Below are 72,089 nucleotides of genomic sequence, written 5' to 3' on the forward strand. Positions count from 1 at the left end.
CGAGGCATTACAACAACACCATTTGGGTGTAGAAAGCGAAAGTAGATCGCTTTCTATACCCGTTTAAAGCCATGACGGTCCTAGCATGTCAGTTGTCACTAACTGGATGTTTGTGCAGTTTGTGCAAAGTTAAATTAAATTTCAACTGTTAGCAAGGACAAAATAAACTAAAATTGTTTTATTTTATTGTAAGGATGTTATAGAGCTGGAGAATTTTAGAAAGTGTAGAAAAACTTAACTTGTTTTTAATTGAAAAGAGACGTCTAAGAGGGGATATGATCACATTGTTCAAATACATACAAGGTCAGTATAAACAGCTCTCTAGTTATCTATTCATTAAGAGGTCTGTAAAAAAGACACAGGGTCATCAGTTGAAACTTGAGAAAAGGAGATTTCAGCATCAGTATAGGAAAGGGTTCTTCAGATTAAGAACAATAAGAATTGGTAATTGCTCCAAGTAGGGTTTTTTTGCCTTCTTTTGGATCAACTTTAGAACTTTAGAAGTAGGTATGTGTGAAAGGTTGAACTTGATGGACTGGAGTCTTATTTTCAACCTACTATCCTATATGTATCAGAATCTATTTTTAAAAGACAAACAATAGTGAAGATATTTACAAAAAATAAAAAAAAACGTCATCTATGATTGTGATTACTTATGGAAAACAGTTGGAATGGATGGCACCACACCGGCTTTTTCATGTTTAGGAGCTTCAGCTAAATTAAGAAGAAAATGTCCTCCAATGACTTTGTCAATTCTTTGGCTGCAGAGACCCATCAATATAATTGGTAACATTAATACAGCCAAAGTTCAAAGAGCTCTAAGATTTTTTGCTTTTTTTGTGAATCATTATCATCATTATTAAATAGTCCACACTCAAAAGGAGCATTGACTGATTCTATGCAACATTTTACTGTAGTGTTGTGAATAAGGACTGCAATACCCATATTTAAATCCAAACGTATATACCTTTTATATAGGGAGTATTACACTTCAAGAATATATATATATATATATATATATATATATATAATGCCCCTTAAAACATCTATTCCATATAAAATTATTCAATATGTAAACACTGTTTTTAAAAAACATTTGGTAATAAGGGAATTTATTTAGTAAATCCTATGCTAGGCACATCATCAATAGAAATGTCTATTAACAGGAAAGTATTAATATAAAAGGATAAAGATTTATTTTCGCAGAACATAAGTCACAGCAAGATCATAATCAGGCAATTTGAATGCAATACCACTCAAGCAACTTTTAAAAGACACAAAAAATATTATATAAAAATAATGTTTTGAGTTTCTTTTTCCAATGTGTTCAGAAAATTATGCTACAGCACTTTTATGAACGTGTAAATTTGCCTGAAAGAAAACAATATAAGAATTTTATATATACTTTTATAGATGCATCTATTAAATGAGTTTCATGGTCACATTCTGAAATAGATGGGCAAAAATCTTAAATTTACAACCTGGGTTTACAAAAAAAGGAATTCGAAAATTACTATCAAAACATAAGGTCAAAGTACATGAAAAAATAATAAAAACCATTGAGTATGTTGGTGTTGCCATTTCGCAGACAATGAATATTATCCCTCCACTCAAAACCGAGCTGTGGTATTTACATAATGCGTCTTCTCAGCATGATACGGACATATGTCTTCATTAAATATACAATTTTACAATTTCCATAAAACAGAGGACACATGACTTTTACAACGCTTGTACCAAAGTGATTGAGGCATTAAATTGCCTTTTCTATGTTAGGTAGCAAAATTTATACGCTTGCAGTAAAGGCACAATAACTCACTGAATTCATCTGACATAAGAAAACCCAAGTGCCTTTCGGGTGCCAAACAGTATCTTTGTGGGCTGAATTAAAAGCAAGAGGCACATTTTAGCATTTAACATTCTGATTGGAGTTCACTCTTTTGAACTTGGTGGTTGTCTTCAAAAGCAGTGCTCGTACACGATGTATGGCTCAAAAACATTATACAGTCTGCTTCAGGTATGGCCTTCATCCTGTTTTCCCTGAAAAAAAAACATGAGAAAATGTCCTTATAAAAATTTTTGTTTTGACAGTATATTTTGAGTAAATATGCAATACATTAACCCCTTAAGGACTAGTCTGTTTTTTAGTTTTTGTACCCTTTGGGACCAAGGCTGTTTTAACACTTTTGCGGGGCTCATATTTAGCTGTAATTTTCTCCTCACCCATTTAGTGTTCCCACACAAGTTACATATTGTTTTTTCAGGATACAATCAGATACCATTTTGATCATAACATCTAATTTCCTATATAAAAAAAAATGATGAAAAACTGTAAAAACTTATTGTCTAATAACTTGCAAAAAAACATAAAAACATAAAAACATTGGATATTTCTAAACTCAGGACAAATTGTAGAATCTATTTAGCAGTTTTTTTTATTAATACAGTGTTTTCTGGGCTTGACACTTAGCAAAGAAATCATTCATTTGGTTATTGTGTGCACATTTCTTTTTCCTAAAACCAACACTGCTATAATTGGACTGGTTGCAACTACATAATAATTTTACGTTCTGCATCTGGCACATTAAATAATTACAGTTACATAATACTTGTATCCCACTAAATGTGTTACATTGTGTCAAAATTTAAACAGTGAAACAATTGCGCTTTTACTAAATAAAGTATTAAAAAAAAAAAAAGATCAGCAAAGAATGGCAATTTACCAAGTAGGATGGTGGAATAATTATTTAGCTCTATTTGTATATCCCAAATACAAGCAAATTATATGATCGGTGCATTGCAGAAATGAAACAGAATAGTCTCATGATTAGGAGAAAACTAAATGATTGTTCGCTTGAAACAGAATTTTGTTCAAGTGAGATCCATTGCATTGCGGGTAGAGCCAAAATTAGTGCTTTCTAGGTTTGTCAGTGATTAATATGTTCTTTTTGTAATATGTGTAATTTTTTTATTTGCTTTATTTAAATGCACATTGCATAATGTGAAGGTAGGTTTTGGGTTCTATTAATGAATAGATATGTTATGTACTTTCTCAACAAAGCTAGGAGATTTCAAAAGATGTAGAATAGTCGTGCAGTTGCTGAAAATGTAAACACAGCATGCGACTTTGTAGAAAGGCCCTACTTCCATCAGCTCCACATAAAGCCATCTTAATGATAATGTATCTTTCTTTGCATTCATTGATACCTTACCTTGTTTAACAATTGGTATGCAGGAGACTGTAAGTCTTCAATGCTCTCAGCAATTGGCTTATTAAGTGTTTCTGGCAGTAACAGACTCAGGATTCCTGCTGATAAGCCACTGATTCCAAATGCCATGAATGGCATTGATGGATTTAGAGATTTCTAGGATGAAAATTACCCAAAGAAATGGACTTCAGAATGATATCAAGCATAGCAGTACAGTGGTTTTACTTTTATTAACCAAGCAGGACACCCACAGATCTTGGAAAAACACAAACCGCTATAAATTGAGAAGCATCAGAGCATAAAAATCTCAGAAAGAACACAGTTGAAGTTGAGTATTTATACACAAAATGTTTAGCGCATGAATTACAAACCAGAGCATACATCTTACTAAGTATACATGAAATATAAGGGTTGCTACATGGAGTTTCAATTCATTGCAAAACATTGTTCTATCGAAATTCTGATTTTATTACACAGTACAGAACGGCTGTCAGTTAAAATGGACAGGAATGCTGTAGCTAGAACCTTGTCCTTAGATTAGTCCCATGAAGGCTAGTGATGACAAACACAAGCTAGACTTCACTTAAAGGTAAATACGAGCACAATCAGGGCCCTTCAGAACAAAAATGGTGCCTAATTATAAACGTATGTGTTCATAAATGTAAACACTGTCACAGGTTGCCTTACATTAACAATGGATTTCGGCCATGTATATCTAGACGAGTTAAAGTGTCGAGCGAGTTGTAGAATTTCCTTGTACTTGTCTCTATGCAAGCTATGTAGGGGTGATCTTCTGAGTTAAAGGTTAACAAAGTACAGAAGGGAAGTTTATTTCAAAGGGTGATAGAAGTTAGAACAGGAAGTTATAATGCAAAACTGGAGGGTCAGATATAAAGTAACACGGATTTACTTTACCAATAGCCTGGCAGATAAGTGGAAAAGTCTCCCAGCAGAAGCTGGCAATATAATGAGTGAATTTAAACACTTATGGGATTGACATTGGCCTGAATCTGCAAAGAGACCAAGAACTGATGAAAGTTTGAGTCTTTAAAGTGCAGACCAATCTGCCATCAAATTGTATGTTTTTCAGGAGTTCAGCAAGGACTTTGTTGACCCATGATTCATTAGGTAAGTGAAGGATTAAACTGAGCCATTGATAACTAGCTATTCAGTAAGGTATCTAAAGCCCGCCGTGTGAACAGACCCCAAGCTGTGTTCATAAGAAAATAGCAATTATAGAATGAAACTGTGAATAGGCATGAAACAGAACATCCACACAGATGGATATAATTAACAGAACTCATGAAAAAAGATAAATTCTAGGCTATTAAGATACCATCAAGGCTCAAGAAAAAGTGTGCATTTCTAAAGTAATAATGGATCATAACGACAGTTAATTTACTTGCTTTGAGGTGGGTTAGACTGGGAATCCAATTAAACTAGATTATAAAAAAAGAGAAAAAAAAAACATTTTGGTAATAAAGCCAACTGTACAGCCTCTGTGTCATGTTTATTAGTGATCTAATCATAGCCGTGGGTGCAGGAGGCTCAGGCAATGAATTGCTGATCACGCCACAACCTAATGAATTCACATCCCTAAAAAGACACTAACAACTCTTTATAATGAGAAAAATAGCAGGACTACCAAAACTCTGACTGAGTACAGTTAAGTGTAAATCAGCAATGTGTATGTGGAGTAATTAAGATTGTAATGTGCTACTTGCAACTGTGAAACTACTTTAAAAAGAATATGTCATTGTAAAAAGGTAATTTACTGGTAAATAATTTGAATGCCATACTGGTGCTTTTATTAAGCTTCTCAGGGGTCTAATTGGCAAAAAGAAAATGTTATTAAAATTGCAGCTTCCTACTTGTTCAACAGGGAAACCCTATTCAACTGTGCTTGCCCGTGTATTCACAACAGCATTCCTAAAACAGGATTAAGATTATGAAACTAGTCAAATTACACATTGATAGACTGATAGGAATTAACACGCATTTGTATATTTTTTTTTTTTTATAGAAGCATATTCATAGAAATAAAATAATAATATTACAATAATATAATAATACTTAAAATAGTGCAAACCAAGGATGATTTTAAGAGCACTTGTCGAGCAGTGTATTGAAGGAATCTAAAAAGGAATCTATAGGGTACTATATGGTTGGTTTCAATGCAGAATCTAACGACTACTAGTACACGTAGTAGTCCAGCAAGTGTGGCTGTCTGAGTTCACTCGCTAAACAGCTCACAAGCAGGGGCGTAACTAGAAACCCCAGGGCTCTGGTACGACAATTGCCCAAGTGCCCCCAACTTCACAACTTGTCTGTGCCTTCTTTGCACCTTGGCCCCCCTTACAACATACACTCTGGCACACATATGTAAACACACTTACTCATGCTCACTAACACACACGAACACCTATACATCCATGCTTACACACACAAGTACACATCCATGCTCACACAAACACACAGGCACACACAAGTATACATCCATGCAGACACACACATAATTACACATCCATGCTGACACACACACAAAATTACATACCCGTGCTGACACACACACACACACACAATTACACACCGATGCTGAAACACACACAATTACACATCCATGCTGTGCAGGCAGCCTGTTTCCCCACGTCAAGTGACCCAGATACGCCCCTGTCTCCCTGTGCCATTCAAAATAGTTTAGGAAGGTCCCATCGGACCTGGAGTGGTGTGGTTTTTCCAACTATTTTGAACAGGTACGAGGAGACAGGAACAAGGGGTCGCAGGGTCACACCAGGCCTCTTGATGCACAGACTCCGTCGCAGTTGCAACTACTGTGGCCCCTGTAGTTACGCCAGTGTTCACTGCCACTCGTACCCAAAGAAAATGGTCTGCTTCTGCTTGTTTCTCATGAATGACACCACTGAATCTCTTGTTCGCACAATTATCTCCTTTCCGGACTACGTCTGCACCATTCTGTCTGACTTAATTCACTTTGATCTATACAGAGTGCTGCTATTAGACTTATCTTCTGCGGGTGTTGTATCTCCCTTCTTATCTATTGTGTAGTCATCTATTGGATTCACATTTCTGTAAGAATCAGATGACACATTTCAAATGTATTTATAGCGCCAACAATTTACACAGCAGTTCTTACAATATATATATATATATATATATATATATATATATATTCATTCAAGGAGTATGACAAAATTAGAACCCACAGACAATGACAAACCGATCCATTAGGTAAAGAGGGCCCTCCCTCTCAAATCTCAGCTCTAGCTTGCAACTCAATCAACTACACCTCATTTTTATTTTGTTGATACCACCGCCTGGCTACCTTCCATCTTCTCCCAGCCCTACCAACAGAGATAATCAATTCACCCATCTTGAATACTGTATGTATCTTGCTCCAAAAAAGGGTCCTAATTATCTTATATATCAGATTGTCTCTCATCTGTGTAACACAAATAACTGGCACTCATAATCGAAATCATGTATTTTTATATCTGGTACTGTACCAAAACAATGGCAGATAAGTGTAACGACATCCAAGTAGAAGTGGCAGGGATTCATACAGCAAATAAATAAAAAATGCATGGGATAGGCATATTGTGATGGAAACCAAGGTGTAAGGGTTAAATCCTGCCTGTCTTCGCCACCTACTCCTTTTCAACATTCACGGGGAAGCTCTGCTGCTGCCTGCAGCTGCGTGGAAGTGACATGGCGCCTTATATCCCAACAAGAACCAGCAATGATTTGGTCAAGGAGTATAACAAGATTATTACGGGGAAAACAAATCAAAGGAGGACAATGAAACAGGTGGATAATATTTTAAATGGGGAATTGAGACAAATGAGGAATTACAAAGAGGGGACAAATGAATATTAGCGGGCGTGAATAAACCCGCTAATATTCATTGGTCCCCTCTTTGTAAGAGGGGTGGAGAAAAGACAATAGGAGACGGCCAGTGATCAGAGAGCAGGCTACCTCCATATATAAGAATGACCAATCAGATGAAGCTATTGAGGGAGGGCAACTAATCACAGAAGTGTCTTCATTCAAATTATTACTCCTCAAAGGGGCTGCCTGATACCAGTCCCATGGACACACTCACAAGTGTTCACATTCCCATCATGCCCACTCTATCACAAATATGGCTATCCTGAATTTAAGATAGAACCAAGGACTGATTAAGGCTTTAGTCTTTACAGCAGGAGAAAATGGGCAGACTAGATGTTTTGTTTCTGCCAATAAATGTTTTTTTGTTTAATGTTAAGTTGATAAAAGGTTCACTTTAATTATTTACCACCAATACAAAAACAGGTTAAAAAGAGGATGCTTTTCTGGGTTATATTAGGTAAATTTTATTCACGCAGAAAACTCCTAACAAAACATGCAAGAATGCCATTCGGGTTGTAATGAAAAACTTTGTTCCATAAAATAATTAGGTATGTGAAGAGACTGTAAATGAATAAAAAAAGAAATATAACATGGAAACGAGACTGAAAATAAAGAACAAAAAATGTTTCGTAAATAATCGCATAGCATAGCAACGCAATAGTATGCAGCATTCTTTAATTGTCCATACAAAGAATAACAACCAAGGCTGATATGAGGAGCTCAGCGTTGCTACTGTGCAGAACAGCACCAAGGAAACAGGGCCATTAGAGCACAATATGAGCAATCTACTTGCCTGCTTCATTCTCTCTCTATGTGTCGCCTATGACTGTACATGTTGAATTGACTCAATTTGCCGTGCAGTGGTTCTAGCAATGGTTACTTGATTCACGGATAGCAAGATGACTATGTTCCTTAGTGCATGATGACTGCAATTTAGACTTAAAAGAAACCTTTCAGTGCAAACATAGCGTAGGTAGTTATAATACCTCAATCCTCTTTATCACAACTAGTGGGTTATGTGCCATCAGAATACCAATACAAACACACAGGTTCACTTCCCTTCCAGAAAGCTCAAGTGGGGATTTCTCCTATGTAAAAGCACAAATTTCTAACAACTGCAATGTGGTCCAGATTGAATTACCTGAAATATAATGTATTTCTGTTTTTTTTTCCACGGTTTCCTGTTGCAGTCTATGGGAGGATTACCATAAAACAGATTTACATATGGTAACTGAATCCAGCCCTAAATATAAGTGCTTCATTAAAGAATCCTTAATCATTAAAAACAGCTAAATCTTACATGGCGTTTTTGCTTTTTCCATCTGTGACTGTTATTTAGATAATTAGGTGAACTGACAGCATGAGCACATACCTTCTAATTTCATGTTAATTCAATTTTAGCTACACCCATTGCTAACAAAAATCAAGCCATTTCCACAGATAAACATCGGCAGTAGAATGGGTCGTGCTGAAGGCTCAGTGACTTTAAACATAGAATGCCACCCTAGAGACAAATCAGTTTCAGAAATGTATACCCTGCTAATCTGCCCCAGTCCCATGTGAAGCAGAAGCGTCTAGGAGTAACAGCAGAGCCGCAGAATACTGAAGCACACATTGGATACAAAATTGCCTTTCCTCTGTAACATCACTCACTACAGAGTTTCAAACTGACTCTGGAAGCCATATCTGCACAAGCATTGTGAGGCGGGAGTTTCATAAAATGGGTTTCCATGACTAAGCAACTGCATACAAGCAGAAGATCACTATGTGCAATGCCAATAGTAGGCTAGAGTGGGGTAAAGCACAATAGCAATGGACTATGAAACAGAGGAAACGTGTGCTATGGAGTGATAGATCACTCTTTACTATCTGGACATATATTGTTTTAGCGGACACAGGAGAACGCTATCTGGTTTTCAGGGTTTGAGCTAGACCCCTTAGGTCAAGTGATTTGTACTGTTAATGCTACAGCATACAAAGGCCCTTTCGTGCTGTGCCCATGTGCACAAAGCAAGGTCCGTAAAGACATGGTTTAACCAGTCTGGTGTGGATGAACTTGAGTGGCTTGCAAAGATCTCTCTAACCTTAACCCAACGGAACACCTTTGGTACAGATTGGTATGGATTGGAATGCCGATTGCTAGTCAGGCCTTCTTGTTCAACAACAATGCCTGACCTCACAAATGCACCGTTGGCTGAATGGGCACAGATTTCCTGATTTAAAGACTCAAATTTGTATCTGTCCTTGATCTTGTCTTATAATCAGGATGTCTAAAATCAATTACTATATTAGTCTCTACCATATATGATGGAACGCTTTTCCAATTATCCACCATGACCAAACCTTAGGGTTGAGCATCCCTCATTAATGGTGTCCACAGTAGGCTTTAAACTGCTTGAGAGTTCCTTTTTGGGTTAAAATGCAAAGCAGTGCCACTAATTCATCTCACTGGTAAGCAATAGATCCAATAAAAATTGTATAGGACTCACCAAATATGGGGTACTTTGAAGTATTGCAATATGCAATATATGGCCATATAATGGGATGGAATGCCCAATATTTATGCTGGGTATGCACTTAATTCCTGCTTTGTTTTGTTACTTATTGGTCATTATTTTTCTAGCAGCAACCCGGAAATCTGAATGTGTATACCTCTTATGCTTTTTAGGTTGCGCACTCCCCTATTTTGCATCTCTCTTCTGTTGTACCTGACAGAGCACTTCCCCAATCCTATATTCTGCTTTGGGATTTTTCCATTCCAAGTGAATTATTTTATTTATTAATATTAAACTGTAGCTGCCACAATATTTACAATTCTACTAATTTACTTAAATCACTTGTAATTTGCTTGGTCCACCAGTGTACTTCACTTAATGAATAAAGGTATCATCTTAACCAAAGCTGCTTGTCTTCTAAGTGGTCTGGCAATTCTTGCCACTAATTGTCTGCTTAAGTCAGTGGCTGGAAAGTGCTCCTATTGAAATTAATAGAGGTATTTTCCCCACATGTGCATGGGGGGGTTAAATAGACTGCTGCATGCCCTGTTAACTAAACTAGCACAAGGGCTGACCGGCTCGGTAGAAATATCATAGGCAAGAAAATGTTGAATGATGGACACATCCCCTGATTGAAAAATGCCTGGCGGTGGGCAAAGGGGCAAATGCATAGGGGGAGATTCTGCAAAAGCCCCCAAAACATTTGCAAAAGGGTCACAAGGGACTATGCACTAAAGTGGAAGTGAAAAGCACAAATGAAAATGTTTACCCAAGCCAACATATTGCAAACTCTAAGGTATGGAGATTTTCCAACGCATATATTAGTAAATATTACAGAGGGACAACACTTACAATTTATACATTAAATTAGAAAACTGAGTGAAGTCAAGGTGTTTCATTAAGTGAGGTCCCCTACAAATGACCCACAAAATAGTGTTTCCAGAATCATAGTCAAAAAAATTATTCCTACAACCTTTCCAGTGATTAGCTGCCAAATGCAATATGCATTGGGTAATATTTTATACTGAGCTTCATTATGAAAATTAATTATAAGGGAATATTTCAAATTAAGTACAAAGTGATTTAAAATAAAATGTGCCAAATTCATCATTGTTTTTTTGCCATACATTTATTTCTGACTTATGTTACCGTTTTTTGGAAAAGGATATTTAGACATAGAATTCTGCTATTATAGGCAGGCAATAACAGTGACATATCTTGGCCTAGGCCGATTAGGTAGTCCAAGGTGGGGGTTGGCAGTTCCCCTGTTGTAAAACCAGGGAGCAGACTGTCCTCTTGGGTGATGAAGTTTCCCTATGTGCTGCTGCTCAAAGATATCTGCATTGCATCTATACAATGCAATAAAAGGCACTGTGCAAGTCATATCCCAGTGCCCCGTAGTAAGGATGGTGGCCGAGGAATAGGAGGCTGGGGGCATTGCCTTTATGCATCCATATGTTCCACCAGCGGTTTAAAATTATAGGTAGAGGCCATCTTGCTTTTCTAACGCACAGATGAACGTTGAATGTTGTTATACTGAAATACTCAAGTTATTCATCTGCCCGTTTGAAATAAGTTAGCTCAATGACTATATCGGATATATCTGCATTATTTTTATTTTCCTTTTAACACGCAGGGCTGTACTCAAACCTGGGACTTTTGGGGTTTGTTTACTTTGTCCAATCTCCGGGCAGGGAAGCAGCATTTGGCCAGGTTCCACCCGCTCCCCACTTATTCTCTGCCAAATTCTTACCCTTTTAAATCTAACTAGGGCTAACATCCCACAGACTTGGGCCACGAACCCTGCTGTGTTATATACATCAGCTTCCCCACACACCTGTCCACCAGTATGTCTAAACCTGTAGCGTCACTGCTTATTTTTTGTGTACATCCCTGCAGAATGTAAGCGAATACACACAGCTAAGAATGACAAGAAGATTAATAACTTCATGGCAATATAACTAGCATGGCAGAAAAGTTATATATTTTATTTAATTTTCTGTTGTTGAACATCATTCTGTTATTGTCATCATGTAGAGTGAATGAACCCACTTTCTAGATTTTATTTCTTGAGATGTTGTGATTTTATACATCATTCTGTTGCTTTGCCATTTGCAATGTTTAGCAGATTAGCACCAGTCGGCGACATAAACTGAATTCTTTTTTGTAACGGACCCGGTTATGATCTCATATCTGGCACCGTGCAGAGCTCCAGGGTATAGTGTCATGTTCTAAACCCTCAACACCCAAGACAAGCAGCGCCAGACAGGACCTGACCACAGGGGCTGAGAGAATCTAAGAAATCTGTTAGCACTAGTGCCATTTTACATGCAAGGCAGCCAGATCGATGTTGTAAGATTTGTCAGAAGTACACAGAAGGTAAATTCATGCTATGCAAGATGCAGTGATCACTGGCCTGTGAACAACTACTTTTAAAAACCCTGTGCAAGAAGGAGCTGATTACCAACACCGTGTGAATTCTAATTTACTGTGATTTCATGCTAGCACATTATTACTGAATTTAAGAAAAACCTAATCTGAAAAAAATTATGCATTCACAATAAGTTTAGACAGAGCTCATGTAATAAAACTGTAATGAACAAAGAATAAATGAAAGAAAGATTTTTGTGGGCCACATTACACAAAATTGCCATTTATAATTTAGGTAAGGGATTTCACAAAAAGCAAGCAGTTTAAATATGATACTTTACCATTGCAGGGACAAATGGAGCAAGAATACCACCGAATCGGCAGGCCATTGCGCAGACACCCAGTCCTGCATTCCTGCAAGAAAAAATCAGAAACATGATAAAAGGACTTTATATTGCAATTGATGATACAGTAGAAACAGGGTTAAAAATAGAGGAACAGGGTTCTCTGAACAAAGGGATTGTAGGCTGTAAAAATAAGGCACACGCACAGCTGCATGCCATTAACCCAAAAGCCTAGATATATTTAAATAGCCTCTCTTCTGCCTTAGTTTTTCGGAAGTCTTCTGAGAACACTCTGGCCTCAAAAAGGCACCAGCTGGAAGGCAGCTCCTTGATAGCTTAACACTCGACATTTCACTTATATCATCCCACGAGTCTTAAAAGTTGCAATTCTTTTTCTGCATTTTTGGTATCTGATTGTAGGACTGTTTTCTAAATTATTTGAATGTCAGCTCTGTTAGTAGTAAGTAATAGATTGTAAGCTCACAAGTGCAGGCTCTTCTTTCTGTACCAGTATGCTGTAGAGTGTGTTAAAATTATTGTCAATTTAAAATTTTAAATATGTAAATTGGTAAATATTTTCAATCTCCTCTACTGTAACAGAGCTACAGAATCTGATGGCAGCTATTTTTGCTTCAGCTATACAGCATATAATATATATATATATATATATATATATATATATACATACATACAGACATATATACCGATCAGCCATAACATTATGACCACTGAAAGGTGGAGTGAATAACATTGTTAATCTTGTTATTCTGGCACAAGATCGAACTTGAAGGAGCTGGAGCAGTTTTGCCTTGAAGAATGGACAAAAATCCCAGTGGCTAGATGTGCCAAGATTATAGAGACGTAACCCAAGAGACTTGCAGCTGTAATTGTTGCAGAAGGTGGCTCTAGAAAGTATTGACTTTGGGAGGGGTGAATAGTTACGCACAGTTCTCTGATTTTTGGTTTTTTTTTGTCTAATTTCTTGTTTGTTCCACAATAAAAATGTTTGCATCTTCAAAGTGGTAGGCATGTTGTATAAATCAAATGATACAAACCCCTAACGAATCCATTTAAATTCCAGGTTGCAAAGCAACAAAATTGGAAAAACACCAAGGGGATGAATGCTTTAACAAGGCATACTAATTTAGATAGCAGGGCCAGACTTTGGCATAAACATGAAAGCATGGATCCATCCAGCCTTGTATCAACGGTATAGGCTGGTGGTGGTTGTGTAATGGTGTGGGGGACATTTTCTTGGCACACTTTGTGCCCCATAGTACCAATTGAGCATCATTTAAATGCGACATGGTGGCTAATACCAGCAGGATAACGCACCATGTCACAAAGCTCACATCATCTCAAACTGGTTTCTTGAACATGACAATGAGTTCACTGTACTCCAATGGCCTCCACAGTCACCAGATCTCAATCCAACAGAACACTGTTGGGATGTGGTGGAACAGGAGATTTGTATCATGGATGTGTAGCCGACAAATCTGCAGCAAAATCTCTGAGGAATGTTTCCAGCATCTTGTATGCCATGAAGAATGAAGGCAGTTCTGAAGGCAAAAGGGGGAGTCCAACCTGGTACTAGCAAGGTGTACCTAATAATGTGGCCAGTGAATATATATATATATATATATATATATACCGTATTTGCTCGATTATAAGACGAGGTTTTTTCCAGAGCAAATGCTCTGAAAAACACCCCTCGTCTTATAATCGAGGTCGTCTTCTAATCAGACCTCATTCTGCTGGGGCCGTGATGCTTACCGGGCTTTGATCGCGAGCAGCGTCTCTGCTATTAGCTGCAGTTGAACAGGAAGGAAGCACAGTCCTCACATAACTCTACCTCCCCCCTCCTTCCTCTGGGGGCGGGGCCAGAGAAGTTGCTCGTACAGCCGGGCCCCTGCAGAAGTCTGCGAGTGGGAGATCTGCAGTTCAGGTAAGGGGGTGGGGGAGTGGGGGGTTTGAGCGTGTGTGTGTATGTGTGATTAATGGAATGAATGAGTATTTAAATGTTTGTGAATGAGTGTGTGTGTGATAGCATGGATGTGTAAGGGGGGTGGGGGTGGTAGGATGGCATAGGGAGGCTGTAATCACACTTCTAACATCCCCAGGTTCCAGCATGTACTGGCTGCCTTGGCTTGATAGGAGTGTGATTGCTGTTAGCAGTATATATATATATATATATATATATATATATATATATATATATATATGCATTTTAACCCCCTATATGCCCCTCTGCCCCATGATATGCCTTTTAACCCCCTATATGCCAGAGTGACATATAGGGGTATAAGGCATATCATGGGGCAGAGGGGCATATAGGGGGTTAAAAGGCATATCATGGGGCACAGTGGCATATAGGAGGGTATAAGACATTTCTGGAGGCAGAGTGGCATATAGAGGGTTAAAAGGCACATCATGGGGCAGATTGGCAAATAGGGGGTATAAGGCATTTCTGGGGGCAGAGTGGCAAGCCTGGGGGCAGATGTGCATAACTGGGGGGGGCAGGTTGGCAAATAAAAGGAAATAAAAAATATATTTTTCTCAATCGTAGCTTTTATAAATATGAAAATTAGTTTACATGAATTAATATTTACTAGTAAAACTTTTTTCCTATAGGGTAGTCTTATATTCAGGCTTTTTGTTTTTTTCCTAAATTAATATTTTGATTTTGGGGAGTCGTCTTATAATCAGGGTCGTCTTATAATCGAGCAAATACGGTGTATATATATATACACACACACATCATATTTGCTCAACTATATAACTATATAAAGTGTTTTTCAGAGCAAATACCCTTGTCTTGCATTCAAGGTCGTCTTATAATCGGAACTCAAATAGAGGTCTGACTATAAGACTAAGATCCAGATCCCTGCAGCGCTGCAGGGGACCTGGCTCCTCCTCTCTGGCAGCCGGTGAATGTCACACAGCAATGCAATGCACACAGACAACCTCCGCTGCTGCCGGCACTTCCTCTGGGGCTTCTATGACTGAGGACCAGAGTGACATGACCTTCCGGTGCTCCACCATAGAAGCCCCAGCGGAAGTGCCGGGCAGAAGCAGAGGTTATATACACGCATCACGCAGACGTTCACCAGCTGCCAGACAATAGGATCCCCCGCAGCCCTGCAGGGGACCTGGATCCTTCTCTCTGGCAGCCGGTGAACGTCTGCGCAATGCATGCAGACAACCTCCGCTGCTGCAGCACTTCCTCTGGGGCTTCTATGATGGAGCGCCGGTGTGACATGACCTTCCGGTGCTCCACCATAGAAGCCCCAGCGAAAGTGCCGGGCTGAAGCAGAGGTTTTATATTAAATATGAAAAAATTGTTTACATGTGAATTAATGTTTACTAGTGAAACCTTTTTCCTATAGGGTAGTCTTATATTCAGGCTTTTTTCCCCCCTAAATTAATATTCAAATTTTGGGGGGTCATCTTATAATAAGTTGTCTTATAGTCGAGCAAATACGATATATATAAACATTCATACATACATACACAAAAATTTCTACAATTACAATACCAGATGGTTATTTCTTCTCTCTCTTATATGCAGTACTTTCTTTTATTAGCAGCTCAGCTTTCATTTTAATGAATATTTTTAATAACCACATCACATAGCATTACTGCATCGATTGAGGATAGAAGCTAAAATCCTGAGCACCTGAGATGAACACTGATAAATCTTTCATTGAAAGACCTATCATGCACAGGGGTTACACTACACTAATAGCATCACATTTTGCTCTCTCATCAACCTTAGAGCAGTGGCTGAAATATTCAAACAGTATATTATATATAATATGCATGTTTAACACAGAAAACACCTCTTTATTTATGAAATATACAAGCGTTAATGATTTCATGCTAACAATGGCAACTAATAGCAGGAAAGAGTTTAGTTTTAAAATAACTACATATGCCAACATGAACTAGTATCAAATTACAAGTAGTGAAAAGGACAAGCTGGCTGTATTATACTAATGACTGATAAAATGAAAGCCTGTATAATGGCGTACATTGTAATGCTCAGCAGCACAGCTCACAAGTAACAGCAGTATAACAATGGAATAAGAACGGACGTATGAACCTTGGTTGCAAACGTGAATATTTTAATTCAATTTCAGTGCATCAAAAGACTATTTTTTAAGCAAGATTCAAAAAGGATATAAATCCAGCATTGGCTCCAAATAAAAGAAAAAATGAAAATAGAAAAGCCAAATTTAATGTGTCTTAATACGAGCTCTGCCTTCATGCTGGTATAATAATTAATATATAAATTATACCGCTCTTACATGAATATAAAAAAGGGAATATAATTTACTCTACAGACATCATGAAGCTCATTCTACACCATTGGTGAGAAGAATGTAAGAGCATACTATTTTATGGGCAGCATTGTTTGTCTCTTGGGCCTCAAGTGGTCAGCAAAAACGGGTTGCATCATGAAGCTGCTGGACATCTAATTGCTGGACATCTATGTGCATCACCAAAAAAAAACAGTTTCTGATGTAGATCTATGTATCCCGCATCACCAGCTCCTATGTATTCCTAATACATGATTCCACTTTCCTCTAGCTTTGAGGTACCTGAGCAAAATGTCCATTCAAGCTACATTATAAATCATCATGCACCTATGAAATTCAACTACACATGCCCGTTAGTTGCTTCATCTGCATTATTACTGCAATATTATCTAATATTAGATATTATTTTGCTTTGGTTTTCATTTAGATTACGGGTATATGTTTTAGTATGAACAGAATTCCACAATCATACAACAGTTGCTTCTGTAATACACAGATAATATATTATTGTTTACCTGAGTGGAATTTATCCACCCAAATACATGCAGGTTACCAAAGTCAAGCAGCAGAATGAAAAACCACTTATATATACATTTACAGAAACGTCTAGGTATTATCCTTGCTTCACCACACTACCATGCAAAAAACAATATTACCAGTATCTCATTAGCTTAATGAATAGCAAATAAACTTTAGTTTGTACTATTAAATCCAAACAAAAGGTTTATTATAAAATTGTTAACGATATGCACGACATTAAAGTAAACGGGGAGTTTACGTGGGTTAACTTTCTTTTACATGACTGTTGCGTTATCTCAAAGAAATGCAGCTACATCAATTTTCACAATGCTCTCAGACGCATTTCTGCAGCCAAATGTAGAGATGTAGAGAATATAGATTATTTAAAAGTGTATATTCAACAATTGGTTCACCCCAAAAACTTTAAAGTGTCATTCAACAAAACAAAAAAATATATATAAAATTAATAAATGACTGGCTGTCTTAAAATATCGAATCTGTGTTTTGGGTAATAGACAGTGTTTTGGGGTAGAAAGGCAATAGATCGTATCTGCATTTTTTAAGAAATAGCTATAATCACTTTTAATCTGACCTGTTACATTGGGTTTGTGGATCTGGATATTGTGGAGATCCAAAGCATCTCCTGAAAAAGCAAAAGCTTGGGGTGAGCCAGAACATACCAGCCCATGCCTGAAAATGTCTGAGATACTTCTGTTGGGAGTAACAAGTAACAACATGAAGGGTGGAATAACCTGTGGAATAGTCCAGTTCTTCCCTTCATGAGAATCAAGAACCTAAGAACTGTTTGCGTCTTTTTCTAAAAGGGACTGCTACCCACTACGACTAGTTACTAGTTATAAACTGGCCTGGATAACAGATTTAGAGTACAATATTACACAAAATCCATGGACGGCTTGAGAAGCACATTTACCATTATGCATTCTGGCAACCTCACACATTCTGCGTTATTTTACCACTTGTATTATAGATTTTGTTTTTTATATTTACGGCACTGTTTATGTATATGAAGAACTGTCAGCCTATAACAATGTGATATGCTATCAGGAAATCGAATGAACACCAAGCATGACAAGTATTGATTGAGCCGTAAATAAAAACTACACCTTATTGTTATCTGATAGAACAATGATTGACTGAACAACACAACTGCTTTATACTCAAGTCAACTGTTGTTTTTCTTCTGTATTGTGAGACTGGAGCACTCTCTTCTCTTGTGTGGGGTAGTGCGCTTATGATCCCACCCAATCTCTGCTCTAGTATAAGGGTATGTTACTTATTTTACAGAAGAGGCTTTGCACCCTCCTACTTTTGCTGGTACTCTGAAAGCAGTTGTCTGACTATGAGACAAAGTGGAGACAATGTTTGGAAATATTTTGTAGACAAACCTGCTGTTGTGAAGAATGGCACTCGACTCTAAAATAAGTTGTATTTTTAATTCAGTGTTCCACTAACACGAACACAAGCACATTAATAATTCTGAATGGTTCACCAGTCAGAAGAACTGTACTCTGATTCACCTCAAATCAGATGTTTTACCAGTGCCCAAGAAACAGTGATGTGCACCAGTGGATTTTCCTAGCAGCAGAAGTACTAAAACACAATAACCGGTGCTCTGCACTGTGCATAAATCCAAAGGAGCCAAAGATTTATTATGCAAAAGATCCGCTGCCTTTTGGGTGGCATCATGGAGGTAGCTTGTTGTCCAGTCCAATAACCTATTGGAGGGTTGCAAGTTAGACATCTTTTCGAGATTAAGAGAACGATGAGTTAAAGCAGAAATAGTTACCCAAGGTCCATAAGGATGTGCATCTCATCCTGCTATCTATAGGCGAATTGTACAGTTGTCTAAAATAGGGACGATGGCAGGTTTTGGACTTAATAGGAAATCTGGTGACTACTTCTGGTCTTTTATAAAAAATAGAATATAGAATGACAGGACAGACATCGTTTAGTTGACATGCCCATAAGCATTGTACCTTTGTGCAAATCAAGCAGAAATTAAAATTCAACTTCAGTAGCTTCAAACCTTTAGCTGGAAGGCCATTTACCCTCATTAATTCTGAAGCCAGACAACATCAAAGCAATCCAACTTCATCAATAAATTAGGTGAAGATGTAAGAGGGTGACTTACAGTGGCTTGAAAACTAGCTCCTTCAATAAATTAGATAATTATATGTGAGAGACACTCAAGGGCTAGCATATTCAAATATAGAATTCTGATATTCTAGCTTTCTCATTTGAATACCTTTAATATTTGAGAGTTCTTCAAATATGAAAAATGAGGAGCTCCATAACTGAGGCAAGCACCTGGGAATTCTATGCGTAAATGTGCAGAATAGATTCACTTAAGGGCCAGGCAAGGCTGAAGGTATAATAGCACACATGGGTTTATTTACTGAGAGGTGAAAAGTCAGGGAGTGAAGTTCGTATGGTAAATCCTCTGAATTATACCCTAATGAATGAGAATTTACACTTTTTTTTGAGCCATTTGGTTACTATAGTTGACACTTATGGTTCCAGAGAAACTTTCCGATGGGCCATTAAAGATCTAATATTTTCAGCATATTTAGAAACTTCCCAGCCAAGCAAACATGGAAAAAGGATTACACAATCTAACATATAAATGTGAAATATACAGATGCTGAAATATACAGTGCCTAATTATGGAAACTACTTTTATCTGTAATTACGCTAAACTGCATTTCTTTAACAGGAAAATAGTTCTTTTTTGGCATCTGAAATGTTGCCTCATTTATGCATTGCACCATTCATTGGCACTAGTGAATTTAGAGTAAAGTGGATAAGATTTAGAGAAGAGTAAGATGGCAGTCTGGACGAAACAACTCAAGTCTAAAAGAAGGAATAGGATAGGTAGGGAGAAAAACACAAGGCTGTATGCAGAAGAATGAGCAGAATAAAGAACAAAAGAAAAACAGATGGAAACGTGTGGGTACAGAGTAGTTATACTGCAGACAAACCTATGAAGAAACGTAGTTGGAACGAGTGGGATACAGGACGAAGAAGGACATGTGCGATGACTATTGGGATATGACCAAAAGGAACTGAAAAGGAAAAGTGCATGCAGGGACAGCTTGGCCTGGGGCAGAGGTTTTGTCATGCTTATGAGATCCGTGATCTTTTTATAATGTGGATATTGGCTAATTTATGGAGAGGTAAGCAAAGCAACAAGACGCTCACCAACTAATTAGAATAGAATGCATGGTATGTGTGCTAATTAACACTGGCTTTGGAACTTCTCTGCTTAAAAAAACTATTAAATATATACAGTAGACAGTTTTTATGAAAGTCAGTTTAAAGTTGCATGCTTGTAGTGGCACTAAAAACTTAAGAAAAACCTCTGGCATCCTTTTAAGATCCGCAGTTATTTTTTTTAAATTATCCATTTCGTTCTGAGAAAGCAGCTTGAACTTTAGAAGTGACTTTCTTGGGGCAACCAGCACTGTCTGCTTGCAGACACTAATCCGACGGCCAAAACCAAATGAGTGACTCAGTACTGATCTACATTGATAAGAGGGATCCTCAGATTCCTTGTACCCAGCCGCTGGTCAACAGTGCTACACACTCATCTGATCGGGTGCTGAAGCATGCAGCCAGTGTCTGGAGATGCCCGGCCGCACGATATGTTAGTGTAAAAATAAAATGTACGGCCATGTCTATGTCATCGGGCGGCCGCTGGCCTTAAACTGCCAGAGCCAGCTCGTCATTCCCAGTCTGTCCCTGCTTCTGCCAATCTCAACTGAAAACAAGTGTCTCTCAACACAGGATAAGAGAGAGAAAACGGCATTTTATGCTTTCTGCTTCTGCTCATCGGCTATGATGCGCACTGACACCATCAGCATGCGGATGTGCTAGATCAGCTATCATTCATGCAGCTGGAGAAAAAGATGTATTCAAGAAGACACACTTCGGTTTTTTTTATAAATTCAAGTGGCAAAAAAAAGTTTAATGGTACTTTTAGCAAAGTGATAACGTTGATTAATTTAAATACTATACTAAACATTGTATATTACTACTGATAAAATACATTACCTCACGACGGTTGGATAGAGTTCCGAAGTGTAAATGTATACTACGTTGAAAGCTGCGCTGACAGACAATTTCCCGAATAAGGCAAGGGCTGTTTGGTTTATGACAAATCCTAAAAGAAAAACAAAATAGTTCAGAAAGGGAAGTAGGCTTTATAGTGGCAGTAAAAGGCATATGATTATGTAAACCTCCCAAATGTCCCTAAAAAAGTCATAACCTTGTGTATGGAGACAGCAGTTAATGTGAATTTTAATGAATGACAATTTGTAAATAAATACATTGCTCTATGATATTACATAAATAGCTATGAACAAATAGTCCTGGTAAGACCTTACCCCAAGCAACAACTAACCACTTGTCTTAAAACAAGTGACCTTCTTTGGATGCTTTAAATGTTCTTCTTATTTAAAACATTCTAAACATCTTATTCATCACTGATGCTAAAAAGACAGGAATCAGATCAATAACTTGACCTAATTTCAATATTGGAACACGGAGTGACCTCTTTTTCTAGACAGATAGATACACACATACTTTTGTTCCCAGCAAAAGCCAAGAGTTAATCACTAAATTATGAGTTTGGCGAAGAGTTGCGGTAACATGAAAAACTTTAACCCACCAATCTAGCCATGTTTTATGAAAAGTTGGTATCTCCTCTGAATAATGCAAAGTTAAAGTCACTAATGCTGAGGGGTTTGAAGGGAATTAGTGGGATTCAACTCACTGGCTTTCTTTCTCACTATGAAGCCCCAACTCTGGCAAATAAGGAGCAATATGATATTGTATAAGGCATTAAAAGATTTATGAGGTTGCTTTCAACAAATCTCATTGAAACACATCAGAGCCCCACCACAAAGAACGAATTTGCTTAAAAAAAGGAGCAGCTGCAGCTCCAGAGCTGTGGTGAACAATACCCTCTGTGGGCCATTTTTGCCTGCATGAAGAAGTCAATCACTGGCAGCTATGAATTCCCAATGAAATCAATATGAGTGCTTCCTGCCTATGTCCACGAGGTATCTCTTTAGGGCCCTCTGAACTCTGGCACTACCTAGCACTGGAGTTGGTTGGCAGCGAATATAGTACCTGTGCCTACCTGCAGACATGAGATGTGTTCAGCACACATCTCCTGCAAGCCAAGCAGCTGGGAACAGAGAAAGAAGCCAAATGCATCAGGGGATTTTGCTGAATCCACCTGCAAGGAACAAAATAATCATTTAATGGGGACACTCAACTGTCTTTATCAGCTCTTCTTACAGGAGAAGCTCACTAGTAATGCATGGCAAAGTTGGTGAGTTAACTTCCCTAAAAGCGTCCACATAACAGCCTTACCATAAAACCAAACGACCAACTTGGTCAACTTTGCAGAATAAGCTCACCAGGCCATCAAAGTTAAGTTAGTGAGATAAAATATATCTCATCTCATCAGCAAATGTATGGCTTAGGTAATAAACCTCAAAATCAAGCTTTTTTTTTTTGCACGCCACAATTACAGGAATTTTTGGATAAGGAAGGATCACAATGAAGAATGCAAACATACATTGTGTTTCAATAAGCAATTTTAAAAAGTATATTCAAATCTGGGAACCATGTTACCCTTGCTTATATACATATTTTCTGCATGCTAATGATTTTTTTAGGGCTACAGTTCATTTTTAATGTACATGTTGGCAGTTACCTAGTATGGAATATATATACTGTACATACAAATGTACACAATTCTACATTGTGTTCTGTTTGTGTTCCAGAGTGATTCTGCATTTTTTTTAGCACTGGTAACCTATTTCAACTGGTTCCAAATAGTTTTAACCATACAGCGAAGAGTGCATGAAATCTAAGCTGCCGCAAAAGAAATTAAAGTAGCAAAATTAATGTTAAAATATCATCTCGGTCCTTCTCTACCTCCATAGCAACCGTAACTAGTGGTAACCAAAAAGTCACTACTGGATGGGAATTATTTGTGTGTGTGTAATTGTATAACAGCTTGAAGCAATATTTGCTCAAACCTTACATCAGCAGAGGCTTGAATATTGAGGCAGACGTGATCTGAAAATAATTTGAGAGGAGGCAAAGCAAGTAGCCTTATGCAGGATGTCTACGGTGGAAGTGTCAGTTTCCGCCATTCGAGAGATCACCATGGCTCAGGCTGAATGGGCTTTAATAAGGGAATAACTTTTTCCTTTCTAGCAGCTTTGTTGCCTTGAATAATGAATTGCCTTTGATATGGTTTATTTCCCTTTGTGGGAGCTCAAGATGCCTGTCTGACTTAATTATTTCTCCCGTGCTTGTCAGGTAAAACCGTAAGGGGTCGTTGAGTTCAGCTACTTAAAACAGAAATATGATGATAAGCACGCCAAAATGCAGTTTCAGAAGAAATGTGTACTTAAACGCCGCAAGGGTCCAATAAAGAAAAGTTTAAGGGAAGCCGTCAAACATGTAATTATAATTACGCTTAAATGTAGCCCTGTGCAGTGCACGGTAAAACTTGGGGGCAATACTTCACAGGTAGCTAAGTTAATAATCCTCAATTAAATTAGTTAAGGTGGGGGGTTTAAAAAGGCTCACATGGCATGTGATTGAGTTACAGCCCGAAAAATTATCTATAGACCCTCAGCTGCACATAGACCTCCAAACTCTGACACGCTCCTCTGGAATGAAGAACATGTTGGGTTTCAAAATAAAATAATCACCCAAGGGTGATTCATTTCAGGGAAACTCAGATGTGAGGGCGATCTAGCTGTGACATTTGTCACCCCAGTGATCGCTAGGATTGATTAGGCTGATCTGGTTGGCTAGGTGTGTGTCCCCTTCCTCCCTCATCAATCCATGTGCACCCCTCCCGAAGCTGCACACTCGGTCGAAGAGGATGGCTATCCCTGGTAGAGAAGCACCAATTGGTCAAGGGTATACGAATAGCTGCGCTCCCCTTCCAGAACCTCCAAACAAGCTTAAGGGAATCTCATTGCAATAGGGATACTTCATTAAAAGTTTGACATGCAACTATGCATTATGCAGGACTAATCAGGCCTTCCTTGCAGGAGAAACTTCACAAAGAGAAATTGTAAAACTGTGGTGTCTACAAAAGGTCCACAAAAGGTTCAAGTTGGCTCAAGTTACTCATGCCAGATTGAGTTGCCTGAATATAAGCAAATCCTCTTTTCATGGAAGTGAACTACTGTTAAATCATCTCAGCTCATGATGACTTAACTGCTAACCAACAATTGAGTTGTCATTCCTACCAGGCTTCAACTTGACACAAATTTGTAAAAGAAATCCATCAGCCTCAATAGGTCTGCCAAGCTAACAACCAACTTACTGACTGGAAGACTGAATCCCTGATTCACAAAATTAATTCTATTGACATAATCAATGATCAGCTCAACACCAGTCAAGTTCAACTTAACAAGCCTTGGCTTTTTGTTTAAGTAATCAAAAGTGAAGCACATTTTCCAACACAACCATAAAGAATTGTTGGCTTTATGCTGTTCAAGATTCACACTGCACAAAGTAGAGCTGTTCCTATCATCGACCGAATATATGTAAAAGTGTTAAAATCAGTTACATACATTGTGGTTTTGTGTGTCCTATTATGTCCATATTGACACAAGTTTATTTTATCCTGCTTGCTGTGAATACAACGCTGTATAAAATGACTAGAAATAACATCATCAAACACAGTAAAAATCTGATCTAACTTCACTGAAAAGTAAAAATGCGATAGATTAAATACACAATGGCCATGGAAAAGTTTCTCTTACTATATTTTTGGTGATTTTACAACACATTTTATTTGGCTTCAAGGTTCAATCTCATATAAATATATAGCAATAAAAACGTAATGAGAGTTGCGCTTCCTTTCTTGACTTCACTTTACATCATGAAGCACGAAACCTATTGAGCTTTTTTGTATAGGAAAAGCTAGGCTGGATCTGGATAATGCACAGCTAATCAGCAAGATTTCTTCAGTCTCCATACACGTTGAATTATTGCATTATACAGGGCAAGCTCGGGCCGTCTCGTTGGAGAAACCTGCCGCTGTTGGCAATTCATAACGAATGGTGACAGAGCCAGACTAGTGATAACAGGGTGGCCTTGGCACTTTAAGTGTAGCTGGATACGTGTGACCACACTCTGTGCTTTTATGCTCATGTAGCTGAACCACAACTTTCCTGCAAAGCCTCCTGACGTCATGTAAAATAGCAATTCTAATGCATAGTTGTACAAGTGTAACAATCAGCATGATTACTACACAGGTTGCTAGTGGGGTTGGATTACTTTCCACCAGAGTTATTCTGTATAGCCTTTATTAAGCAGTAAACCAAAAGAAAGCTTAAGGAACTAAAGGAGCCTTTTAAAAAAAAAATGTGCCAATACTCACTTCACAGTATTTTCATTTATTTTATTTTATTTGTGGAAAGTAACAGAACACAGTTTTGACTGTGCAAATTTATACTTGCATGTCATTTGTGGTACCAATAGGTTCAAAATATGCAGCACATATACATAAATCCAATTATCATAAATTAAGCTTTCTGGTAAACTCAATGTGACTGATTTTGAAACTCTTGCAGGTGCAGAACGTGCTGTGACAAGACAAAACAGGGAGCTAAATATAGGCTCGGAACTACAGTTTTCCTTGTAATTTGGTGAAACAAAGCTCAGCATTAGAAAAGAAATGTCCTGTTAGGATATCAAGAGATGTGAAAGGATAGGAACTTACGCAATACTTCCACATTCTCATTTGGTCAAAAAAACAGTTGTCCTAGGCTAAAATATGCCACTGTTTGTTATACCTCTAAGACTTTAGTGAGAGCTATAGCCCCAGTGCCGATTCACTAGGAGTATGGCTCTCAATGAGTAGTTTGGGAGGTGAAAGATCTCCCTCTTAATATGGCTGTCAAGAAACGAATAGAGCATTGGGCACACATGTAAACTGCTGTGTGTTCACAAGTTCAATGGGATGCCAGGTTAATGCAGGGAAACTTCTAAAGAGACCAAACAGGCTAATAGAAACATGTTATTAAAAACACCCAATCACCTATTTTACACAAATGTTACATACAGCAAACATGTAGCTTTTTAGAGCACTACGTCAGTCTTTTATGAGCAAAAGACTTCAGTAAGACAAACATGTAAGTAAATATTTATTTCTACATAATTCATTTTAGCAGTCTTAAGTATGTTTTAGAGCCAGTTTAGGGTCAAGCCCATCTTCAGACTTGGCCCAGCTCCCGAGGAGTAGATGAGTGCTGAGCTCCTTCCAGTCAGTCCAATACAGAGGCACATAAGGTCCTTTCATACTTGGCAGGCAAGTTGGGCACTACACAATTAGCGGGATGTTGGGATATTATTACAACAGTAGTATAAAGAGCAACATGTCAGACATGTGCTTTCTGTCAAAGTGGTCTTGAGTATGGATATAATACAACAGGGGCCTCCTCGGTTATAGAAGTGGATTCAATTAATTGGGTTGGAGAGTCATGCAAATAAGGCTACTACAGAAATATTTGGACCCACCAGATCTTTTGGCATACTTTTGGCATTTCATATGTAACACAACATGGGAGAAATGGGCACTCCTTATAGGAGGAAAAAATACGAGAAGTAATTTCACCTGAAATAACAGTAAGTCATATTCTCAAATACTAAAAAAAATATCTGTAAAAAAGAACTATACATAATGATAGTCTGTTGTGTAAGACCAGCGTCATACTCGCATATGTACTGTAAACTTAATTTAACCACACAGCAGTAGAAACTGAGCCATAAAACTAGTGTTGTGCAATGGATTATTATTATTATTTATCTTGTTTCACTCTGGTAAACTCGACAACATAAAATCAAGGCTATGTGACAAATGTCAGCCATTAGAGAAGAAAGAATTGATTATTTCAGGTTATAGCTGTGAAGCAGAGTATTAACATACTTTTCAGTAACAAAAGAAAAAAAAAGATCGGTGGTTCCTACCTCTTATAAACTTGCTTATAAAATAAGAATACCTTTTAGGACATTGATTTGTCAGCAGGAACAATGTCAGCTACATATTTACTATCTGAACTCTATTCTCAAACAAAAGCACATATGGAGAGACTTTACGAGTGCACTAGATGTATGTATGTCAAAAATAGTAATTCATGTCATTAATAGATATGCTATACCAAAGACTGCACTAAAGCAGAGGAATTTTCTAATATTTGTTAAAAATCCTATACATACAATGCCATCCACTCATTCACATGAGAAAAATATATTTGACGTATATTCACATTGATATTTTATACTTTTAGTACCCCTAAAACGAGGAACAGGACTAGGAACAGGAAATTGTTCAGCCATGATTCTGGTATCACAGGGGTATAAATATTAGGTATCACATAGACCAAATCCCCTTAGTCATTCATCCCAATGGGTAAGACTAAGGAATATAGCTGTGCTATGCAGCAAAAGGTTGTTGAGCTTCACAAAATAGAAAGTGGATATAAGAAAATAGAAACATTTCCATTTCCACCATCAGGGTAATAATTAAGAAGTTTCAGTCAACTGTGAATGTTATGAATCAACCCGGAAGAGGACGTGTGTCTATATTGTCTCAAAGTGGCCCAAAACGTTTCAAGGATCACAGCTGGAGAATTGGAGAAGTTAGTCACATCTTGGGGTCAGAAGATCTCCAAAACTACAATCTGACGTCACCTACATCACCACAGGTTGTTTGGGAGGACCAAAAACAAACTCAAGCATCTTCAGTTTGCCAGAAACAACTGGAACTTTAAATGGGATTGGGTTCTATCAGATGAAACAAGCACAAAAATAAGCACCAGAGGTGGGTTTGGTAAACAGAGAGGTAACAATTTGGAAGAGTACATAACGCCCACGGTTAAATATGGTTGCGGCTATTTTCATAGTCCGGCTCCTGTTTTCTCTGCCGCCTCGGTAAGGGGAGTTGTGAACTCGTATTGAGACACTTGACGAGTTTTGAGGATTGGGTCCTATGTTGCTGACTTACATTGTTTTAGGTGAATTTTTGGTATGCTAGGTTAGGCAGAATAGCCGTGCTGACATTTGATGTGGACGAGTGGACGGATTGGTTTTGTTTTGGGTTTCTTGTGTAAGGGTGTCCTTTTGTTCACTGGCCTGCCATACTGAGACAGTATAAAAATATTAACGTATAAAGTGAGAAATTATATGAGCTGAATTGCAGATCAGCTTATAATATTTGAATTCTAACCTCTGTTCTCAGTTTAAAAGGATAAAGAGAGAAAATAAAACAGGTATTTAACAATTAGAAATGATGGATTTCAAAACACTGGTGATTTTTTATAAACAGTAAACTGCAAAAATCATAAGACAATAAAATAAATGTAATTGATACTTTCTCTTAAAAAGGTACCATGTAAGCTCATTAAAAGTTAGAAACCTGACCCTAGTGAAAATGGTGTTAAGAGGCATTATTACAGTACATTAGAAATTAACTTAAAATAATATATTTACATATTTTATACTCCCACACATGTCATAAAAATATGCAGTCAACGTGTAATGTCTGACTCGTATGCTAGTTATTAATCAAACCTAATAAGTTTCAAGCTATTTAAACATGGCAAGATGTGGACAATGACATTCAGATTAATAAATGTTAGGTCAATTAGTAAGAACATTCATGAATTCAGAACTAAATAATTTTTATAGTAGTAAGTGAAATCACCAATATTTGTGGTTGATGATTCCTTGCATTTGTTGGATTTACATATTGGTCATTTTAGCAGCGCCCCAATTTTTATTTGTATATGTTTTGTAGGGTGTGCTTCTCTTTTTTATAGAGATATATTTTGCACCAGTTCAGACTTGTTTGAAGGTTAATTGCAGGTACGACTTCATTAATTTAATTATTTGTTTTCATAATTAAAGTCAGCATGAGAATAATTTCTACTTACAGGAAATATTGTCATTGTATTTAACAAAAATATATTAATGTGCTACCCTTGTGCAGGAAACATAAAAGCCATTCAATTGCTCTTCAGCGAGCTGGCTTTTAGTATAGTTCATTTGCTAAAGAAAATTTAGGTTTAATGTAGAATAAGAATTAATGAACAACTGAATGGTTTGTTACTTGTTTCCACAGACATTAATTTTCTTTCGCAGCTTCTAATTAAGCAAAGTTTGATTGATTATAGCTCCTTTTCATTGACCCATGCAAATACCAGTAACATAAGGAAAACATGGTTGTAACAAAATTGAATGTCACGTTGGTCTCTAAGCAATAACGTTTAACTCTATAAAATGCCTTGCAATAAAGAATTTGTAGGTAAATCACTGAAAATGGCCTGTTTCCATTTCAAAAAAAGGCATTTGGTAACAATGGAGAAATGTATTTAATGTTGATGTAATATGGTTTCCATAATTATGGTTTCCATACAAAGATATTCTAATGCATTTTCTGTACCCAATCGGTACATTGGTCTTGAGTATATATGCGCTAGCGCTAGATTTGAAGAGCCTTTGCTCTCTACCCTCTTTTTTAAAGGAATGTAACCTTATAGGTTACCCTCCACCAGTTAATTTGCATGCAGCAGTACATGGTTATGTCAAAATGTATTGCGCACTTAACAGGCACTCTGAAAACAATTTCAATATACTAAACTATACTAATATATTGAACCCTTTCAGCGTCAGTGAAATCTCTAGTCATTTAGGTTGCTCCTGATGCTTAACAATACATTCACTAAAAGGCAAATATTACCCAAGAATAACCCTGCAATGTAGGTTTTTACCTTGAGGTACTTTTTTGAAGAACCACACCTACAACTACCCTTCTTGCTTGGAAAGTCAAGATGCCTCTTACGTATAATTACCCTGTACAAATAGAAAGGGGAGAGATGTCACTTAAAGAACTGGCAGACCATCTTCCTCCCTCATGTGGACTACAAGATCCTAGCTAAGGTATTAGCTAGTAAGTTGCACTCGGACATCACACAGACTGCCCACACTGACCAGACTTGTGGCATTCTTAGCCACATAATTGCAGGTCGATTGTCCCACAAGTTTATGGGTAGTGCCCTACATAGGTTTGGTATAGGGGAGATATTCTGCCCTTACATTGACCTTGCGCTACATGGATGACATTACAGTCTTCCATGCAGATCGCTAGTCAGTAAGAACACATCCCAGGACTTGGGCAAAGCTTCAGGCACAAAGGTTCAACTGAGGGAAGTCAGAGACCATGTTCTTCAGACATTGGTATCTGCCTTCTGACCTGCTGCCTTTCATCATTGCTACAGACCTCATCAAGATTCTAGGAGTCTGGGTTGGCAAAAATGGCATGGCCCTAAAAATTTCAGGAGGCAGACTGTAAAATTGTGTGCACGAGACACTGCAAATGGCTCCATGTCTCCCTTTTACTTGCTCCCTCTCTGGAAGAGCCTGATCTATAAGCTCAGAGTCAAGCGCACAATGGAACGGAATTCATGGCTCTCTGATGCTACAACATGAATGGTTTTGACTGTGGCATTGAGCAGGCAGACCAAAAGACACAAGGACTTGGCATAGATGGAAAAAAAGGGAGACCTTTTCCATAGACTTTGTTGAGATCCCTGGAAAATTAACCACTAAACTTTGTGGTGAGAAAGTTCCTCTACAACCACTTTGTTTTATATAGACTATTTCCAGAAACTCAAATGGAGGATGCCATCGATGAAGCTTGACAGCTAATGTCTTATGTCGAGTCCACTTAGTGGGTTTCCCAGGAACCACCTGATCCTGTTTAAGACTGTTGCAGTCTGATCCATAGCTTGGTCTACTCTATCATTAACAGTATTGAGGACAAGAAGGTTTAAACCCAAGTTCTAATCCATCTGGTCCACCTCATACCTTTGCACCCTCCCCCATCCTAATGTGCTATTCCTGTCATATTACCACCAGTTTGCACCCCTGGAACTGTCTTATATTGATACTGTATGCCATAATTACTGTTGCATCTTTGTAGTTTAACTGATTGCTTCTGGTGCACCTTTTCTATTATTGACTGTACACAACTGCTATTCCTCTATATACATGTTTAAGATGCGGATTTTTATATTTAACTAGCCTTACAGTCTTTGCATTGGTTCAATTCCATTGAAAACTATATAGGTGTATTAGCCATGATTGGGGTAGTTTGATGTTGGCTAAGCAATATACGGCCATGTAGTGTGATAGAGCGCCCAATATTTATGATTCAAGTAGCATTTGCTGGGTATGTGCCGATCCCCCACGTGTAAAAAGATAACCCTTGGGAACTCATGGAAGTTAGTTTATTAGTGATGAAATTACTAAATTACTTGTTTAGCAGATGCAAAACTTGTGGTTCGGTGAATGAAGTGCTTTTTATACATTTAGAGGGATGACATAACTCCTTGTCTTTCACTTGATATGCCTCTATCCTGCATGTCGTTATAGTGTGCTGATTTCAAAGAGTTAACTTTGGTCTCCTCTTGTCTTGATTAATTGCAATTCTTAAGACAAGGTGTGAAACATCTGTATCTTATATGCAGGCATCTTATCTGATCACTTGTGAGGTACCCCCATAAATTTCTAGGCCTCACTTGGAAACAAGCTTGCTTAGAAACGTAGCTGCAGAGTTACACTGGAGGGAAACTGCAGGGAGTGCAACACCATTTCCCATGCAATCAGCAGGTAACCGACCTAATCTTGTCCCAATCACCCTAATCTTTACTATGAACCCTCTCCAGTCCACATCTCTCCCACCCTTTTGCAATTGCCCTATCCTAGCTCCCATGCCATTCTCTCCTTTCCTCATACCCTCCCTACCACCAACCATCCAATCCCCAAAAATCACAATCCCATTTGTTATCTGTCTGCTCTCTGAAGAACCACCTTTTTCAAGAAGCGTACAACCTTTCCTTCTAAAACTCTCAAGCCATCTGAACGATCAACAACCGCTATATATCATCCGGACCCTATCACTCAATCCTCATTCTAGCAGTTGTCTCCTACTGTTTCACTTCTTCCTCAATCAGTGACTTGATTATAAGCACGCAAGAGCAGGGCCCTCTTCTCCTTTTGTACCAGTTACTGTGTGTGCTTTTAAACAAATACCCTGATTGTAACATAGCTAAGGAATCTGCTGGTGCTACATAAATAAATGTAATGTAAAATAGATATTTATGAGAGGTAGGCATATGGGAAGAAGCATAGATTTATTAGTTCCCAGTCAGCAACAAAAGTAGTTAATTGTGGATAATAATATTTAATTACAGTAAGCCGTTTAGTATTTTTGCCCTCTTTTTGTTATTTGTGCAGGGATTCTTTCTTCCAGCCATTAATGTAATCAGAATCACTGATATCATTATTATTATTAGCAATATTCTGTTCTGTATTGCATAGCAATAATGGCACATATAAAATCTCACCTAATGTGTTAATTTGTCTGTGTTAACGTGTATTTTAGAATCTCTTGCGCATATGCTTAGTATTGGTGTTAACTTTTAATAAATGTGTTCATTTACCTTAGATAGCTCTACATATTTCGAGTCCCGTCATGCATTCATTTTCTATGTGCCTATATTGAGTGTAGTGAGTTGGATGGGGGGCTTATAGTAAAAAGGCCCACTTCAAATTAGGTTTACTCCTTGACATACCCAGCTATGTTTTGCCTATGACTAATAAAAATGTTGACAGCATAAATTAGAATTATTAAACAGATACAGATTACACAACATGTCTTTTTTCCTTACCATCTGGTAGAAACATTGTGAAAATGCAAGCAAAGCCAGCAAATACAAGAAATCCAGAAGTTGCCCTTCCCCGTCCGCACCTATTAAGACGAAAAGGACACAGAATGGAAAAAAAAAGGCATGCACATTAAACTCTGGGTTAATCTCTTTATATTTCAGCAAACAGAGTTATTTGAGTCCCACTATGTATTCTAACTGCATTTTGAATCCATCTGCTGATGGCTGAATAGCTTTATCTGCAATTTAAAGAAAAATAAATAACAGCATTTCATAGATTAAAACCTTACAAAGGAGAAATTATGGTAACACTTCCATGAACTATAGGATTCCAAATGTGTTTGTTGGGTTCATTGTAACTCCATATACCACTAAATCACGGCTTAAAAAGGTAATTGTTAGCACGTTATCCATGGTAATGTAAAAAAAATAAAGCTAGGTTATGTAGCCAGCCACAAAGTACAAGATGGCCTGGCCCAGAGCCAGAACCGAGCTCAGATTCACACGTGCAACTCAGTGTATTAACTGTTTTATTTTGTTTGAAACACAATTGTTTTAATCCACAAAAAAAATACTTGTAGGTGAGCTGAAGTGAGAATAAGAATTCCACATCAAAGCATACGCTATGGGTTTCGAAGGGAATCTCCAAAGGACAGAGCAGGCCTAGCACAATGATATCCACGATATGACACTAAACCCTTAAAATGACCTTTTTTCTTCTTTTGAAGAAAGAAGCAACAATTCACAATGCATGGTATGTGTTTCAAACTGCTTTCTGATTGATTGGCACTCAATGCTTGCAGACACTGCTCCAGGCACCATCAGGGGCTTACTGCTTCTAGAATAAGTGGTCATGTTTTGACCTAGATCGACAGAAGGGATTTACCTAGATCCCATCTATAAATGTGTCTTTCAAAAGGTGCTCAGGATACACCTCCTCCGCCACTGCTAACTGGACTAGCTGGAAGTAGTGGAGGTAGGCAAGAGGTCTGTGTTTGTATATATAAAACATATAAAACCACCTCTAACTTACTCAAAATAACTTAGTTACAGTAGTTTAGGTTGGGAAAAGACTTGCGTCCATCGAGCTCAACCCTTTTCCTACTCCTTGTTAACCGCTGTTGATCCAAAAGAAGGCAAAAAAACATTATGGCTGAAATTGCGAATTGTGTTTTCGATGGGGAATAATTCCTTCTTGACTCCAAACGCCAATCAGATTTCTCCTTGGATCAACATGCACTAAATAAATATTAATTCCTATATTTTCATACATAGCCCTCTATGTTCTGCTTCATTAAAAAAGTGTCCAGGCCCTTTTAAAGGCATCTAATGTATTTGCTAGCACCACCTCTTCAGGCAGTGAATTCCACACTTTAACTGTCCTTACTGTAAAAAATCCCCTCCGCTGTCGTAGACTAAATCTCCTTTCTTCAAGTGTTAGTGGTATGTTTTTTTGTTTTTTTTTTTTACTATGTAATCACCTCCTGGATACATATGGATGTGGTGAACAGTATGTACCTCACATAGGGAATTGTGTTATGTGAGAGGAGAAATTTTTTTATGGAAGGAAATTCCTCTTAATCAAGAGTCCTCACAGTCATCTACAATTTGTATATATTTTGTAAAATTTATATTATCGAGTGTAAATATTGTCTAATGGAATAATGACTACTGCCGGAAAACAGAGACCTATAAAATGTTTTACAAAGTACTAATAATATTTTACATAGATTGATTGGGTACATCAGAAAAAGAAGAAATCTCTATTTGTAAAAAGCCATGTCCTCACGTTGTGTCTCCCAGACATACAGTGGCAATCAGCACAGTGATTGATTGCAAACCACAATCTAAATATGTGCTTCCTTGGTGGGACACCTAACGTCAATTTAATGATGGCCACATCAGCTTTTGCTTATATATTTGTTAACATATGTTATTTGTTGGGTATCCTTTCCCTTTAAATTCTATATTGCTTGTATCCACCCATTCTTAAAACACGCACTTGTTCCTACTAACAACTCTCACTTCATTTTTTTCAATGCCTGTCTATACGCTTCAGGATTTAATTTACAATCCTGCGTCTCACTTACAAAGCTCTTCAGAACAGTTAACTTACCGACATCTCATCTATCTCCAAATACACATCTACCTGGTCCATCCGTTCATCAGATGATCTTTGCTTGTCATGTCCAGACTTCCAAAAGATAAGGGCAGATAATGCCCTACGCCTGCTTATCACACTCTTCACAACTTTCTGGTCCTTCTTAAATCTCTTAAAACCCACTTCTTTAGGGAAGCCTACCAACTTACAGGTTAACCTTTCCTAGCCTTACTTTTGCTGTTGTGAGTCCATATTGTTATGTGACACTCTACGTGTTGTCCTGTTTACCTGTTGTACAGCACTGCAGAATATGATGGCGCTATATAAATCAAAAAGTAATATTACTAGTTCTTGCAGAACGTGCATACAAGTTTAAGATTGCTTCTTCGGTGCATTCTATATTGTACCTCATAAATTTATTGAGCCGCAACACATTGTTATAACACTTTTGGTACCCAAGGTGTTTAAATCTTTCATAGTATTCAAAAGACTTACCATTTCTTTTCAATAAAGAACAGGCACAGGGGGAAAGCTGGAACTTCCACAAGGCCATAAAGTGCCACATTCAAATACAGATTGCCTTTTAACTCCCCTGCATTTAAGGTCAGGCCATAATAAACCAGACTGCAGACATACCTGAAAGAATTATATTTTTGAATGAGTACGCAATTTGTCCTAAAAATATAATTGAAAGAATAACTTCAGCAGTAAACAAAGAACTATGAGCTAGGATTACATAGAACGGTATTCAATATGCTATGATTAAACTGCAAAAGGATAATTACCAAATCAGACATTGTATATCTTTTTAGTATCTTTTTTAACTATAAATACAGCCTAATTTGCTACACATGTAACACTATAACTTCTGCAAATATTTTAGACCAGAAGTTTCAAACTTCAAGCCTTAAAGGCCATAATCCAGCCAGGATTTTAGGATATCCTGTTTTAAATGGCACCGTGATTCCAACTGGTTTACTCTGGCGTTGAAATTAAAGAATAACCAAAATCCTGGCCCGTTTGCGGCCCTTGAGGCTTGGAGGTCAACACCCCATTTTAGACCGGGGTTAATTAGTTGGGAGCCAACTCATTTTATACAGTGGAACAGAGGTTGATTAGCTTTGGGTAGATTTGTTTAAATTACATGACAGATTATAATTGAATTGCATTTCTATAGGACGGTTAGGAATACACCAGAGATAATCAACCAGTTGAAGACTAAAGTACATTTTTACTAATCTATAAACATCTTTCACAATAATACATTTGCTATTAAATTTAAATTGGATAATAAAAATGGACTCAACTATGAGAACATTAATGTATTCGCCAAGGTCAAACACAACTAATTATTAATGCAGGTGATTTGGACAATCATTACTATCGGATTCATAATTACATGCAGCAGATCCAATGCAATAGATTCCAGCAACATTGGACATTCACACAAAGAATCAGCTCAGTGTAGTGGTTTGAGCAATTTCAGCCTTAAAAATTAGATAAAACTACATTTCCTCCATGCTAAACTCCATAATTGTATACATCACTCTATAGCTTGTTCAAAGAATTTTTTTCCCATGGGACTTCCATCAGCTAGTTCTACTAAATCCTACGTTTCAGAACTTCATGTAACGAGAATAAAGATACTAGATTTACGTGGCTGATGTTGAAATGATGTGTATGGATATATTATCCTCCTATTCTCCCTTCTTCCTCTGCTCCCCTCTTACTTGCAACTCTCTACACAAACCTATCTGGCAGCTCCCACCCTCCCACACACACCAACGTCCAGCAGCCCCCTTCACCCATGTGCTGAAAAGCAACAATTGATTTCAATGGGAGAGATTTTTTGCAAGTGATTGTTTGCTTAAGCGGCTAATGTTTGTGAAACTAGTGGAGCACGGGGTGGTGCTCCTTCTAAAGCAAAGTGGCTTTATTTACTTATTTTACAGGTAAGAAATTGATATTAAATTACTTACAAAGTATTCTTATATGTATACCTCATTGGTGAGGCTGCATCAGACTCTAGAATGTATATTTTACATGCAATCTACAATGCTAACCAAGCCCATCATATGCAACGACTACTGGGCTTCTCATACCCCTAGACAGTATCACTGTGATCTTCTACCATGGAAAAACATATGTTAGCCACCATGTTTCTCCTCCAAGAAAGACCAAGTTGGCCATCTATATTTATAACAGCAAGTTTAAAGTTTCTGCTTGCTTCAACTCACATTAATGAATTTAACTGTTGGGGTCTCATGCCATTATTTCCATCCTCATTATTTTTCTGTTGTATCTAGATCATTGTTGCATATTAGCTACTTTTGGCAGTCAATGTGTTAAGGAAAGCTTATTAAGAAAACATCTTTGTGGAATAACGAAAAGCTTCCTAAACAGATTCAACCCATCTTCATTTGTGTCAGTGTCTTGGGAACTACTAATATATTCTACTGATTATATAACAACTGTTCTTTTTACTGCGTATTTCCTTATTTCTGAAGCAGCTTGACAATTTTCTCTACTGACAAAATTATTCAAATTCCTCCAAATTTCTAAATGGCCTTTGTTATTGTTATAGCTGAACAGATTTCTTTAGTGCTCGCAAGATATTCCGAGCAAGGATTGCTCAAAAGGTATTAAGATTAAAGACTTCTGTTTCCAGGTTAAATGCAAACATGTTGGCTGCATCTTAAATCAAGCTACTCTTCAGAGATATATCTTGTCATTATAAATTATACAATCCGGAGAATTCACTAGACAGTGCATATAGTTGGTCTAGGTTCCTTGCCGATGTAATTGCCACAGTAATGAGTGCTTTGATGAAGAACCGTTTGAAAGAAAACGTCTAGTGACAGCTCAGATGGAGGCCTTCATTCCACACTCCTCTGTTTTATTGTCCCTGCTGCCCTAATACGCAAACACGCTGATCTGCCACATTTGATCTCTGAAAAGGAATTCAAACCACTTTTGTTTTTACTTGTACACAAGCTTGGGTTTAGTCCTTTATTACCAGTGATTTTAGAAGATATCTTATTCTTTCTGGATTTAAAGATCTGCTCAAATGTTTAGGTATTCCTTGTTGTATTAATGATCCACTTCTCAGTCCTTATGCTGTAAAACCCTACAATTCTAAAACTATTTATGGGATTCTTCTCCAGTTGGATTATTTACTTCAAACTGGCTCTTTTGGGTGCCCTGGATGTTTGGATTTTGGAGATAAGGAATAGATTACAGAGCATAGGGGCACTGTGTACTAATTATACCTGCATTTATTGGTCCTGAACAGCCTAATTCTAAAATTAATGTGGATCTGTAACATTCTCATACAGTAACATTTTGCAGAATTGGTCATTAAAGCAGGTCGGCAGCATTCCCGTGTCCAGTGCATATGTGCATGTGCACAGGCATTAATCTGGGTTCCCAACGGACCTGCCAGCTTCTCTAAGATAACCTTTTAAATATTTACAATTATACGGCCGACCATAAAAGAAAGTATAAAGTAGGCAGTTTCGATCAATAAATTTAATTAAACTAAACTTCTCTTTAAATGTCTTTTAAAAAATAATAAAAAAGACCCTAAAATGTGTTACTTGAGACTTACCAGATATACATTAAGATAACTGTTCTCCATAGAAGTATTTGGTATTTAACCAAGTCAAACACACTGTGACCAGAAACACTTGTCCTTCCCGGTGCAATACACAGTTTTATGGATGTTCCTTCTTTCCCATTACCCTCTGCCAAATACTGGAGTACCTCCTCTGCTTTTGTTATATTGCCTTGGGAATATAGCCATCTTGGAGACTCGGGGAGCAAACTAATCAAATACAAAAATACAAAATACATTGAGTTTCTCAATTTACATAAAGGCTAAAAGAATGGAATGTTTTGTTTAAGGTTAAGATATTCTTATTGTTGTTTTAATCCTTGAACATTTTTGTTAAAAACAAAGCAAAAACTTTTCACGGGAAAAGAAAAAAAAGATCACAATGAGACTTACAAAGACAGGAGAAAAAAGAAAAACCCTGGAGAATTAGCTGTAATTGCAAGTGTCCTCCAATTTCGGATGTAATAACCCAGCAAAGCATACACAGCTATACCAACAGCAAATGTGAGATTAGTTAACGAACCTAAAGTGGAAGAAACAGGAAATATGAAAATACAATTAACTGCAAATATTTGCAAAAATAAAGCAAATCCACTTAAAAAGAAATCTATTAACTTTTATGTGTCAACATGAACAATATTTATACTTGTTCAGTCATTACAACTGGCAATATTTTAAACAAAGACACAGACTGTAAAAACATACGATACTCTAGAAATATATCTCTAGAAAAATAATATAATAAAATCAGATGATCTAATTATTTAATGAGGGTGGGCCTTGTTGAATGTGTCTTTGAATTTGAAGGTTGGCTTTTACTGTAATAATAATGTTGTGTAATACTTAACATGCATTAGCAATGCAAGCTCTTTGTCCCCACACTCACTGAAACCTATGAGAAAACCTCAAGATAGACTCATTCCTGAAACGGATTCATTTTTGCATGATAAACTGTAATGATCTGTGGGCAGAATCTCTGTAAAGTCAAAGAAGTCATTTTGTTTTGCTCATTCTTAAACATTAAATAAAAACAATTAGGTAAAAATCCCTTTGTGACGACGGACGTAATAGTACATCAAAAAATTCTGCCAGTTGATGTTGGGTGACGTCTCCCCCATGCTAGTTCTGGCCAAAATGTATGGCCAGAAGTGCAGAAGTATGTTTGAAAACTAGATTTTTTTTACTACTTATTTTTACGAAACATATATGTTTATGTAGCAGTTTTAAGATCTGTGCACTCTATTGAAGTTAAAGTTGAAAATATTACAATTTGAAAACATATACATGCACTTTTTAATATTTGCCCCATAACTGCCAAAATAAATGGAAATTATGGATGATGGATTTAACGGGTCAGTACGCTAAAAGAAAGAAAGAAATGGCGGTTGAACAAGGATAGTGCAGAAATGTTGAAAATGTTGTTGCCCTTGTCCTGAAGGGGTATATATGGCGCAGCACAGCAGTGTACCTACCTGTCAATGCCCAGTAGGATTTTCCAACATACTCTTGTGTTAGTACAAAGGACACCAAAGACATGCCCCCATTCATTATCCCAACAAATAAACGGGAAACTGCAAACACCTCATAGCTAGGAGCTAGGGCTGTCATGTATCCAAAAACAGTATCAAAAAAGAGACCTACAGAAGGGAATAGAAGAGTACAAAATTAATTTACTCAAACAAATACAAAACAAGGGTATTACAAAATGTAATTTTTTATTTATAAGCATACCTGTGAAATTCCTAGTGTGAGCTACTAGGAGTGCGGCTTTGTGAAGGGGCAGAGCAAGACACCATTGGGCTTTGGCTAGTCCCAAACAGCAGGGAGTGGGCATGGGCAAAAACCACTCTCCTACCCAGAGATTGACCCAGAGACCCATGGAAGCAGGACTATAGCAATAGAATCCCCAGGAATGTTCATGAGTGAAATGGGAATAACAGAGATGATTCAAAATAAATCTGACAGCAGCTCAATATGCTCTGTGTATTGACCTGCTCTTGGGAGCCCCCTGCTGGTGCACCTCCCCACCTATTTCCTGCCTTATTTCCCTGGTACGTAGCAGCTGTCGCAGGACAGCTACTCAGTTACCCGTTTACCCATATTATTATTATTATTATTTATTGTTTTATATAGCGCCATCAAATTCCGTAGCGCTGTACAATTGTGCCTCTCACACCAGTGCTCCTGTCCAGACACCCCTGTACGTTACAGTTTGCGGTCCTGAAGAAATAGTAAGGGTATATAATACAGTGATAACTAAATGTATATTACTCATTTTACTTATTTCAAAGAAAGTATGTTTTTGACTTTTGATTGTGCTTTTCAACAGATTAAGATGCCATGATCCATACCTGCTAAATATACCGGCTTTCTTCCTAGTTTATCAGACAAGGATCCAAACAACATGTTTCCAATAAGAAGACCAGCAAAAAATAACGAAGATGCCAAATTAACTTTGTACGCGTCATCCTTGATCAAGTACCACTGTTAAAGTAAAAACATATTTATAACACACGGAATCATATACATTTTTATGGAAGATCATAAAAATCATGCATACCCACAGCCAACCCTATCAAAGAGCCACCTTGTGGCACTCAGATGTAGAGCATCACGGAGTGACCACATGTGAGCTGCAGTGGATTCCCACTGATCGCAAAAGCCGGCATCACAAATTTGAGAGTAAAATGCCAAGAGGTAAAGGAATCATCACAAACACAGCGAAAAACAAAGACTGCAACTTAAAACAAGCCAGCAATAAGTGGTGATATTGACTATTGTTTTTTATATAATAATATAAAGCATACTTAAAACTTTCAAGCTTTGTAGCAGCCATTTCCACAGATGTTTCACAGACTCCAGTGATTTCCAGGGGAGTTGTCATGAACACTGGTGCTAAGGTCTAGACACATTGCTTATTCAGGCACCTGTGTTGTAGCTGAGGAAGGTACCCAGCACTTGTGAGAATATACCAAGCTAAATATTCATGTAATAGTCATGTAGCCACATTTTGTTAATATATTGGGGCAATTCTGAAGAACAGGACAAGAACCTAATACGTTTTGAAGTAGAGAATGGGGCACTTTGTTCAACCTATGTTTATGGAAAAGGGTTTGATAAGCCATAACAGAAACTTTGCACAGTTGTAACGTATCCTATCACATAGCCATGCCTAATCTACGAAACAGAATGTATTAATACCGAAACATCTGTTGCATTTCCATTAATCATTTCCTTCACTCTACAGCTTCACACAAACACTGGAGAGTCTTGCAAAATATCTTCCCACACCATCTGGAATACTATTTACCAAACCCCTGCTGCACGTTATCCACATGGCAATGCTACAAAGAACATTACTTTCATTAAAAAGTATTTCAATCTTGATTAGATCCATACCTTGAAAGGAATTTTGGTATAGCTTTCTTTTTTCAAGAGAATGATGTGTACATATACATTTAAAGTTGAACAGAAAATGCAGTTGATTGAAATGAGTTCATCTATGTGTTTGTGGACTGAAAAGATCACCAATATACATCAAGTATAGTAATGTACAGACTTTAAGGAAAATGCATACTCATGCACAAATATAAACCTAACTCGTTAGGGGATCATACAAACTTATACACATATATAAACCTAAAAAACTCTTAAAAGGACCCCCTTGCAACACAACCCCTTGGAAAAAACGTAATCCCAAGCCCATCTTGAAAACGACTGTAGATCTTTATGAGCTTGCATTAAAGAGAACTGTCACCATCACAGCTTTTAGTATAAATTAACCTTTATTAAAACTACCAATAACCTATACATCTTGTTTAGTCATTATTTGGAGATATTCAGTTTAAATGTTTACCACAAGTTAATGTTAATCAAAATAGAAATATATACGCAATAGGATAAAGTCAAGGATTAATTTAACTAACTCAATTTAACTGAACTTGCATGTTTATGAGGCTAAGACTGTTGCTTGCAACGGTATGAAAGAGCATGTAGCTTGAAAGGTTTAGGTAGAGGCATGCAAGTTCAAAGAGAACATCCCAAATTATACCTCACCCTAACCGAGTGCCATTTTTTGTGTGATGAGGGTTAAAATAAAAACTGCCTGCCCCTTAAGGATGAGGGTGTTAAACTATTAAAAGCCCTTAGAGGGACACAGTCCCCTTTCCATGCCCCGATGCCTAACTGTGGGATCCTTGTGGGATCCCGTCTTACCCCTCCCACCTCTAATGGCCCCTGGTCCATTAAAGCACTTGGATGCCACCATGGTGCCAACCACTGGCACTCATAAAGCATATAAAACAGTGGGGGAAAAGATACTTACCTTTTAGAGCCTATCCAGAGGTGGTCAGAAAAGATGCTGGCCTCATTTTCAGTCCAAAGAAAGGGGCCATAGAAAAAAATAACAGAGTAATAAAAAGCCAAAGAAAAAGAAAAAAAAAATGATGCCAAAAAAAATGTATTGGATGTGAGGGAGCATGTACTGTGAAGCAGCAACCCCCAGTGTTTGGAAGTTGCATTGCATCCTCCGCTGACTTGAATGGGTCCAGTAGACTTTAATGGTGCCCATAGAGAGGTACATTGTGAATTTTTTTTATTGTGCCAACTCAACTTTGACTTGCTTTGAGGAATTATAAACAGTCACAATTTAGTGAATAGTGGCAAGTACTCATCCACAAAACATACATGTAAGTATATATTTAGTTTAATATAAATTAAACAAGTATCACAGTTGATGTTTTAATGCATATCAAATGTATAAAAAATTTACTACCTTTAAGTGTAATATCTGTAAAATGTATAAGGATAGGAAGTTTTTTTCAAAACAATCACACTGTGGAAAAATGCATTAAAAGTTCTATATCTTTATTTATACCTTCGTGTCTCAGTCAGATAAACTTTAATTCTCCCAAGGCATCAACACCTTTTCAAAGCTCAACTTGGACTTACCATCTTCAATTTCCATTAACATTTTGAATGCTTAAAAAGGTTCATCTGCGTCTTTAACGGAAAAGGAATTATTATCTTCCCTATACTCTTTGTTCCCCTGAAGAGGATTGATGTGAAGGAAAAAATAAACCAATCTCCTGAATCAAAGGAAACCTCATCACAGAAATCACACTCTTCCAAAGCTTCAGATTCCTTTACAATTTGTAGGGCTGTGCTGTCTTTCATGCCTTTGAACCTCTCTTACTTCTCATTAAATATAGCATGCAGCTCTATCTCTGCACTTTAGTACATCCATTACAATATTTACACTTTGGTTTATCAGGAATAGATCATCCACATACAAAGACTGGGTTCTTGGGGGGTACCTATTTTATGATTTTGGTATAGTAAAAGAGAATCAAGGATACTAGGAAGTACTTGAGTGGTTCAAAAATAAAACCACGGATAACAATTGACACAATAAGTCCCAAAAAAGTATGTGAAAATTAAAAAAACAAATGGTTTTATTGCTTTACTTTAATGGACACAGTATCTCTCCTCTCTTTCTGACACAATATCAAAGCGTGTCAGTAAAGAGAGGAAGGATCTTAGCAACTCAAGTGTTTATAGAACAATGAATGCTCATGTATTGCATGTGATTGCTGTTCAGGAAAAAATTCGACCATTCTTCCTTACAGAACTGCTTAAGCTCACCCATATTCTTAGGATGTCTGATTATACTTTGATGTTCAGGGTCATTGTCCTGCTGCATCACACACCTTCTACTGAGCTTCAGCTAGCAGACAGCTACCCTGACACTATACCTTGATAAACTTGGAAATGTTTTGTCCCCTCGATGATTGGCAAGCTATTCAATGTTTTGGATATGATAGAATCCTGAACAGAGATGATAACCAGTTCCAATTACTCCTTCAAGCTTTCAGCTGTTATTCTAGTGTTCTTTTTTACCTCACTGGGTATTCTGCATTGTGCCCTTACAGTACAAATAATCTCCATGTATAAACTACTTCTCTCATTGTGGACTGATGTATATCAGCAGATGCTTCTTAAGAATAGCAAACTCAAAATGAGTGATTAGTTTTTTTCGTAAGTCACAGCAGCCCTGAGGCTTGGTTTCCATTTGGGTTTTTTTTGCTAAAAACGCCTATAAAAACGCCAATAGCGCCACCTGGCGTTTTTTTGTGAAAAACGGCTGCAGCCATGTTAGCTGTTCTTCAATAGGAAATCGCAAAATGCAATTTCCACTTGGCGTTTTTCTGTCTGGCGTTTTTTCAGTCCTCTTTGGCGTTTTTCTGCTTTTTTGGGCTCTGTGGCAGTTTTTCAAAACTGCAGCATGTTGACACTCTGGCGTTTTTTGCAAGAAATCTTGGCTTTTTTTCTCCAATAGAAGTCTATGGGAGAGAAAAAACGCCATAAAAAAGCCATGTGGGTTTATTGCCTTGGCGTTTTTTATGGCGTTTTTTCCACAGTTACAATGCAGAGGATGGACCCAGTATCTGTGTGTCCTACGAGAAATAGGCTGAAAACAAACAGTTTCACACAAAACAAAGTCCTGGACTGGTTCATATTGAATTTTACACCATTTGGAACAAACATGCCATTACAAACAAACATACGCAACCGGATCCTGCGTGCCAAAAGCAACAGCAAACAATTTGCACCACCATTTGGGGCCAATCTTCCCAGAGGAGCAGACATTCGGAATAAAGCATGCCTTACAAACCACAGAAAAGAGACAAAAGGGTCTACCAAGTAAATGACATCAGGAGAGGGCAGATACTTGCCATTTATCCTAATCCCTTTTAGCTGGGTGAAACTTCTAACTTGTAAAGGCTGGAAAAACTGCCTAAGGTCAAAAAAAGCAATTTCCACAGAAAGGCTAAAACGCCAGAAAAAACTGCAGAAAAAACGCCAAAACGCAGGTAAATGCAGTGGCAGTTTTCTTGGCAGTTTTCCTGGCGTTTTTCATCAAGAAAAAAACGCCGGACAAAAACCCAAGTGGAAACCTAGCCTAAAACACAACTACAATCCCGTTAACATTGATTGGACTCCAGGTTTGCTAACTCCGGACTCCAATTAGCTTTTGTAACTTATAAAGTCCATATCATGTTTCTAGATAAATGTATACATATATGCTGGTAATTCCAAAGAATTCACTAACTTTTTCTTGTGACTGTGTATATAGTATACATACACCCACATCTCTATTTTTTAAGTATCTTTACTTCATTGCAATCAATGCAGCGATTGATACTGGAGGGGTGTGAAATATAGTATACAGCCAGCCATTGCAGATATAATATTTTGCCAAACTGCAACTCATCCAGAAGGATATGGCACAGCATAAGTGTGTCCTGAGTATAGATCTATTAAGGAAAATATTTTAAACATGACAATAAATATCAGATGCATAGTAGCCATAACATTCACTTTTATTTGGCTCTTAAACTCTTCAGTCTGGTTACATTTTATACAAATTTGGTTGGAGTTTAAACATGTGGAATTATCAACTGCTTCCTCTTTAGTCAACACAATACACAGTCATACAAAGTAAAAAATGTCTGAAAATCTTTTTTTTCCTCAGCATATTATGATATCCATTTTTATATAGTTGAATACATGGTTTAGTCCTTAAGGTTGGAGAAAGAATTGATATTCAAATCAAGTTTTGATATTTTCAGAATATGCATCCATTCATATATATTCATACGGTAGAGAATAAGGGAAAAAAGTGTAACTTTGGATTTAAGAAGTACTGATATGAAACCACCCCGAACTATAAGGGTGCTCGGTAATTGCTTAGTCTTTACTATTTTGCACTTATCTCATGTATAAATAAACCTATATTAAATTTCCATATGTTATACTTTGTAGCTCAAGGACAAGTAATCTTAACAGCTTGTACCATGCTTGCCTTACATAAAAACTATTTAAAATCTGTCCCTTTGAGTGATAAAGAATTAGCTAAAGCTATAAAATCTCCACCCGCTGGGAATAACCCGAGCACTGACAATCGTGTACTATAAGGTGTTCAGGACATATTGAGCCTACACTTTCTTAGAGCCTTTAACTCTATTCACCGGGAAATAAATTGCCACCCTGGGCACAAGAAGCTGAGATAACAGTTATCCTGAAACCTGGGAAGGATCTGGAGTCGTGTAGCTGCTACTGCCCAATCCTGCTCATAAATGTAGATGAGAAATTACTTAGTAATAGGCTTAGGGAGGCTCGAGATAACACAAAGAAGCTGCTTAACCTGATTCACCTTGCCAAAACAGAGAGTATACCTACCATATTTCTCTCAACGGATGCCGAGAAGGCATTTCGTAGAATGAACTGGCATTTTCTCTGTTCAGTGGGAAGTCCATGTGTAGGTGGATTCTGCATATCAAGTACCCGCAGCACAAATACACAGTAATGGCAGTGTTTCTAAACCGGTCTCCCGCTCAAATGGAACTCTTTTAAAAGTGCTAATGAGCAATGTAGACATCCATGAGGTGGGATCATATCACAATAAATTGGCAGCCTTTGCAGATGACCTCCTCGTCGTGGTCACCCAGCCTCATATATATCAATATTTTGAAAGAGCTGAAGGTCTATAGCTCCTTATCAAACTTATAAACATGACAACATCTGAGGTCCTGAAAATTTCTATACCAGAGCCCATGGCCAAACACTTCAAATGTAATTCTTGTTCAAGTGGTGTAAATGGTGCCTTAAAAAATGAACGTTTTTCCCTTGACTGCTCTATATCATCCAAATACTAATTATGCTTTTTTCAAAAAAAGATTTGAACAATAATTTAGGAGATTTTCGTGGAATTTTAAAGACACCCAGATTGTGCCATCAATATCTTATCTGCCATAAGACACTTGGAGGACTGGGCCATACAGATCTAGAAACATGCTAAAGGGCATCCCATCTAGAATGAACGATTCCCACTGCTAAATATTGTGTACTACTGGAATAAGGCCACATGATGGTGCCACCACTGGTTTCCCATCCCACTATTACCCCTACACTAAGAGCTTGGAGAGGGACATCCAAATTGGAGGGGATTATTGTAACTTCCATCCCGCTTAGTATCATTAACCCATAATAATGATTTTCAACCTGTGTTTAGGGAAATTCCACTTCCAAATTTGAATTTAGTATAGATTCACTAGGCACTCAAATAACTCAAATAAGCCGCACTTTAACTGGCAACCCTACCAACACTTTACAGTGTCTAAGATGAAAGACAAGGCATGTCAGATACACTCACACCTTTCTAAAACCGTGCTCATCTACAGACACTCCAGGCAGACTTTTGTCAGCCATTCTCCATCAGCTAGTGAATACCAAACATCCACAGAAACGTTATTACATCCAGAGGTGGAAAAAAAGACTCAAGGATTATATTCACTGATCAACAGTGGCACATTGGTGAATTTGGTTAAATCAAGAGTACTTGTTTAAAATTCTAAATATATGCTACAGAGTGCCTACCACAATACACTTAATTTACCTGACTGGTGCCAGAGATGTAGTACTGCTAGAGAAGACTTCCTCCACACTTGGTTGAGTCGCTCCAAGCTCCAGCCATTTTGTAATCTTGTTATTACCAGTATCAGAGTGGTGGCGGATGCAGAGTTCCCTTCTGAGGGTCTAACTATTCTTATTCACAGAACTAGGCATGCATTAAACATGTACAAGCACTCGCAATACACCTACTAAATGCTGCAAAAGTATTTATTCCAAGATATTGGAAACAAATGAAATTGACTTCTTTCCAGGAGTGAGTGTCCAGTTCCATTCCGTGGGCTGCCAGCCGTGTGCCTCCAAGCCATGGGCCCTGTCAGGAGGGCTTCCAAGCCATGGGCCCTGTCGGGAGGGCTTCCAAGCCGTGGGCCCTGTCGGGAGGGCTTCCAAGCCGTGGGTCCTGTCGGGAGGGCTTCCAAGCCGTGGGTCCTGTCGGGAGGGCTTCCTAGCCGTGGGCCCTGTCGGGAGGGCTTCCAAGCCATGGGCCCTGTTGGGAGGGCTTCCAAGCCGTGGGCCCTGTCGGGAGGGCTTCCAAGCCATGTTCCAGAGAGAGAGCGCGCACCGCCAGTCCTGCTTCAGTGTTCTAGAAATATCTTGTGCCGACTAGGGGCTATCGTGCTATACATTTGTCTTTGTACCTGTGCCCTATTTGGTAGTGTCTACAGTCCTGTCCTTACCTGTCTTGCCAGCTACTCCAATACAGACTATCATATTAATTTTCCAATACAGACTATCGTATTAATTTTCAGCCAGCGGTGTGTTTCATTTTGCCTGTCTGTACCTTCCTCTCGGTAATGATGCATTGTAGAGTGCAAACTGAGCCTCTGATATTCCCTGCAACTGGGGCTCCTACCTGACCTGCTTATCTGAGTCTTGACAAGGACTATGTCTCCAATAGAGGTAGTTAATAGCAGTTGCTGATGGATGCATATATGTCCGTACACTACAGGTATGTATGTATGTACACACATATATTTATATATAAATATATAAATTATAATAATTGAATATGAAAAATCACTTTCGATTCCTGGAAGCCTTTGAGGTTACTGATGGTCATCATCTACATAAAGCTACTATTACCAAGGAAACTAATCCTTTCGAGTGTGATCAGCCACAAGTACACTCCTTTAAGTGCTGCATTCCTCAGACCATTCAAGGAATGATATGGATTATCCTTGACACAAAAGCAATACCCATTGGTAGACACGCTATTCTGCTTCAGAGGTCACAAACAATGTTATCGAAACATAATCTATAAAATAACACATTTTCTGGATTAAATACACCCCTCACAAATTACTCCAGCAAAGGATAGTAGATATTTATATGGGACTGGCAACAGCGCTGCTATAGCACATAGGAATGCTGGTAATATGCAATTATTAATAACAATACATTAAAATACCCAACCACAGTAAGTTTTATTTTGCCTCTGCTGGGCTTCTAAGGTGCTTATAAGCACCTCTGAATCCCTTGAACTCATGTTCTTGGTCATTTATTTTTTAAAAGCATTTTTAAACCATTTTCCAAACCAAATACCCATTTGAAGCCCCTTTTAAACACACAGTGTCTGGTAACATGGAGAGCTATTATATATTATATATTATTATACTCACCTTTGATTACTGATACTCAGCTGGCATTTTTCATGATTTGTGTTCTAATAGACAGCACGTTTGGAATAGATACCCAGTTTCCTTATTGGTGATATAATGTGCGGTTACCTAGTTAATCTCTTGTGAGTGGTGTATATCCCTTTAAGCACATGATATTTTGTAATTTACAGTTAATTTAATAGGAACTAAATGTCATGGCTGAAGCTCTCAATTCCTATTAGAAAACTATGCTGTGAGTCTGATCTTTTCAGTTTATTCATGCATGAAGTTTTTTGAAATACAAATTAGCTTGAATTCATTATAATGCAAAAAGGTAAAATCTACAGCTTTTATTTTATTTTAGTAGGATGTGTGATTTTATACAGAGTCCCTTGCACAAGGCACACTTGTGTGCAAGTAATTGAAGATCTTGATAAAGATGAGGCAATACAAAAAAAAGCAATAAAACTTCAATCGATGGTTGAAGTAACTTCAGCACAAAATGTCAAATGAAAACAGGGGTGGGGGGGCGTTAAAAAACAATCTTATTGAACAATCTCTCCATGTCTCAACATTGTACCAATAATAATAATTGTAACAACATTTGCAACCATGAACCCTACTGTAAAAAACTGATGCAAATTCTTAAATAATGACATGCAAAAACCAAAATACTTGCCTCTGTGACGATAGAGGTGAAGTTTTTATCGAATTGTATATGCTTATTAAATTCTTCCTTGGTCGTAACTGTTTCACTGTCGATATGGTACTCTGGGACTGCTCCAACAAGGACAATCAGCATTGACTGACAAGCCACATAAACCTTGTAAGAAAAAAAGCAGAGAAAAAAAAAAATATATATACTGTATATATAGTTAAATGTCAATTTCAAGAAATAGAAAGGTACTTTTTTTCTCAGATTGAAATTGCCTGATCTATTGTATATTGTTAATTAAGAAAATATTCTGAAGCACAATTACTTCCCAAGGACATGATCAAGCAGGAAAGACATGTAGGACAGTAATTGAGGTTTTTCATTGTGCTAATTATTAAATCAGAGGACAATCATTTGAAATATCTACCATGTCTTTTTATTCTACAACTGATCTGCTAAACGTCCGAATCTAGCAATGTGACCTCTTAGTAGTGTAAATATACCAAAAAGAAGGAGAAGCACTCAGTCCAAACAAGGTAAATGACAAAGGCTTAAGTCATTGCCGGTAATGTAAATATAACTATTTGATAAGATGACATGGGTGGTTATGTGAATCCATTGAAAATGGCATTTCAGTGGATGTTTCATTTCTTCAAGGAAAACATAAAAAAAAGTTTGAATGGGTTTCTTGGAGATCATGGATTGGTTTGACTTCCAAAATCAAATAAGACATAAGTTAAATTGTAAATTGAAAGATTCTATCGTTTTAAGGTCCCATCAATCACAGTTTCAAAGTTCTACTCACCAATGAGCAGAGCCTGCAGATCTTTCAGAACTAGTTTAAACTTTTACCATATGTCATTAACTAGAGATACAAAAGAGATTGTTCACATTAACAACTTATAGTCGGACAACACGTCGAATTCCACAAGCAAGGGGCACTCAAATTTCAAACTGCTAGTGAGGCTAACAAGCGGTTGCTTTGTAGGATGTACGTTGCAGTAGAACAAACATGAGGACAAGGTTATTATTGAATTGATTACCACCAGTCAGCCATGCAACCTGTTTATAAATCTTGCCGAAGACATGGCTGGAAGCAAGCAAGCTCAAAGGACATAAGGAGACCTAAAATTGAGTGGTACTCTTATGGTGGACAACATATTTATACTCCTTTATCATTTAAATATATCAACATACAAGAGAGCTTAGCATCACGCACATAAACAACATTTCTACTCATCATCTCCTCTTTGGTATTGATAAGAAGATATAGTGCTGAGTGTCCTCACACAAATTTGCGGACTGTTCCTATTCTATCTTTGGTAGGGGAATTAATTCCACAAAAATTGCATGAAAGGAGTGTGCAAGCCTATACCACTGTAACCAATTAGTAGTAATTGTGCATGGGGTTACCCTAGATAGTTCAGGTCTTATTGTATTAGTTTAAACGTGATGTAATTTATGGTATCAATTGACTTAAAGAGATAGTAAATAATTCTATAAATGCGTCTGTGAATTAATTAAAATTAATCATCTATGTATACAATCTGTAGAAAATAATCGCTAAATGTGTAAATATAGATTAAGGTTAGTACATAAATCAATTGGTTAAATTGCAATGAATGGAATAAATACTTGATTAGCAAATCAATAATCAATTAACTAATTACATATTATATGAAATGAAAAGTTCAGCAAGCTGATAAGATAGCCTTCAGACACTTTCAATTAGGTGTTAGAAAAAGGGCACAAATTGATGACATTGAATCTTCATCATAAACAAAAAAAGGAAAGGACTATAGTGTATTCCATTAAATCACCACGGTTCTCTTTAGTATCTAATTTCCAGAATAAAATTGTTTAAAAAAGCATCCGATAGTTTAACATCTCCCCTTCCAATATTGCTAGCAGTCAGGTATTGGAATATGTTGAGCTATCGTGAAGTCCCGTCCTACCTGATGAAGTGAGGTGATCTCACGAAAAGCACACAGGGTCTGAATCTCAAATTCACATTAATATACCCAATATAACGCATATCCAATTTATATATAAAATTTACACATATAAATGTGGCACTCAAAGGTGGTCCCTTTTGCCACACTGATATTCAGACTTTCAATTCCTGACATACGTGACAATGAGTACTGTTCACTATAGACAAACATTTCAACTACACCTCACTATACATTAGGAAAGGGAAAACCCAGCCAGCTTCTCCTACAAGAAAGGATTTGGTCCTGCATAGGTAAACTAGTGAGGAGAGTTTTAGGAAATCTCCCATATTTAGCCAATTTAGCCCTTCTTGTAGGAGAAGTTTACCATGGTTTAGCCTTGATAATGCATTTTTATATCAGGGAGTTGAAATGTTCTCCTCTTCTGCAATCTCCATCCCTAGTGGACTTACCTCCAAGCCCCAACATGCAGAGAAATGCACAACTCATTTGTCTCAATGTATTTATAGGCAAAAATGGCTCCAGCATAAACCCCTTCAAACTGTGTTTACAGAACAAGACCCGACTCTCTTTGGTGACATGAACTCATTAAACGAGGACACAAGTAATGTATACAGAACACCTCAATAATAACAAAAAGAAAGGAACTAAAAGGACTGATAATAATACAATCTTGCAGCACATGATAGTTCTATTATCTGTACAGTGATCACTGTATTCAGAGAGAGTTAAGAAAATATGGTTATTGAAATGGATGTTGGGGCATTACTGATTATTCTTGCTCATAAATAGCAGAAATCAGAAACTGAGAAAAGCGCACAAACCCATATTAAATGTAAAAAAAGAGTTGTTTTTCTAAATGTTAATTGGCAAATTATAATACTTCATTTAATTCCACTTGAAGCCTTTTAGAATGATAATGTATGTGACATTACTCTCCAAGGCTTTAATTAGTATGGTGATTAAATGTTTACAGTAAAAAAGGTGTAAGAAGTCGGACTACAAATTTGTCATCCCTGCCTCCATAATAACATCTAACAAAGAAAAATCCTACCAGTTTTTGACATAATTTCAGAGTGAACAGATAATACCTTACTCACAGAGAGATTAAAAGAACAGTGTTTATACAAGTGCAGCCCAAACACTGATAACATTATTTGATTCATTATTTTGATAGCACCTGTTTCCCGTAAATAAATACATTTTGAGTAATGCACAGTAAACATTATATACCATAGTAATGCACACTAACATTAGGTATGCATCATATACAGTTGTGTGAAAAAGAAAGTACACCCTTTTTAAATTCTATGGTTTTACATTTTAGGACCTAATAACAATAATCTGTTCCTCAGCACATCTAAAACTATAGTAAATACAACACATGACATATTACACTATGTCATAATTTATACAACAAAAATAAAGCCAAAATAAAGAAGCCATGTGTGAATAACCAAGTACACCCTTACTTCTTAAATAGGAAGCAGACAGGTGCTACTAATCAAATGCCATTGATTAATTGAGGGCAAGTGTGACCACCTCTATAAAAGCCAACGTTTTACCAGTTTGCTGGTCTGGAGCATTCAGGTGTGTGTTAACACAATGCCAAGGAGGAAAGACATCAGCAATGATCTTAGAGAAGCAATTGTTGCTACCCATCAATCTGGGAAGGGTTATGAGGCCATTTCCAAACAATTTACACAATTCTACAGCGAGTTACATCTCAGACTCTATAGGCTTCAGTTACCATGTTAAATGTTAAAGTTCATGACAATAAAATTAGACACAAACACAGCATATCAGCACAAACTGACATATACTGACTGTCAACCACAGTGGTGGAGGGGTTCTGATTTGGGCTTGTTTTGCAGCCACAGGACCTGCAGGAAATGAGTTGACCATAAACTCCACTGTATACCAAAGTATTCTAGAGTCCAATATGAGGCTAAAGCTTGGCTGAAATTGGGTCATGCAACAGGACAACGAACCCAAGAAAAACAGTAAATCTACAACAGAATGGTAGAAAGAGAATCAAGGTGTTGCAATGACCCAGTCAAAGTCCAGACCTCAACCCAATTGAAATGCTGTGGCAGTACGTTTAAAACCATGTTGTAAAGAACATTTCCTCCAAAACAATGTGAGAAATTGAAAAAAGTGATTTGTGTCCTTTGGAGACTGGATTTGGACAGATGTGTTGCACATGACAATGCTCACACAAGTGTTTTCACCCCTTAAGGACCGGGCTGTTTTTTACTTTTTGTATCCTTTGGTACCCACACAAGTTATAAATTGTTTTTTTTCAGGACAAGAAGGGCTTTCTTCAGATACCATTTTTGATCATATTATCTAATTGTCCATAAAAAAAAATATGATGAAAAAAAAACTCTCACTTTTATTTGAAAAATCTTTTACTTTTGAAAAAGCTAATGAAAAAAACTTCTAAATAGATTCTACTATTTCTCCTGAGTTTAGAAATACCCAATGTTTTTATGTTTTTTTTTGCTTTTTTCTGGGCAATAAGTACAAGTAGCTTTTTGCTATTTCAAAAGCATTTTTTTCCAAATCTGGTCATTCTGCCCCATGTGCTATTTCGGGTATCTTTGAAGCTGGCCAATACAATTTACCCCATCAAACCATACATTTTTGAAAACTAGACACCTCAAGGCATTTTAAATGCTGGTATTTTAAAATAAACCCTTTCCATGCATGATATTCTACCTACAGCCTTTGCCAAAGTTTGTGGTAGTAATTTTTTTTGTATTTTTTTCACACAAATCGTACTTCAGGGATAAATTTATAGCTCCAGAATTACGTCACTATCAAACAACACCCTAACATTTGTTCAGCAACATCTCCCTGGTACAATGATACCACCCATGCATGGGTTTGTCTGGTGATTGGGGGCTAAAAAGCCACAGTTGGAAAGTGCGCTTCCCCCCCCATTTTGGTCAATCTGTGCCTATGCCCTATCTTTGAGCACGGCCACTCCAATTTATCCCATCAAACCATTCTTTTTAAATTAGACACCCCTTCGGTATTTCAAATGCTTTTATTTTAACTCTTTCTATGTCAAGATATTTGGGAAGATACAGTACTAATTTTAGCACTTGCTCATAATAATAAACTTTATTTTTTTTGGACTTTTTTTAACATTTTGCTGGAACTGGATGGTTCCTCTGATGCATAATTATTTTTAAATGTTGCCTATTTTATTATTTTTTTAATACTTTACTAATCACATTGTGATTAGAAAGATGGGCTCCATTGAATTGCATTCAACCTACAAGTGGAGCCAGAGTTCTCAAGAGGGTCTGGAGACCCTCTGGCGAACTTTTCCAACTTTAAAGGATTGCGCCGCCATCTTGCGGACCTCTCCAGAGCGTTCACAGCGCGTCCTGGGTTGAGTGTTCGGTGTTGCTGAATTCCTCATTATCAAGGTATTTCAGCAACACCATTGAAATTTAGGAGGCAATCGTTGAGGCCTTCCACCACCATGCAGGGTATGGCAGATGTTGATTCCCCGGGAAGGGGCGAGACATGGCCCCTGATGCCGATCTCGGTGTTAACACTGCTTAAGCGAAGAAAGTGATCGTAAATCACTTTCTAAGCATGTTTAATGAAATGACGTCACAGGCACGTCATTGGACGTTAAGGGGTTAAACAAGGAGTTTAATGTCCTAGACCGCCTTACCAAAGAAGAATGCAGATTAAAATAAATAAAAATATCTATAAAAAAGGTACTTACCTCAGGAAGAAGCTGTAGCTCTCTGCTTCATTTGTTCTCGGATGATTCACTCCACTGAAGCAGCCAATAAGTGGCAGGAAAGCACTCCCATGTAAATAAATAGGAAAGACTGGCTGAAAAGAGAAGGCCTGGATTCACTCAGGTCGACTACTTGACCAATTATGCTCTGAAAAGCTTTCGGAGTTTATTCTCTAAAACTGGGGTTTGCAGGTGAGTTCATTATGCATTAGAATGGGCTAGCCCCAGTGAGATCGGAAGTTGTATACCGTTCTGCGTAGATCAGATGTCCCCCGCAGGCCCCGAAAGACTCTGGGGACTCGGGGAGTCTGCACTGGTAAGTCTAGGGGAGGGGGGCACATCTCGGGGGGGGCACAGAGTGGCAGCATATCTCGGGGGGTGGACACAGAGTAGCAGCATATCTCGGGGGGGGTAGACATAGATTGGCAGCATATCTCGGGGGGACACAGAGTGGCAGCATATCTCAGGACACACACACACAGAGTGGCAGCATATCTCGGGGGGCAGAGTGGCAGCATATCTCGGGGGGTGGACACAGAGTGGCAGCATATCTCGGGGGGTGGACACAGAGTGGCAGCATATCTCGGGGGGGGTAGACATAGATTGGCAGCATATCTCGGGGGGACACAGAGTGGCAGCATATCTCGGAGGACACACACACAGAGTGGCAGCATGTCTCGTTGGGACACACAGAGTGGCAGCATGTCCCGGGGGGGGCAGAGTGGCAGCATATCTATTACACTTTAAATTACTTTTTTTCTTTAAAAAAGCACCTAACTTTTAGGGTGCGGCCTATACTCAAGCCAATACGGTATACTGCAAATGATTACTAAGGCAGAAGTGGAAACTTTATAGATTTTGTTGTTTAGGTACATACAAAATGTTGCTCTCCATCTACTGACCTAGACCATCAATGTATGTATTAAAACACTTCTGCTAGAGCAGCGGAGTGTGGATATATCGCCTTCCGATAAAAAGCTAAAGAGCTTCGTTTGTTTCTTCCACATCAGAGATAGCAATCAAGTAACTGCAGAAATCAATGCTCGCAATTATCCAACAATTATCCCAACCAGGCTGAGCCCAATGCTTTTACACATCCATTGTGATGTAATCTATTTGGTTGGCAGAAACTTAGTACAACTAAACATTTAAGTTACAAAGTATTTCAGTATGTACATTCAGCCATCTAAATGACAGTTTTAGCCTTGTAACAACAGTCTAGAACCCAGCATGTATCGGATAAAACATAGTTATTAACATAGTTATTGGCAGATGGTAAGATCAGGGTGGTGGATCAGTGGCATTGCTTTCGGGGAAGCAGAGGTTAAGTATCTATAGGATAGACATAAGGCTTTTTTAAACATAAGGCAAGGTCAGGGTCAGTTCTATATATTCAATTAAAGCCTATGCTCTGTTACTAGTACAAAAAACAAATTCATATACAATTATATGTATAAACTGCTTTATATCACTATACGCATTCACAAACCTTAAAAATAAATCAAGGTTATGATTTTGCAGCCATTAACATTTTAGTTGGCACTCCCACCTGGCAACGGGGATGTGTGCACATACAGGGATGCAATTAGTCAATACTGATGCCAAGGGAAGCGGTTTCGCAATGTTGTTTTCAGCCTTAATAAACACGTTAATCGTTCGCTAACTTAGTACGTTAACACTTTGGGAACCATGGCAAACTATGCTCTGACACAATAATAAAACAATGACCGTTTCTACAGATACTTTTCATTGGAATATAAGACACATCAAGAATTTTAATAATTTTACTAATGTGTGCTTGAACGTGTAATTATCTGATTTTAATGATGTTCCTTTCAAAAAAGTCTCACTGAGGCCTAAATATGATATTAGTTAAATATACCTAAACCAGAGTCTCAACAGTATTTGTAACAGCCTTTGATTATGGTTTGATATAGTACTCACCACTTTAGATTTTGCTTATTCCTGGTATAATTTATGCCACAATATAAAAGTCAATTTCTTTAAATTTAGGAAGAGGTGTCTGTGCACATACTGTTTTACGTTAACACGGTAAATATTTGTTGCGTCCTGGCTTAGCCCTTGCCACCAATGAAGCCACATGCCTCCAGTGCATCATTTGGATGATAATTGCCCAGACAGTTGGGTTCTGGAACAGGACTGACATGCTAGATAAATTATTTAGGGTTCAGCACCATCAAACCCCATGCTGTCCAGCTACTGTACTCTTAAACACAAATCTGGAGACCTGGGGATCAGATTGGCAGAGCTCCTACTACCTAAAATTTTAAATAAAGCAGACTAATTTAAACCTATTAAATGGAACCTTTTAGAGTCCTAACTGTTTCTGTTCAATACTTATAATAAGCTTGTGAAAGGAAAAGATGTGTAGATGTGCTCTAGGTTTTAAGGGTCTTAAGCGGAAAGACATAGGAGACATCAACTTAATAATGATACATAATCACAAATGTATTTAAAAAATGATACCTTACAGTGATTATATTATACATTACTAGAAATATAGGCCCTAAGAAGCTGCTTAAGTTGCTAATATGGTTGCTCCACTTCTGAGAGCCACCAAAGCTTCAAAGCTTCTCAGGATCCGCTTGAGTATTTCTCATATTTCGGTGGAAGCTGAGAAAGGAGAAGACTTCTGGACACAAAGTGACCTGCTATGCCTGTTTTGTCAATATCAAGATAAAGTAACCATTTACTTGCCAATTTAAAGAAAATCAATGGCCATAATTAGAAGAAAAAAATACAGGCTTTAGGTAGAAATGTTTTGAATGATGCCTTAAAGCTGTGTAGGTTACAGTGTCTCCTTCCGGTTATGGTCCGTTGCCACCATCTACTTCTGTTCAAGCAGCCAACTCGTAGGATATGGATACTGGTCAATCTGCTTTCTGCTCACCAGCATCTACTGCTTGGCAAATTGTTACAAGATGGCCAAAAGGTAATTATTTTGTTGGATGACCCAAAGAACTACTGGGTCTAGAGAAGTAAGATTCATTACTATTAGTAATATTTTGGAGGAAAGCTCAATGACTTCATAACCCACTACACAGTAAAAGAGTGTATATTATGAAGCACATAATATGCAAATCAGTATTAAATAAATAAAAGCATAACCATTAAAAATAAGAAACAGGTCGTATCCGCCACAAGTATAAGAACAACAATATAAAACCCATATATTATTAAAACAAAGAAATAACTGCAGCATGTAAAGAGCACTTGGTAGAGTAAACCAAATGTCATCAGTACACTGTGATAGCTATTTGGCTAGAAAATAGCTTAGATTAAAGTATATATTATTTTGTGTACAAAATGTGTTTTTATAGCCCATTCTGTGGCACGCAATAAAAATAAATTGTATAGAGAAAATTGTATACAGGACAGCAGATCTTGACATCTACTGAACTGACACTAAAATAAAGCTATAATAGGCGGCAGCAGCAATGTAACCAGGGGGTCTTCTGAAACAACTGGTAAAGATCACATTTTACAGATTATTTGTTGCTTTTATTCTAGGGTCCTGTACAATGGGACATACACCATAACGTGGGAACCCCAGAACCGTTTAATTTTAGGTATACGTAACTTGATTGATCTTCCAGCTATCTTATAAACATACGTGTGTGTGAAGATGTGGTGTCAATATCTCGCTGCTTTACACTTGCAACACATTGTGCACGCTTGAGAACGCTGACCATCAGCTACGTTGCGCAAGAGGTTCAGCAGCAACCTACTATACTAACATATATATATATATATATATATACATATATATATATATATATATATATATATATATATATATATATATATATATACATATATATATACACACACACATCTATATTAGCCATAAGATCAGAATGTATTGGTTGAAGTTAAGCAACTTCTTCAGCCAGGCTATGGTGGAAGCTCTAAGCTGTCACATTGCGCGGGACAGAGAACACTGACTGTCAGCTCATGAGGTTTAACCACACCCACTTTATCAGTATATGTATATAAAGGGCATGACGTATTGGGCGGAGTTAAATGAACCTCTTCAGTCAGGCTGTAGGGCCGTGTGACGGCTGGTGTCCGGGGCAGCATTTCTGCAGCTTTCTCCCCTAGTGGAGGTATTTCCTTGGGTTCTAGCGCCCCCTCAGGAGATCACAGATAAGGAAACGCCAGACTGCTCCTTCGGCCCACCTACAACTTACTTAAATGACCTACCTGTAGGAGCACCAGGAATCCAGTCAGCCGCTTCTGACAGGGGCCGAACTCTCCGACAGACCGAAAAGCCTCATCCAGATCCATTTGCTGGCAACAGCCGATGCGTTATGTGGCTGTCAGTCACGCAGTGAATAACATGCTACCATCCGTGAATCTTTGACGTCACGCAGTTTGTAGATTACGTGGCTTTCCTCTCACTGCGCGTTTTTTTTAAAAATGCGTTTCAAGCCTCCTTTTGGAAGCAAGTCAAGCGTACATATTTGTTTTGGTGATGTTGGTTCCCAGCGCTTTTCTGATTGGCTGATTCGTAAAAGGGGTGTGTATACGGGCTTTTCTAGACACGCATTAATTTCATTTGTTCACGAAACTCGCAGAGTGACTTAGGATGCAGCGAATTTATCTGCTGGCTGAAGATTTCCGGTCTCCTTGTTCTTAAAGTAGGATTATAGATGAACCAACGATCTGGGATTGTTTTAACAAGCACATTGTGCATAAAGCTTTTTAGTTTGTTTTTTAATGTATGGTATACCTCCCAAGTGTCCTTTTAGGAGGGACAGTCTATCTTTTAAATTTCTGTTATCTCAAAATAGTTGGTGGGTATGAGTGTAGTCCTAAAACAAAAAACAATTGTATCTATTGGTCACAACGTCACATAAAAAGCCTTGTGCTCTGCCTGCTCTCTGCAACCTCTAAAACCAAGGTGACCCTCTGGCCATTTGAAATGTTGTGGTGTATGGTTTCTTAATTCCATGCGATATACACCTTAAGGGGGGCAGATGCTTGTGCCTAAAGCTGCAATATCATTCTTGCCTGATTTTTGAGGCACTGCCTAGCAAAAATTTTTCCCAGCATTTGTGTCTCTCACCTATCTTCATTGAGCTGAGAATACTCAGTACAGCTTGTGGAAGGGTCGCTACCTCTGAAGAGATTGGCTGTGACCCTCTGACAAGCTTTACTGAACCTCTATGGCTCAGCGAACCTGTATCTGAAACGCGCAGGTGTGTCTCCTGGCAAGGGCTTCAGGAGCTTCCCTGAACAAACTTTTCTGCCCTTTTGAGGATATGCTCCATGAGGCCTTGGTCAGAGGAGCTGGTACCAGGGAGAAGAGGACAGAAATAAAAAGGCAAGAGAAAAATTGAAGCTGCATGAAATGAGATAAGGACTTTGAACCGATTGGCAGAGAAGGTCGGGAGACATTAAGAGAGAGTGCAAGAGTGAATACAACCATCAGTATCTGGATCACTATATAATGATAGGAGTCAAGCTGGATCACTATGTAATGATGGGAGTTGTGGTGTACCACTATCGTGCTCAGTATATATTGATGGGAGTTATACTGTAACACCTTCAGGCTAAGGATATAGTGATGGGAGTTATGCTGTATCATGTCTGGCTAACTGTATACTCTATGATACGCTCAGCCTTCCCTGCCAGCACTTCCCACGGGGGTGGGGGGTGTGCCGGCACGGGAGGTTGTCTAAGCGCATCGTGCGGACGGTCACCGGCTGCGGCAATGCGGGTAAACAGCCTCCGGCAGCGGAGGTGGTTTACCTGCTTCGCCGCAGCTGGTGACCGTCCGCACAATGCGTTCTACCTCTGCCCCCAATACTTATCAGAGCAGGCTCCCGGATGTCTTGCGGGGCCGGTGGGGGACATCTACGCAATACGCGTATACAACTTCCGGTGCCGGCACACCCGCTGAGTGCTGGCACCGGAATTTGTATACGCGTATTGCGTAGATGTCCCCTGCCGGCCCCGCAAGACACCCAGGAGTCTGCTCTGGTAAGTCGGGGGGGGGGGGACAGTGGCAGCATATCTCGGGGGGGAGGAGAACAATGGCAGCATATCTCGGGGGGGGGACACAGTGGCAGCATATCTCAGTGTAGGGGTAAAACAGAACTCTGTTTATTCAAGACAGCACAGATGTTTATACACAACGCACGATAGGATAAGGGGTATAATCTCATCAACCACCAGACAACCCGGCTCCGCCATAAAGATCTATGGCCAGCAATCGCTATTTTGGGGTGATCCCGAGGGAGCAGTGTCAATCCCAGGGGGTACCAATGGAGAGCAACAGTGTCGGAAACTTCCCTGGGGAAGAGTCTGCGCGGTAGCCAAGCCAGAGTTCCATACCCACGGCTGGGTAAACCAGGGTTCCCAAACAAGCTCCCTTTTTGTAACCACCACCAAGTGTTGCTCGCCACAAGCTTAATGTAACCTCAAAAGAGCAACGCAGTTTAAATTGTCGGCAGGCATCCTCGTGGTACCTAGCCCCCATACGGTTCCAAAAGATTGCAGCTAGGTCCTGGTAAGGTGCATCGGGTGTTTCCTGGCTTGCAGAGCCCCCATAGCCGGTTAGTTCATGGGAGTCTGGTTAGGGCAGACCAGACGGGTTATTTAGACATAAGAGGGGACTGGGCAGACAAGTAAGGAGTCTCCCCAGGAATCCACCAGTGCCCCCCTCCCAAATTCAAACATACCCGGCCCATGTGTCCTCAGCCTCAGGCGGTTACCATGACATTTATTTACTTTCCTCAATATAACCACTGTAAAGGTGATAAAACTTACTGATATAGATTCTGTGCTGCAAATGTATCTATTGCATACCAAGGCTGTATAGTAGCGGTGGTGATTTAAACCCCCCTCAACAATCGGCCCTAAACTTAGCCAGTGTTGCTGAAGTGCTTCTAGATAGAACGACACAAAAACAAGACAAGGGCCCTGTTGGATCACTCCTAGGAGCATTCCTGCCTCTAACAAGATGGCAGTGTCCTTTAAAAATAAGCGTTCCCAAAGGGTCTTTCCAGATTGACTACTGGTACTGCAGTCAGCCATGCAAGTCACTGGTCAGTGAAATAAAAAATATTACAAAATTGAAAATGTAAAAATAGTTAAAAAAAAAAATAAATTAAATAAAAATGTAATAAAGTTCAAAACAAAAACCCTAGTGATGTCACCACGACATCATAAAGGGAACCATCCCGTTCAAGATATGTAAATAATAAATACAATTAAAAGAAATCTTCGTGAGCAAGTCCTAAAATTGGCACTGTATCTTTCCAAAAATCCTGCCACGAAAGGAGTTAAAATACCAGCATTTGGTCACCTGGGGTGTCTACTTTTTTTTTTTTTTTTTTAGAAATATATGGTTTGATTGGGTAAATTGAGTTTCAAAGATAGGGCATAGGCACAAACTGACCAGATGTCAAAATTCAACAAAAAAATTGTGCTCCTCCCAAATGAGACCTGTTAGCCCCCAAACAAACTTATGCATGGATCACTGTACTAAGGAGATGTTACTGGACACATATTGGGTGTTGTGTGGCAGTGACATATACCAGGGACTATACATTCATACCTGAAGAACTATGTGTGTGAAAACAAAAAATACCCCAAAAAATACTACTACGAACAAAGGCTAGTTGTAAAAGTATTGCAAGGAAATGGTTAAAATACCAGCATTTGGAAAATGCTAGGGTGTCTAGTTTTCAAAAGTATATGGACTGATGGGGTAAATTAAATTGGTTTCAAATATCTCCCAAATAGTTTGTGGGGTCAGAATTTACAAATGTCAAAATTCCAGTTTCAAAAACTGAATTGCGCCTGACCCAAATGTTGCTTTTAGCCCCCCTACACAACCTGACCTATCCAGGCATGGGTGGTACCACAGTACTCGGGAGATGTTGCTGAATACATATTGGGGTGTTGCTTGAAAGTGATATGTACTAGAATCTATATATTCATACATGAAGTAAAATGTTTGTGGGGGAAAAAACGCAAACTAAATTACTGCCACAAAGTTTGATTAAGGCTGTTGATAGAAATATAATGGGGTGTCTATTTTTCAAAAATATATGATTTGATGGGGCTAAATTGAACTGACCGGCTTCAACATGTCCCAAATGGCACATGGGGCAGAATGGCCAGTTTTAAAATAGCAATATGCTTGTACTTATTGCCGTATAACAAAAAAAAAAAAACATTGGGCATTTTTAGACTCAGGACAAATAAAAGGCAGCAGCTGGTCTTCATTGGTTGATTACAGATGAGACCCCCTTACCGGTGACCAATAGTGTCGCACTTACGGATCTTTAAAATCATGGCGCCAAAGCTGCTGCGTACTGTTACTGTGTTAACCCTGTATTAACCCCTGCTAGAAAACCGGCAGAAAATGAAGAGAAAAACAAACACAAAGAACATACAAGGACATTTGCCCGAAAACATAGGAACAGGCGAATATCTCTGGAATATTCAGCTCCCAAGTATAAACTGTTCCAATGTCAGTATCTAGATCACTTATAATCATAGGAGTCATGCTGTATCACTGTCTGTCTCTGGATCACTATATAATGATAGGCGTCAAGCTGCACAACTGTCTTGCTCACTGTATAATGATAGGAGTCATGCTATACCAACGTCTGTGGCAATGTACTTGTGTAAGTAAGAAAGTAAATTTCCATGAATAGCAGTTAGGAAATGTGTTTAACCTACATGATGTTGGTGTGGATATTTAAATGTTTTCTTATTCTCTCTTTCATACACTTTTTTCAATAGTTACACCAAGCCATCCTTTATAAGGACATTTTGAGAATAGCAACTTTAAGGAAAGCAGTGTGTTACGATGAAAATAGAGTCTGTAGCATGTATTGGACACCAGTGACATCATACACACTCTTGGTTCTAGACACCATGAGGGAACCAAAAACAGACTTGCAGCCCAGGCCGAAGTGTCTTAGTACCTTTAACTTAGAAAAACATTGCTTATGAGTGTTTTGCTACACCATTATTTAGCATGTCTTCTGATGTGGACAAAATTTTAAATGGCTGTAACATTTTTACACATAGCCTATTCGCGAATTTAGTTTTTTTTTTTTTTTTTTTTAAGCATTTTTGGAAATTAAACAAATTAGCATGGTATGTCCTAGAATATTTGCTTTTGTATTTGGAATGTAAATATTAGCCTGCAAGTATGCTCCTGATTAATGTTTTTGCTAATGATTTTCTTTTCTAAAGTAAATTAGGAAATGCTTCCTTTTGAAAGTTAGCAAAAAGTAAGAAAGTTACTATTGACATTATTGATTAAAAAAAGGGTAATATACAGAAATGCATGGTGGGATAAAATCTATTGCAAGTTCATGCCCATAAAGGCAAGACTGAAGTGGCTTCACAGTTTCTAATACAGTACACAAGAAAAAGATGGATGATCATACGTATACCTTTACATAACATGACCTAGACACATTGTTGATTCCTCCAGAAATAATTTGGACAGTGTGGATTTATAAATGAAAACCACATCAAAGTCAAGTCTAGACTCTGAAATGACTGCAATTCCATAAACACAAAGGCTATTTTACCTGCATGTTGTGGATGATTGATTTTGTCTAAGAATGTACAGTATATTCTGCTTTTATCTTTTTGTGAAATGAAGATTGTAATTAACTAAATTAGGGAAGCAGATCTCCGCTTTGTCCATATGGGTTCATGTATTATTAGTGGAGCATATTACTAAACCGTATGGCATTGCTACATTCGTCGAGTAAGCCCCATGTGGGCTAGTCCCACCCTTATGCAACTTTCTCTGCCTTAACATGAAGCCGCTCCCCCAGAAGAGGGGGTAGCATGTTCTAGAAAGTTCCCAGGTGTGAGCACCAGTGATTCCTGGGTGCAGCATTTTGGAGGGTGCCTCCTCAAAGAAACATATACCGTATTGGCTCAATTATAGGCTGCACCCTTAAAGTTGGTGCTATTTTAAAGACAACCTAATGAACAGGAATACGTGTATTTTAACATTTTTGATATCCATTATACAGTTAGTCAGCATGTTATATACAAACAGAAAACCAATAGCCATTTTAAGGTCCCCCCCTTAATTCATAATCCACTTTACTTATAGATGTGCCACTCTGTATTCCGCTGATATGCCACTCTGCTCCACTGATATGTTTAATGCCCCCCTGATATGGCACTCTGACCCCTAGAAATGCCACTGCCCCCAACAACTTACCAATGCATCCCTAGACTCCCTGGTGTCTAGCAGGAGCAGGCGGTGAACGCCTGCGCGATGCGCGTAGACAACCTCTGCTGCTGCTCGCCACTTCCACCGAGGCTTCTATGGGCGTTCCATCATAGAAGTGCCGACAGCAGCAGAAGTTGTCTGCGTGCATCGCACAGATGTTCAACGGCTGCCAGAGAGGAGGATCCAGGTCCCCTGTGGCGCTGTGCGGGATCATCCTCTCTGGCAGTCGGTGAACGTCTGCGCAATGTGCTCAGACAACCTCCGGCTGCCAGAGGGGAGGATCTTGGTCCCCTGCAGTGATGAGGGGGACATGGATCCTAACTCTGCTGCTTGCCTGCAGGAGGGCTAAATGGAAAAGAAAAAAAAACATCTGCCTGGCGCCCGGAACTGCATGTCCCGGGGTCGGATGAAATGAATAGCGCATCCCTGCGCTAAACCCTGATTAAAGACTTAAAGGGGAAAAGTGTGGCCTGCAGATATGGTGTATGTCACAAGTACTACCTTAACTTGGAATATTTGTTCTAATGCTATTTAACTCTGAATGTACATCACTGGACCTTAATTCTTAATATTTGAGTCTGCATAAACTGAGTAAGTTTCCTTTCTCTTTCTCTTACTCACTCCCTCTCCATTCTCTCCTAGTCATTCTTCTCTCTCTTTCTGTCCCTTCCTCCTCTCTCTTCCTCCTCTCTCTTCTCTGCAACATTCACTCCCCCCTTTCTTCTTTCCCCCTCACCTCCTTATTATTATTTATTATTAGGGCTGCAACTAACGATTATTTTAATAATCGATTAATCGGCCGATTATTTTTTCGATTAATCGATTAATCGGATAAAAAAAACAATATGCAAATTTTTCGTTTATTTAAAAGAATTTAATGAACTGGATGTTAAAAAACAACTTAAAATTTACATTAACATTCGTATTTTGTTATGTTGTCAAAATACAACAAGTTTGCACCCAGCGCACAAGTTTGCATTGTGCCCCCACCCCTTTGCACTGTGCCCCCACCCTCACTCTGCCCTGCATCCCCACCCCCACTCTGCCCTGCATCCCCACTCTGCCCTGCACCCAGTCTCACACCCTGCCCTGCACCCAGTCTCACACCCTGCCCTGCCCTGCACCCAGTCTCACAGCCTGCCCTGCACCCAGTCTCACAGCCTGCCCTGCACCCAGTCTCACAGCCTGCCCTGCATCCCCACTCTGCTCTGCACCCAGTCTCACACCCTGCCCTGCCCCCCCACCCCCACTCTACTCTGCACCCAGTCTCACACCCTGCCCTGCATCCCAACCCCCACTCTGCTCTGCACCCAGTCTGCCACCCTGCCCTCCCACCCCCACTCTGACCTGCATCCAGTCTCCTGGCCCCACTCTGCCCTGCACTCACATCCTGCCCTGCATCCCCTGCCCCCCCACCCCCTGTGCCGCGGACCCCCCACCCCCTGTGCCGCGGACCCCCCACCCCCTGTGCCGCGGACCCCCCACTGTGCAGCGCACCCCCCCCCACTGTGCAGCGCACCCCCCCCCCACTGTGCAGCGCACCCCCCCACTCACTGTGCAGCGCACCCCCCCACTCACTGTGCAGCGCACCCCCCCACTCACTCTGCCGCGCACCCACACACACACTCTGCCGCGCGCACACACGCACACACGCACACGCACACACACACACACGCACACGCACACGCACACACACACACACACACACACTCTGCCGCGCACCCAGTCTCGCACATAAACATTCGCACAGACAATAGACATAAAGAGTACTTACCTCCGCTACGAACTTGTTCCACTTCCAACTTGATAGTAGACGCGCGTCACATCCGTCGTCACGTAGCTTGAAGAAGGCGGAGACTGCAGAGCGTGGAGCAGAAGCGGGGAACGCTGGCGGAGGTAAGTAAAAGGAGCCTAGTGCTCCAACGACGAATCGATCACTCGATTAATCGATAACGGAAATCGTTATCGATGATTTCCGTTATCGATTATTATCGATTTTATCGATTCGTTGTTTCAGCTCTATTTATTATTACCATATTTGCTCAATTATAAGACGAGGTTTTTTCCGGAGCAAATGCTCTGAAAAATACCCCTCGTTTTATAATCGGGGTCATCTTATAATCCGACCTCAACTAGGTCTGACTATGAGGTTAAGATCCAGATCCCCTGCAGCGATGCAGGGGACCTGGATCCTGGCGTACACAACTTCCGGTGCAGCCAGGAAGAGGTGCGGTTAGCAGCCGGGGTTGTCTGCGTCCATCGCGCAGACCTTCCCCGGCTGTCAGAGATCACGGGGAACTCTAATCTCTGACAGCCGGGAAGGTCTGCGCGATGGACGCAGACAACCCCGGCTTCTAACCACACCTCCTCCCGGCTGCAGCGGAAGTTGTGTACGCGAATCGCGTAGAGCTCTACACACTGCCCGGACTACGCACCGGGGACTCAGAAGCTCCAGTAAGTTTGGAGGAGGGAGGGAGTGTTAAATGGGGGGCATAAGGCATTTCTGGAGGCAGAGTGCTCTGTGAAATGCCTTTTAACTCCCTTAATGCCACGCTGCCTCCAGAAATGCCTTTTAACCCTCTATATGCCACTCTGTCTCATAATATGCCTTTTAACCCCCTAAATTCCAGAGTGGCATATAGGGGCATAAGGCAATTCTGGAGGCAGAGTGGCACATAGGGGGTCAAAAGGCATATCATGGGGCACAGTGGCATTTAGAGGGTTAAAAGGCATATCATGGGGCACAGTGGCATATAGGGGGTATAAGGCATTTCTGGGGCAGAGTGGCAAGCCTGGGAGCAGATGTGCATAACTGGGGGGGGCAGGTTGAAAAAAAAAAGGAAATAAAAACAAAATATTTTTCTCAATCATAGCTATCGGGTCGTCTTATATTCAGGCTTTTTCTTTTTTTCATAAATTAATATTCAGATTTTGGGGGGTCGTCTTATAATCAGGGTCGTCCTATAATCGAGCAAATATGGTATGTATTGTTTTATATAGCGCCATCAAATTCCGTATTTGTAGTCTGTCCTGCAACAGCGTAAGTTGTCTCAGGCACAAGCTGTACAGAGTGGGGTGGATGTTCTGTGTCAATGAATGCTTCACTGTAAAGGGATTTCTGCGACACCATTGAAGTTTAGGAGGTGATTGTTGATCGCCTCCTAAACTCTTTTAAAATGGGCATCCGCCGCCATAGAGTGTATGCTAGACTTTGTCTGGCCCCTGATGCCGATCTCGTGGTGCTGAATGCCTCGACATGGAGTCAATATAGCAGCCCCGTTTAGGTGCAGAAAGTGAACTCCTGGCACGTCAATTGTCGTAATCTGTCTGTTTTTACATGACGTGCCTGGACCGTCGATTGTCAGCAAGGGGTTAAATTTTTGTCAATTGACTTTCAATGTCTCCATGTTTTTATGTTGTCTTGTACACTCCATTAACATTGTCAATGTACAAATTCAACCTTCTGTTCCATTTATCCACTATTTACAACACTCTACATTTATTTCACAAACAATACTCTGTTCCTACCACAAAGTAGACTCTGAGGACATCTACAGACCATATATGGTTATTACAATGGCAACATATTTTTATGGTGCATCAAGATATTTTTAACACTTAATAAAACCATTAAGTAAACCTTTCTAATATGGAAAGTAAGGTTTGCACATCTTCTGCTCAGTGATGCACAATGCAAAAGTACAGAAACTTAACACTAATTTATGTGAAATCTGTGTAATGTTTCCAATAGAACTATTAGCAACTGCACAGACCAGCATCACTTTATTGCAGGGGTTGACAAATTTGTTGTGAATCTAGGCGCCAGGTAAAAAGTTAGGAGCCAGGATTTTTTTAAACTAACAGTTGGTCAGGAGTGGTCTGATCATCATCAGCCCACTTACTAAACTCACAGCATTTGACCTGGAAGCACCCTGGACTTTCAGGTCAGTGCTGTTTTTTGTGGGGTTTTTTTTAACCCTTTCAATGCTGATGTTCCATTGGAGCACAGCATTGACTGATATTTAGTCCCCACAAGCTTGTGGGGACAAATGTTTACCCCTGCAATGCCACGAATGTGTCATACACAATTGTGGCATTGAAGGGGTTAATGCTGCACTGTCGCTCTCAGGGAGCGATCAGGCAGCAGGGGGGTGTTGGGGCTGCTCTCCACACTCACAGGGAGAGCAAAGAACCCTGTCCCTGAAGCTGCCTCTGGCAGCTGGGACTCAAATTGCTGGTCTATAGACCAGCCATTGCAGGGGGGAGTCTTTGATGACTGCTGTAGGCTTCCATGCCTACAGGAATCATCAATGTGCTTGTGGGGGGTCGTTTTTGCTGTTGCTGGTCTGCCTGGGCTTCCAGGCAGACCACCAGCAGCAGAGCCCCGTACAAAACGGGAATTAACCCCTAAATGCCGCGATCGCGGCATTGAAGGGGTTAACGCTGCACTGTCGCTCTCATGGAGCGATCAGGCAGCTGGGGGCTGTTGTGTCAGGTAACCACACTTGTGTGGGGACCCAATCAACACACAACCCCTTTCCCTGAAGCTGCCTGTGGCAGCTGAAAACGCGATTGCTGGTTTTGCAGCAACCGCGTTTTCAGCTTACAGGCTCACTCCGTGGGAGTGATCTCAGGCTCGGGGGCGGGCTCTGAGTGGCTGTGCTGTCAGCTGTGCTGCTGCAGCAGCGCCCCCGTGTGGTGACTCAGCCTGACAAAACCTAGGCGCCAGGACAAAATTCTCTGTCACCATGGCGACCTGGCGCCTGAGATTTGTCGAGCCCTGCTTTATTGTACCTGTTTAAATATAATAGCTTCTAGGTGACTGCACAGTGCAGTTTATGAGAAAAATCATTGACCTTAGAAAATAATTTCCCATTAGCTGCTTCTCGCGTGTACTGTACCTGTCCTTCACCATTTACTGGGTTTGTTTTATACATTGCCAACTGTTTGCAGCAAAGCAGTGGGAAAGTTATCTGTTGTTATCTGTTGTTGTTGTATTGGGTTAGTGGCAAGTGATACAATTAGTTTCCTTTATGCAGATAAAATGGGGTATTTCATCTGCATATGTATCTTCTGTGTTGACAGCAGAGTTGCAGTTTATCTGACTTCACTTTACATCATAAAGGGCCAATCCCAATGAGCTCCAGCTCTAAGAATGGCTTTTATACCCATGTATGCAATATATTTAAAACAGTGAGATTTCCTGAAAGCCCAAACCTTCTTGTAGAGACATTTTTAAGGATGGTCCTTTATGATGCATAATGAATGCAATGAGCTGAAACCATCGAATGTTTCTACAAACTTTCCTGCAGCTCCAGTTTATTAACTATGATTGAATATATCTAGTACATACCTAGGAATTCAGTTAGACTGTGCCGATATGGTGCTTATTCTTGGTATTGTGGATTATCTTTGATGTCTTTCTTTTTGGGACACTATTTAAAAGCTCCTCGACCTGTTGGTCTAGTGGGAGAGCATACTTTATATATGTGGGCTGTCATTCTTCAGTACCATACCATAGATATTTGTAGCTGACATGTCTGATTTGGACTGATGGACTCGCTACAAATCTGGCTAGAGAAAGCACCAAATCACAGAAGAGTAGGATTGAAAGGAGTAAATTCCAGACTGTGTGACCGTAACAATCTGCCCCTCCACCCTAAGACCCTGAAATTTGGGCAAAAACCTTGAGACTCAGAGTGAAACCGTGAGTGTTCCCAGGTATGATGTCACG

General features: G+C 38.9%; 1 protein-coding gene across 1 annotated transcript; it reads right to left on the minus strand.

Moving 5' to 3' along the window:
- Positions 1–1,095: 1,095 nt before the first annotated feature.
- On the minus strand, positions 1,096–60,673 carry LOC128468715 (solute carrier family 22 member 15-like). The gene is made up of 12 exons (XM_053450476.1): positions 60,334–60,673; positions 50,416–50,559; positions 41,019–41,151; positions 40,140–40,304; positions 39,061–39,190; positions 38,662–38,877; positions 35,550–35,690; positions 32,957–33,036; positions 21,234–21,342; positions 12,322–12,394; positions 3,213–3,365; positions 1,096–2,040 (listed from the first exon to the last, which is right to left on the minus strand). The coding sequence occupies exons 1-12, from the start codon at positions 60,415–60,417 to the stop codon at positions 2,014–2,016; spliced, it is 1,455 nt and encodes a 484-aa protein (XP_053306451.1). The 5' UTR covers positions 60,418–60,673; the 3' UTR covers positions 1,096–2,013.
- Between the last annotated feature and the right edge of the window lie 11,416 nt (positions 60,674–72,089).

Source organism: Spea bombifrons, chromosome 11, assembly GCF_027358695.1.
Source record: "Spea bombifrons isolate aSpeBom1 chromosome 11, aSpeBom1.2.pri, whole genome shotgun sequence".
NCBI classification, from domain to species: Eukaryota; Metazoa; Chordata; class Amphibia; order Anura; family Pelobatidae; genus Spea; species Spea bombifrons.

Bases quoted from the DNA above. Each gene is read 5' to 3' on its own strand.
- LOC128468715 (XM_053450476.1), bottom strand. From the start codon at position 60,417: ATGGATCTGGATGAGGCTTTTCGGTCTGTCGGAGAGTTCGGCCCCTGT. The intron at 21,343-32,956 runs GTAAGGAAAAAA...TTTTTCTTTTAG, and splicing joins CACAATGTTTCTACCAGATG to GATTTGTCATAAACCAAACA. The intron at 2,041-3,212 runs GTAAGGTATCAA...TTTTTTTTTCAG, and splicing joins CATACCAATTGTTAAACAAG to GGAAAACAGGATGAAGGCCA.